General features: G+C 55.2%; 3 protein-coding genes across 3 annotated transcripts; 1 reads left to right on the top strand and 2 right to left on the bottom strand.

Annotated features, from left to right (window-relative positions):
* Window positions 1–1560: 1560 nt before the first annotated feature.
* On the top strand, window positions 1561–15526 carry CSUI_001793 (p-type atpase4). The gene is made up of 13 exons (XM_068061997.1): window positions 1561–3071; window positions 3808–4084; window positions 4496–5136; window positions 5779–6219; window positions 6832–7039; window positions 7622–7881; window positions 8360–8602; window positions 8993–9264; window positions 9788–10229; window positions 11435–11534; window positions 12044–12345; window positions 12619–12861; window positions 13022–15526. Exons 1-13 carry the CDS (start codon window positions 2502–2504, stop codon window positions 13058–13060), a joined length of 4038 nt encoding a protein of 1345 aa, XP_067926037.1. The 5' UTR covers window positions 1561–2501; the 3' UTR covers window positions 13061–15526.
* A 1602-nt stretch (window positions 15527–17128) lies between these two features.
* CSUI_001792 (miz sp-ring zinc finger domain-containing protein) lies at window positions 17129–33292 on the bottom strand (the record flags this gene model as incomplete). The annotated part of the gene is made up of 16 exons (XM_068061996.1): window positions 30491–33292; window positions 29890–30000; window positions 29099–29241; window positions 27985–28433; window positions 27487–27576; window positions 26558–26737; window positions 25902–25961; window positions 25410–25532; window positions 24921–25114; window positions 23973–24192; window positions 23375–23509; window positions 22678–22729; window positions 21807–22304; window positions 21034–21576; window positions 19929–20024; window positions 17129–19797 (listed from the first exon to the last, which is right to left on the bottom strand). The coding sequence occupies exons 1-16, from the start codon at window positions 30505–30507 to the stop codon at window positions 17129–17131; spliced, it is 5580 nt and encodes a 1859-aa protein (XP_067926036.1). The 5' UTR covers window positions 30508–33292.
* A 2996-nt stretch (window positions 33293–36288) lies between these two features.
* Window positions 36289–47799, bottom strand: CSUI_001791 (tetratricopeptide repeat-containing protein). The gene is made up of 11 exons (XM_068061995.1): window positions 46405–47799; window positions 44161–45730; window positions 43056–43119; window positions 42146–42204; window positions 41215–41321; window positions 40708–40829; window positions 39888–39984; window positions 39048–39181; window positions 38269–38449; window positions 37570–37631; window positions 36289–36913 (listed from the first exon to the last, which is right to left on the bottom strand). Exons 1-11 carry the CDS (start codon window positions 46940–46942, stop codon window positions 36785–36787), a joined length of 3063 nt encoding a protein of 1020 aa, XP_067926035.1. The 5' UTR covers window positions 46943–47799; the 3' UTR covers window positions 36289–36784.
* Between the last annotated feature and the right edge of the window lie 4200 nt (window positions 47800–51999).

Below are 51999 nucleotides of genomic sequence, written 5' to 3'. Positions count from 1 at the left end.
GCGTCACACGTTCCACACAGAAAACTAAGCGCGGTCAACTATTGGCCAGCACATCAGGTGGAAGCTGTGACGTGAGCAGAAGTTAAGCGCTGGCAGCCGTATTAACGGGTGAATCCTGCGCGTATGTCGTCTCCAGAGACTGAGGCCAACGTTGGCTGTCCGCACATTGGCCTCCCCATAACACCGGAGACGTACTTCGGCAGTGGACTCCACCTTTTTGTCGTTCTCGGTCGCTAAGGACTCTTCTGCCTTGTAGGCGATGTCTCCAAGGACGAAAGCAAGAAATAACAGTAAGTCACTGCTGGGCAAGGAAAAGGGTTGTGAGGTCGATGGCATGGTAGAGAGAACCAAAATTGTCGGAGACGCTGTGGTGGCCGATGAGAACTATTTGGTTGATCGTCAATAAAAGAAAGAAGGCGACAAAACGAAGTAGACAAACCTTCTTCACTGCTGGCGAGTCTTCCCCGGCGAGTCACGGCGCTGCTCCGCAGAAGCCTGAGCTAAGGTGACTACGCGTGAGTGTCGTAAACTCGGACACTACAGTACTAGGAGGTTGATTGTGAAGAAAGCCGGGCTGCAAGTAAGCAAAAAAAGGAGTTCTTCGACTACGGTTTGGACAGCGTTTTCTTGTGACGGCTGGTTCACGAGGTAACGGAAGTGCCTGAACGGGACCCGCAGCCAGCACTGTCGGCGGCCACCGTGTTTCCCGCTTTGCCCGTGCAGTGCTGCAATAGACATTTATGTCTGTTTCTCTTTTCGGGCACGATCAGCTGGAGTGACTAGGTTTTCTCCCGTGGAAACAGCTGTGCCTTATAATACAGAAACGCTCTCAAAAAGCGCTGCACACTGTTCAGTAGGCGTCCCAACTCCATTCGGCTCACAGAGAGTCCGGTTTCTGTACTGTCTCGCTAGGCGGGGGACGCGGCCCAGTACAACAGCTCGTTCACCAACGAAACTTTCGCTCTGCCGCTGGCCTACCTCGTACAAGGTGCCTCACGCGGGCACGGCACCTAATTTCTTGCGGTGGTTAAGAAAAGTCCCCTGTTCAGAGCCTTCCGAAATGATACTACAGGCTCCGACTGAACGGGAGATGGCAGTCCGTGGGACAGGAATCTCCAAGACGGTTTTGCTGGCTTCGTCTTCGTCATTGGCTTGAGCCCCCCCGACAAAACGTCCTCTGGTTATTGCACTTCTGCACCCAGACACTTCAGCGGGCTCTTCAAATATCAGTCGGCGATACCTGGTGCTCTGTCGGGGATAGTTCCTCGCAGGGCGGCTGCTGCGCCCACCGGGGATCGTCTCTACTTTCGGTTACTTGTGTAGCAGGTAGCCGACTGCCTCGATTCCTCAGTAACACTCAGGAAAGCACGAGCTGCGTGTCTGATAAGGCCCAGGGGAAAGCACATACAGTGTCCACATTTCACCTAATTCAGTGCCGGACGAGGGCAGCCGGCGCGTGCTTCGCGGAGTGTACGAGTAGCACATGCAACGACATGTGTCTTGAAAACCTGATAGTGACACCCCGTTCACGAGCTGCGCAGTGCTGTACTCTTTTTCTCTCGCTCTTCACGGTCTCGGCCGTCTTTCACATAACCTCTCGAAGCACACTTGTTTGGAAACGAAGTTGTTTGTCAAGGCACTTCTGCTGAAGGGAGGCCCGGCACATGCCGTGAAGGGGGCTCCGCAGAGCCGCCCCCGTCCAGGGGCGGCTGGCGGTGGTATGCGATGTCGCGCCACGAGAATCTGCTGCGTCAGTAACACTGCTGTGGGCGCATCTGCGCGTTTCGCGCAAAAGCGATGCATATCTCTTCTTTCTTGGGAACAGGGTCTCGCTCTGGCGTTTTCTCCGTTGTTTCTCCGTTTACCTCCTTGGCTCTGGCCCTTCGCTTCATTCAAGGCAAGGGGCCCTCCACTCCGTGTCTGCCTACTGCAACTCCGCGTCTATTTTCCCGCTTACACTTTCCCTTTGTCGTGTTGAGCGCCGCGACTCCGCTCATAGCAGTTGCGTCCTACGGATGTCCTCTCCTTCTGCTGTGCAGTATCTTGTCCTTTCTTGCATATTGAGTCTGCGGCTTCCTTGCAGTAGTCGTGGTTGCCCGTTTTCTTCCCAGGTGTCGCTCGAAAGCTGCCCTCGGCGCTGGTTCCCCAGTCACTCTGCTATTGTTCTATCGGTAGACACTTTTCGAGCTACCCTTTTGTCCTAAAGGGAGCGTTGCGGTAGTAACCCAACTGCATGATGTTCTTGGCATCGTCGTGACCTGGTCGAATCATCCCACTGGGTTTGCGGACAGGCCCACCTGCATTCCCGCTTCTCTCGGGCTTGTCGTCTCTGCAGGGTCGGAATAATATCGCGCTAACTGTCTATGTGCCTCGCGCATGTCGCTGCACACGAGCGGTATCGCACACGAGTCACAAGGCCCCGCCCGGGATAGTAAACCGGAGGGAACTGGATCAAACGTCTCCAGGGTCTAGTTTGCATCGGCTTCATTTGTAGATACATAATGGCTGAGACCGCGTCGGCCAAGGCGCTAGGTGCGCCGGGGGACCCCAGCAGCTCAGAGTCTGGGCCGTGGGCGGCATCTCAAAATACAGTAAACGCCGACGGCTCGCCCTCGGAACCCAGTAAGGACGCGCCCCTCGACTCTTCATCTAATGGTCATCAGGCCGGACCCCCGGACGTATCCCGGAGTGAGGTCCACCGTCACTCGCGCAGCTCCAGCCGCCGCCATTCGCATCGGCGCGAATCAGCCTCGCTTGCCAGTGGGGCAGGCGGGTTGAAAGTGGGTAAGTCTCACTCTTCCGTTTCTCAGGCAATCAGGGAGCAGGAACAGGCTAAGCTTCTTCCGGCCAACAGCAGCGTTAGTATGCCCCCTGCTGGCATGTCGGCAACCGGATACGAGAACCTCGAGACGGAGCTGATTGATCGATTAAGCAAGAGTCATGTAAGCCTGAAGGAGCTAGTCGAGAAAGCCAGGCAAACAGACCCTGAGGCGTTCAGACGAGCCGTTACCATTACCGAGCAGTCTCATCCCACCAGTGGGAAGAACCGCTACGCTTCGCTCCCGGTTGAGGTGAGAGACTTGACTTCGATTCGCTCTTCCGCCGCTCAAGGTTAGTTCATGTAAGCAATCTGATGGGACGTCTTTTTCGCGCGGCATCTCTATCTTTTCGTTTACCGTTGCCTTGGTACTTCCGGTTGAGCGCGCTTGACTTCTCATTACCGAACACCTCCCCGTGAAGGACTGGTATTCTCTCTGGCCACACTGGGATGCCACCTGGGTTTAAGCGTCTTCTTGCTTGTTCCGCACTGGAGAAGCACAACGAGATGTGGGGTCTCTTTCGCATATGAGGGGATTTAAGGAGTCAGGCTCCTTCAAATCCGAGGGTTATATTTTCGCGAGCAGAGAAGTGAGGTGTATGGTCCAAGGTTGTAAAGTGAGTTAGTCTCGATGCCAAAGACAGAGCACCGGATATCATCGCGTGATTCTTCTCTCTGTCGAGTCAGTATCGGCACGAGCGTTCGCGTGCCTGGGAAGAACTGTTCTCAGCATTGTGTTGCTGTCGCTTCATCTGCCGACGTGAGCCTCCTTGCGTCTCCGGTCAAAGGGCTCTTGACGCGCACACCCCCTCGGAAAGAGTCTTCTTACGAGTTCACACATTTGCTTCGGTGCCTGCGTCCGACTCCTGTCCCGACAAGTGGAGGTGCTCATCGCCTCTATCGGGCTGGACTTCTTTTCTGACACTGACGTTGCCAGTGGTTTCTGCCGTGTAAAAGGGTTCTTTTCGTTGCGCAATTTTTGCTTCTAGGAGCTGGCCAAGGAGCTGGGCCTCCAGGACATCAATAGAGGTCTGACAGAAGAACAGGTCCTAGAAAACCGTCGGATTTACGGTCCCAATGTCCTGGAGAAAGACAAGTCGGAGCCGGTGTGGAAGATTTTCCTTCATCAGTTTCTGAGCCCGGTTGTTATGCTGCTGCTGGTAGCCGCCATCGCCTCCATGGCCCTTCAGGAGTGGGTAGAGGGGGCGGCTATTCTCATCATCGTAACTTTGAACGCAACGCTGGCGACCTACATGGAAAAGTCAGGTACTCTTTCCTTTCTCGAAAAAACCGCCGCGGGGATCTTAGCGTCGCTTTCCGAGTTGCCGGTGCCTCAGGTGGATATACTGTGGTTCACGGAGGGAGACTGGCCTCCATCCTGCCTGGGCTGCCCTGTGAAGCGTCTTGCTCGTCGCGATAACGTGGCACGATGTAGTGGGAAAGCAAGGCATAGAAAACAGCTGCAGGAGACGTCTCTTTGCGCTTTCGCGGTGGCTTTACTTGTACAACCCGATTGTTTCGCTGACTTAGCACGAGCCAGTTGTTTGTGAACTGACTGTCCCTTGCGGAGAAGCAAGTGCAAGAGACTGCGACCTGTGGCGAACAGGTTTGCCTTGCCACGTTCTCAAGGGAACTGAGGGCGCACCATATTTCGCCAGTGGTGGCTGCGTTTTCCAGGCGAAATCGGGACCTTAGGAACTCTCGGTTGTTTCCTTTGTCTGTCTCCAGCAAGCAACGCTTTAGCGAAGCTGGCGAGCATGGCTGCCCCGGGATGTACGGTGTTGCGGGAGGGCAAGGTCCAGACTGTCGGGGCAGTGGATGTGGTTCCGGGAGATGTGGTATTGCTAGAGACGGGGAACAATGTCGCGGCAGATATGCGCTGCATTGAAACGGTGGAGCTCAAGACAAACGAGGCACTTTTGACGGGCGAGAGCGAGGACATTAGCAAGACGCTGCGCGCCAAAGATTACGACACGCCGTTTGCTACGAACCTATGTTTTGCTTCGACTATCGTAACGAACGGGAGTGGCCGCGGCCTTGTCTTTGCCACGGGTATGGAGACGCAAGTGGGCCGAATCGCTCAGCAGCTTAAGAAAGCGGGAGAGGGGTCGAGGTTGACACCACTGCAGAGAGGTCTGAACCGACTGGGAGGTATGATCGGCCTTATTGCCATATGCGTCCTCATCATTGTCGTTGTCGTCGCTATCCTGACGGGCTATCGAGATCCTGCCCATCCTGATGCTGATCCGGCTTTCACGGTAAGAGGCGCGCCTTCTGCTGCTCTTTTAGTTCTTGCGTCAGACCGTCGTATCATTTTGGTGAGATTTCTAATGCACTGCTTCGGTGTCTCTCATTCTTTTGGAGTCGGATTTCGAGCTAGTGTCGGGCAGGTGGAGGCAGAGCAAGGCTGTCGCCGAACTAAGAACCAGTCAGGGTCGTGCGTGGTCCGAATTCCCCGGTGGTTACGTCAGAAATCGATGGCGTCAGGCGTATTCGCGGTACACTGTTTCTCTTCAGTGGAAGTAGCTGGTTACGTCTATGAGTGAGCCACAGGGCAGGAGTCTCTTCTTCATTAGTTGTGAGGGTTAGGAAGAAAGGTAAAGAGGCCGCGTATTGAGGTGCAGAGCTCTCCAAGCGACTATGTGTTTGCTTGACAGATACAGACACGTCAAGGGAGCGGCCAGCTAGAACTCCAGCTTCTGTTTGGTTTGTATAGCCTCGCTCGTGCCCTTGGTAGCAGGAGCTCTCGGGGCTCTAGTGTATCAGGCCGGCGGTTTGCCCTACCCGCTACCGCCGTGACGGGCAGGACTGGCTAGCTCGACGCTGGCGCCTCGTCTCTCGCGCCTGTCGCGTTCTCTGTGGTCACCGCTAATGTGTGCTTTCTGATGTCTCCTCTCCCAAGTGCTGTCAGCGCATGCAGTGGTGTCACTCAGGGTCCCTGTACTGTTTCCCGGTGGCAGGGAGATCTCCTTTCTGCTGTAGGCTCAGGATCAGGGGGCATTGTGAAAGGACTTCGCTGTTTTTACTTTTTGGGGCTTATCTCTTTTTCCCAGATCGTCTTAGTTGCCGTGGGTTTTGCCGTCTCATCGATTCCCGAAGGCTTGCCGATGGTAGTGACGATCTGCCTCTCTCTGGGGGCGCGGGACATGGTGAAGCGGAAATCGAACGTGCGCAAGTTACCTGCTGTGGAGACCCTGGGCTGCTGTTCAGTCATTTGCAGCGACAAGACAGGGACTTTAACGGAGGGGAAAATGACAGCAGTTCGTCTGGTGACAGTCTGCCGCAACGGCACGCTTCTTGATGAGGATGGCTTAACCAAGAGCTTTGGTTTCTATCCCACCAAAGGGTTCGATCCCAACGGAGGAATTTTTGATTGGAACCAGCTGGACGAAAAGACAAAGGTGAGCATCACGATGTTGTAGATCGCTTCTGATGAGCGCTGGCACGGAACAAGAGCAGCTGACAGAGCCGAAACGGGCACAAGGTAAGGACGTGCACCTGAGTGACACGTGATGGAGAAAATGGGTGTGTGCGTTGAATAGCGTGGTGAGTAGTCACTGAGGGCGTCTTCCTATGGCGTAGTGCCGCAGGCTCTTCAGTACTCCGTTGGGTTTGATGTCTAGGGCACGTAGAAAGAGCAGGGCGATGTGGTTTTTGCGGACGCGCTGTGCTTTGATTGTGATGGTTTGGTGTCGTCAGATATCTGTATAGGCATTGGACACGGACAGCCCCTACGGACTTGATGGCTTTTTCTTTTGCCTTCCAAACGTTTCTTTGTTAGAGAGGTCACTTGTCTGTGACGCAAGCTAGCGAGTATGGCCTTTCCTGTCGCCGCGGGCCGGGCCTCTGCTTGGAGAGCGATCCTGGAAAGCTGTTCTCTTTCTCCGACGCCCTGGTCGCGTTGGTCTGGAGACGTCGCGTTATCGTTCGCAAAACCCGCCCAGCCACGGGCTTTGCGTGAGCGGTGCCTTCATGACGAGTTTTTGTTCTGCTGCGTTGCTCTTGGCTTCCAGAATAACCTGATGGTTCAGTACCACGACGGCGCCTTCCAGGACTTCGATGGCGTGTGCCGCAATTATGGAAATCCAGCTAACGGCAAGGAAGCGGCCACGAAGCTTGTCCGCACAACGATGCTTGCAGGGTACTTGAACTCCCACGCCACCACACTGGCTCGTGACCCTGACACTAAACGGTGGATGACCAAGGGCAATATGAGTGAAGGTGAGAGAACTGCGATCCCAGTCCAGCCCGGGGCGGTGCTGGTAGTCTGCGCCAAAGTTCGGGGGCCATGCTCCGCACACAGTAACGTGCTGAAAGCTTCCGAGCATTTGGAGAAAAGCAGAGGTCGCGCCAAGCGCTGAAAGGGGTTGAGTAGAAGCCGCCTCAACGAGACGAGCAAGATATCCCTCCCACCCGAAGTGTGGGCCGTTCTTTTCTGTGTCTACAGCAGTACTGTGACACTGTGACTAATCAGTGTACTCACAGATCTAGAAATTCGTCGTGTCTAAGCACGTTCTGGACGTGAAAAGCAGGGTTTCTCCGAGCTTCGAAGAACCACACGATTGCTACATCGGAGAATCCTGCAGTAGCAAGCCATACTCTCAGAAGCTGAGCCGTCTAATACAGTCGTGCTTTGGTTTCTCGAGCATCTGACACGAAGAAAAGAGGGACGGAACCCGGAGTTTGTTCTGGTCACTGCACTATTGTCCGCGTCGGAGTACGTAGGTTATCCGAATTCCGGGCGGGCCTGGTGTAGCTCGTATTTCTTGTGCGTCTCCATCTTGTCTCTCGTGTTTGCTACAGGGGCGATCGTCGTGGCAGCCGCGAAGGCTCACTTCGGCGAGGCCATCACAGGCACCAGCGGTGGTGTTCCTGGTTTTACTGATGCAAACATGGAGTATGGTCGACTCAAGGACCTCGAAGTTCCTTTCAATTCTGCGAGGAAGATGATGATGACTATACACAAACTGCCCCAGACAAACACCTTTGGCGACGTCGCTTTGAACAATACTGAGGGATCGCCGTACACCCACTGCGCCATCATCAAAGGCGCTCCTGACAGAGTATGCGCCACTGAGGAGTCGCTTGTGGTCTCAGCATATGCTCGCATGCATACACTCGAGTGAGGGTGCGGATGTGTTATGATTCCCGTAACAAAATATGGATTGACCCGCATGCAACACTCGCATTGTGGTGAGAAGATTTCCTTGTGTTTCCGACACCTCCAAGAAGTAGGGGGCCTGCCGCTGTGTGTGTGTATGTGTGTGCGGGATACACTCGCCCGAGTCCCTTGTTCGTGCAACCAGATGCCCGTTTTCTACGAGATACGTACCGAACAGGTCAGAGCGGAGCTGTGTTGTAGAGGTAGAGAGTAGTCTCACAAATGTTACGTGATTGTACGTTGCTTCGATCTGTGAGCCATAACACCGACATAGAGGTGATGTCCACCGGGAATCGCGCGGTGCCTGCTTGGTAGCGCGGCTTGAAGCACCTCTGTGCTACGTCTACATTCTGGCTTTTTGTCTTCCTTGTCTCCGGCAGGTATTGAAGCACGTGGGTTACTCGCTAGACGAGGGCCCGTCGGGTCCTCGAGTCGACTGGGACCATCCCATTACCACGGAAGAGATTGAGAAGGTGGAGAGTGTTAACCTGTCTCTTTCTCAGCAAGCGCTCCGTGTACTAGCATTTACCATTCGTCCTTTGTCAGACGCCGATATTGAAACTCTTCGAAATAAGGATGGAGCAGACCACAGACTACAGTTCGCCCTTGGCGAGGACACAGAGGTAAGTCCACTGGGCTGCTTCGATACTCGTTAACGGCCCTGCCATGCGGGTTGTTCGCCTTGTGACTATTAGCGTGCGTGGCCTCCATGTGTACATAGACTCACGCTGCACTCCCTTCCGTGACCGTAGATCAAAGTCTCTAACTTCAAGCATGAGTACGTGAGGGTTCCCACTTTACACGGACACCGGTCTTTTTCCGCAAATGTCAGACCGGAAGCTTTTTCCACTCACTAAGGCTCTTTTTTGCCTCGAGAGTGGAGCTAGGAGCAGGCTGGAGTTTTTTACTCAGCTGTGCTTGCACGCAAGAGTGCGTGTTACAGGCTGCATGTGATGCCGTCTACGGGCAGGTCATTTCAGCTGTGTCATTCTCGGTTTGCCTGTGTGCGGCAGGAGTTGTGTCTTCTCGGCGTGATTGGCTCTCTCGATCCGCCGCGGCAGGGCGTGCGTGAAGCCATCGAAAGGTGTCGGGACGCAGGTATTCGTGTCATTATGATTACGGGGGATCAGAGGCCTACTGCCGTGGCCATTGCTAATGAGATCGGCCTGCTGACGTCGTCAGATGTTGCTGAAGAGAAAAGTATTCAGTGTTCGGGGCTACACGTAGGAGACGATCCGATGCAAGAGCATCTCCCAGAGGAGGACCTCGACGAAATCGTCGGCAGGTACACGCCTTTCGATTGCTGCTACTGTGTAGTGGAATCCGTTTGTGGATCTGCATTTTTTGATAGTTCATCGACTGCAGAAGCCACGTCTAGGGAACAGTGTGTTCTTGTGCACCGGCACGCCGCTATGGCGTCGAGTACGCCGAGGTGGTGGCCAACAGACTCTCATACATTGTCTGGGACTGGAGAGTTGCTTTGGTCACTGGTTCTTGCGCAAAGTACTTACTCAACTCGCGGAGACACACATACCGAATTTTCAGAAAAGCTCGACTGGTACAAGCGCTCCTCCGCAGTACCGTGGACTCTGGTTTCCGACGGCCCTCTGTGCATACCAGGGAGTGGACTGAGCTCTATATGCAAGTATTTTTCTCTTCAGTTGTGGGGTCTGGTGTGCTGGTATGAGGTGTAGAGCGCGAAAGCGTGCCGTGCGTGGATAGAGCGATCTGTTTTGCAGCATCTAATGTCGATCATTAAGTGTGAACCGTCCTGCGTACTGTGACGCCTGTTTTTTTTTTTTTTTTAGAGTCAACGTTTTCTCACGGGCACAACCGGAGGATAAGATCGCGATTGTGGAAGCCTTAAAGCGGCAGGGCCATACAGTGGCCATGACGGGAGATGGAGTTAACGACGCGCCTGCTCTGAAAGCAGCAGACATCGGTGTGGCTATGGGAATAGCGGGAACAGATGTGGCAAAGGGCGCAAGTGAGATGGTGCTCTTGGATGACAACTTTGTGACGATTGTAGCGGCCGTCGAGGAAGGGAGAAAAATCTATTCCAACATTCAGAAATTTGTCTGCTTCCTGCTCGGCACTAACATCGGCGAAATCATTTACCTTACCATCGCCATCGCTGCATCTATGCCTCTACCTTTAGAGGCGCTTCAAGTGCTCTTCCTCAACCTGATGAGTGACGGCTGTCCTGCGGTTGCTCTTGCTAAGGAGCCTCCTGATGCCGAAAACATGAAGGTGGGGTGCCCCTTGCACATTTCGCGTCGTCATCTCATTCAGGGAGCTTCTACGCAATGCGGACACAGATTTGAGAAAGATGCAGTTTTGGGAGCTTAGATTACAGAGAGGTTCTCGGAACTGTGAACAGCTAGATCACGTGGATGGGTATGTTTGACCCGTCAGTCGGCACGTTGCGTAGTGCTGAGGATGTCAGTTCAGACTGCGGTCAGTTGTCAACGCACTGGATGTGAAGCTACTCACAAGTCGTTCTGTCAGCGTTCGATGTCACGGGAGAAAGAATCTGTTCTGCAGAAGCGTTCCTGTGTTTCTCGTGCCTCCAGGTGCCTGTCGTCTGATAAGAATTCAGAGGAGAAAAACATAGGCGCGGCCTCGATGTTTGTGTCATGTGTGTTTCGTCGTGCTAGTGCCCAAAAGATGCCGTCTTCAGACTTCAGGCCCCGGCTGTGGTTTTTCTGCGGGTTTTTCTTGGAGAGACAGTTAGCCGGTTATTCCTAGAAATAGCGAGTTTCGTGGTGGCCGAATGTCGCCAGAGCAGATAGGCTATGTCAGGCCAGAGGGCTACCCACCGGAAGAGTGAGCTGACCCTCTTCGCGGATTATCGCCAACATTCACGGGGAGTGATAAGGTTTAACGACTTGTATGTTTGTGCTTGTGGGGAAACCTTGTGTGTTTTCCCAGATGCCTCCGCGTCCCCGCAAGCAACCAATCATGACCCGCGATTGGTGGCTCTACGGCAATTTGCCACACACGGTCTTTGAGGCGGGTTGCGTACTCATGTCTCTCGCCCTTGGACTTTACTTATGTACCGGCGTAGTTCAGCTGAACCCGCTACACGAACAGTGTCTATACTACAAGGCTATGGACATGAAAACCCAGGTATACGCAGCCACTTGCTCCTTGCCACTATTGCATCCCTGTTCGCTTGTTTGCGCTGGATCCGCTCAGCCGCCAGCCTTCAGCGTGCGCCCTCTACGGGAAAGCCGTGCAGATTCCTTGTGACGTACCGCACCCCAGACCTTGAAAACTCTGGGGCGTGCACAATCTTGTACAAGTCGAGCTCTGACTCACGTACATACCTGGCCCCCAGTTGAGCTTCACCAAGGGGGTCTCGGCGCAGCTTGTTACATTTCAGTTGTTTTTTATGGTGTTACATTGCTCTTCTGACAGATCTGGAAGTTGTTGAATTGCTGTCGTCTTTTCAGAAGGAGGTCGACTATCGCTTTCTTTGCCGCTCTTTCGAGTACCGCATGACGAAGGACTACACTGGCTGGGTCACTAACATTGATTTCTGGAACCCCGAAAGTACGTCGGCCGAGTCTTGTATTGGAAGGGTGTAGTGCATTGAACATCCAGTCCAGGTGCAGTCCTTCCTGTCTGTTTTTACGAGTCCATTTTCTCCGTGATTGAACTCGTCTTCTACACGGTACGTATACTCAGCTCGCTGGCAAACGACGTTCGGTTCTGTTTTGTGTGAGAGTAGCCATGACAGCCCTCTTCCTTCGCTGTGTGAGCGCAGTGAGGCAGTGTGTGTTTATTGGCTAGAGTGTCTTTGTCGGACTGAGCCGACAGCGCGTACTTCTCATAGGCAGTGAGGAACCGACGCGTACCTACTGCCGCCAGACAACCTACGTACGCGCTAAGAGATCCCCCTGTCTCCTTTTTTCTCCCCAGACAACCTATGTACGCGCTAAGAGACCCCCCTGTCTCCTGATTCCTCCCCTGGCAAAATATCCCCCGATCTGTGGAGACACTTTACTCTGGGAGGCGGGTGTCCTGTGGGTGTCTCTCCTGCGGTGTACTTGCTTCTGCAGCGGGGGAGATGGAACAGGTTTTAGGGGCGGTCGCTGGAAAGCATTCTGACTTGACTGTCAAAACCCCGGGTCTCGATGAATATGTCGTGAACGCAATGGCCGAGGGGTGCCCCGACGACGTTGCTACGCACTCAAGCGGGTTTTGCATGCCCAAGGAAGGCACGACAGTTAGCTCTAGCTCGGAAACGCCCAAAGGTGCCGCCCCAAGAGACTACTATGACGTTTCGGCGAGAGGGGCTCGCATGGGACGCACGAGCGCTTTCATCACGGCAGTGTGGTGCGAGATGCTTAGGGCGTATACGGTGAGTGCTGCTCACTTCTTCGCCATTCTCCGAACCCTCTAGTCGTCCTTGCCATGCAGCTATGCATTCGGAGTCTGGTTGCCGATTGCGGGGCAGCCTGGTGAGGCTTCAGTCCGCATCAATAGATGGGTCATCTGAAGTACGGTGTGGGGGTGTGGTTACCAAACTGGGTCGCTGCGGGTCCGCGATCATTTCCTGACTGCCTCGAAGCGTCGTGGACTTTGGATTTCATACCAAGTGTACACTGGTTGTTACTCTCTGCTGCCTTCGCAGGTACGGTCGTGGCAGTGGTTCTTCCTCGTTTTCAATCGCAATCCCTGGATGCACATGGCCTGTAGCATTTCTGCCACTTTGACCTCGTTGTTGACCGTTGTGCCCGGCATTCAAAGCGTGTTTTCCACGGCGGCCCTTCCCTGGTGGATGTACCTGTTCGCCATCGGCTGCGGCTTCGTCAACCTCGTCCTCGATGAGTTGATTCCGAAGCCTCTATATCGTCAGATGAAGGCACGACAGCGGGTAAGGTCATGGCAAGCATCAGTGTGGATACAACTTGGGGAAGCACAAAGTGTGCACTACCAGGTGTTGACAACCAGCTCGGGTCTTGAGGTGTCATAGGCTTTTGAACCGCAGCAGTACTCATTGGCATCTCGTGGTTCTTCCTTGTCTTCGTGTGCAGAAACGGCAGGCGATGACGGCCAAACCGTCCAGCGTCTAAGAGCTGTTCTAGGTCGGTGAAAACGCGTGGCTCACTAAGACCACACGTGCGTCGAAAGTCACATTCAAGGTGTGACAGTTGGTGACGCTGCGGCGGGGGATGCCTTGCAGTTGCAGTGCCGGTTGTCTGCGTGTCGGGTAATCTGCAGATAGTCTTTGTCAGATGAAGAGTTCTCGCCGAATGGTCGGGGTCCGGTTCTCTGGAGATCGGCGCACGTCACTGGCCCACCTTTCATTTTCGCAAGGCTCTCATGCGAGCAATGGACTACTGTTTCATACGAAGGGGCAGAGGCAAGTGGCATGGTCGCTACGGGATGTTAGACCACTGGAATGGATCGGCGGTGTTTGTTTTTTTCCAGTGTTGCGGGCTGTTGTTCGGTCTGTACGTGTGCTTTGCCACTTCGGAAACATAAATGCGGCAACATACCGGTGGGGCTGGATCGCTCTTTCTCCTTGTTCGCTCTCCGGGCTGGAGGGCACACGTTTTTGCCTCTGCCATGAGACCCTCGTGGCGTGGTGTGCTTAGCTCGGTTGTTTCTGTGGCATACACACATTGGAATGCTACCCCGGAAGAAGCAGCACCTGAGCGTTCTGATGCAGTCCCTACTCTTCTCCGCCCACTCGGGCCGGAGTAGGCGGGAATGTGACGCCCGTTTTACGAGATGGACGCTAGTGCAGGCTGAGGGGAACGGAGGTGTCGCTAATCTGAGATCGAGACACGTTCTTTGTTTGAAACTCGTCCTCGGTTTTGTAGATCTCTGCGTTCCTGAGACGTCACTATCCGTCGCCTGTCAGGTTCTGCGAATGGGAATAAGGACACGACTCAGACACACCGTTGTGCGTGGTTCTTTGTGTGTGGCGGGACAGTCTTGCGATCAAACGCCAAGTTCGGCTGTCTTCGGATATCTGACACTGCAGTCGTATGTTTTCTCGCATCACGAAAAACATCGATGAACATTCTTGGAGTGGCAATGTGTTCGGATGGGCCTTCTATTGGGGGGGCGCAGTTTGTCAGCTCTAGTCTCGAGGTACCTGTCTGCCGCATATCTTCCGTGCTGCGGGAACCGGAAAGCAGCGAGTGATCTGGCCACTACGAGGAGAGCTGCTAAGGGAGGGGAGTCCGGCGATGAAGAGGTCCGCGTTTTCCCGGGGAGACTCTTCACTCTTCGGTGGCGACTTGATCAATCTGTAGAGTAGCACCGACTTAGGAGCCTGGATGCGTCAGCCGCAGTTGAGCTGACCCTCAGAGCGGCTGCGAGTCACGGGCGTTTCCTGGCGCTAGTGGGCAGAAGACAGTGGCGAACACCAGTGTCGCCCAAAGGTGTACGGGGGAACACAGTTGAATCTGCAAGCTGTATGTATAAAAGAGCATTCGTCCGTCTGCATTGCGAACAGGGTCAACCGGACGAGGGGGTCGTCGTGCGGTGCATCTCGCCGAAGTGGACTGCTCGTGGATTTTGGTATGCGGCGGTGTGCACGACTACAGCGCGTTCTCGTTCAACCTTTCAAGAAATTCGAGCTCAGACGATACTCCTTTTTCTTTTCACCGCTGCTCTCAGGTGGCCGTCTTTTTGTATGAGCTTGTGTATGCTATGCAGCGGCACAGCCTGCGTACCCGTAGAATGACAGTTTCAAGTGAATGAGGGAGTGATTTCGCATCTTCTCTTCTTTTCGGACCCTCTGAGAGTGGGCCACGCCTTACTGTGTACCATGCCACGTACAGTCACATCTCACGGATGGATGCTTCTCCTTCCAGCCGGTGCTGTCTTAGCGCTCGTGGGGGGCTTTCCGTGCTTGGGCGCCTACCCTTCCATTTGTTCTTCAGTGGAAGCAGCGCTCGAGTCAGAGGCTGCGATCAAGCATGATGATGCATGGGCGCCTGGAGCACTCGACAGCGAATGACGCAGCAGCCTGGTTTGGGAGAGCATGCGGTCTTTCTAACAATAATAGCAGTACAGCATCGAATCTGCGCAGCGCGTGCATCCTTCACTGTGGTAAGGGTTCGCTGCAGGTGCGGACGGTTGCGTCGGAATTTCACATGGTTTGGGGATCGGGACACACACTTTACGTCCGAAAGAAGTCTGCACGGCTTAGGCTGCACACTATTCTGGGCTGCTGGGTTCCGTTGCAGCAAAGGCTTGCTGGGTTGCTTGCTTTGTCGCGTGTATCAACGTCGTGCGGTGATTGTGCAGACGTTGTACACTGCTGTGGAGCACTAAACATGTCCGTGTTTACTTACATCACATATAATTGTCCTCATTATATAGAAACATGTCTCACAATGCTGTTCTCCGCAGAGGTGTGTCGAGTATAAGTTGTTGAAAAGCAGGTGTGTGCGGAAAGAGGGGGGGTGACGTTTGGTCCGCTTTTTCCCCGTGTTTTTATTCTCCACACATGAGACTCTTTGTCGTTTTCGTCGGTGCGAAGAACACAGGTGTCTCTTTCCGCAGGAAGGATTTGCAGGCATTTTCCGAGCTGCGTTCTCGACGAGAACAATTTCTGATGAGATGCGGCTTTCGAAACTGCGAGCCCTGCTGCGTGCTTGTTCGTCTTGTTGTCAGATGCTTATGTGCGCACTTCCCAAGGAGACGCTGAACAGCTCTGGCGGACGCGCTACGTGATCCGTCGCAGCTAGAACAGTATAATGCAGGCATTCCTTCGGTAGTGGGAGAGCATCCTGACTGCGGCAGCGCCTACCGTCAGCCATGGCTCGTCACTTCAGTGGCGCCGCTGCTACGCGACTTCATTAGATTGTTGGGATCGCGGTCATCTGACCGCGTCACCACACAGACAGACCGATCGGCGGGTCCCGAATCCGGATTCTACTTCTCATTGAGGACGTACTTCGGTCTCCGGGCGGCAGGCTAGGCACCATCACAAGCAGCAGTTCGTGGTCTCCCCGCCTTCTGAGGACCCAGTCTCCGCAAAGCCGCGGCATACTTTGTTTGTCAGAAGAGGGATCCTGGTTCCCCCCTGCCGGCGAAAACGGTGGCTTCTCAGCCACTTTCGGGCTCCGCGCCATAGCAAACGCCCGACGATTCTTAGCTCCGTAGCGCTCCAGAACGTCTGTGTGCCCTGATGCAAAAAAAGTGGTCTTTTGTCGAGAAACGTCACTACTACGCCATTAGTGTTCTCTACACTACGTAACAGTGCAACGGCACCTGCGCCGCGCACCTACAGTTTTACGGTTAAGCTTCAGAGCACGTGACCTTTCCTTAGCACCGTCCACGCCAGATCGGTTACGCATCGTCAAGCACAAGGAGACAGCTGAATCACCCGTGCATACACGCGCAAGAGATACCCGGGGTGGTTTTCGGGTGCCGGCCGCTGTTAAGAATTCAGCCTTGGAGCAGGTCACAGTGACAGGCTCACTTGGCAAACTGGGAACCTACAGTGCGGTGCGTCTCCACGAATCCAGCGGTGCTAGGGAACAGGCTCGGAGAAGGTAGTTTAAGAAACGGGAAACACACACTTCTTGTTCTTGCGAGAACCTTAGTGTAGCTTCGACGTTTACGAGCAGCTTGTTCAGGCCGGACGGTCCCACTGTTGGTCAAAACAACAGACCCGCCGCTCATCAATGCACACGTGAACGACAAGAGTCGCTGCGAAACCATCGAAAGTAGATGGGCAAAGAGAACTGACTGTCTTCCGCCTGACCCAGGACGAAACCTTCATACCGGCTGAACACCGTGTACCGGTCGCTGTTTGGTAAATCTACTCCGTGCGAAGTGTCACCGGACGTCGCAGAAGTCTGGGTTCGCAACGTCACCTCAAACGCGCGTGCAGACACCGCAAGAGTATTCAAGCACAGACTGCGAGAGACGTCTACGAAGTGTGTGACCAGCGCGCGGTCCACAGAGGGCCAACAGTCGCAGACACGCCAAACCGGTTTCCATTCTCCGTTCTGTACTTCCTCCTGGTACGCGGCCTAATGCAAACCTCGACTTCGCTGTCATCAGCAACGATGGACTTCCGACTGCCGTGAGAACAGGTGTTGTGGTGCAGTTGGTCGCGAACCATTTGGCTTCCATCGTGTTTGCTTCACTCCCCCAGGATCCCTGTGACTCTGTCAACCTCCCCAGCCGTGCCTACCCCTAGGTGCGTCGGCTCTGGATGAAACTTTTCCTCTCCCTTGGTCGAACAGTTGATGTGGATATATACCCCCGGTCCTGGCAGAAAGCGTGGGCGCCACCTGCGTCGCACCCCGAACGGGCGCTTCAGGGTAAGCGGCATCTCCTCTTCCTATCCAACTTCCTCGAGCCGCGCCTCCTGCTTCACCCCCCGTCAGCGGCTCATCCACAACGAATGAAGGTACGCCAGCGTAAGAAGAGATATTCGGTCTCTCCTCTCTACGGTCTCTTTGCTCCGGTCCCCCAAAAAGGTTTGTAAGCGCCCGGGAAGTGCGAAGATCATCTCCTTCGACGTTCAGAAAACTCCGGAACTGGTTCCAGGTCTCGGCATTTGCAGCGCCGCCTCCTGCACGAAACCTGTCCGCTTGTCCTCCTGAAGCGAGACGTGAGGGGCGAGAGAAGAAGCACTCATTAGAAGAGTCATGTTGCGCCTGAACCTGGCTGGCTGTGCCGTCCCGCATAACACCGTGAAGGCCAGACTGACCGAGGTACGGGGCTGCAGCAGCGTGGGCAGCGTAGGAACTCGCGCCACCCGAATGCTGAGCCGAAATGCCACAACCAACCTCAGACGCCCCCCCTGTGAAGGCAAGTCCCGAATCGGTGAACTTCCTAGTCGCGCGCTGTTGGTTCAGCAGCTCTTGTAAATCTTCTTGGTTTTTTCGTTGCAGCCGCTGTCTATGCAACTCCAGGGCTAGTTGCTGCTCCGGTGTGCGCAGACGGTGTCCACTGATGGCCCCTATCAAGCTCCCATGTTGCTCATGCTGCGGAACTCCAGCAGCGACGCGAATCGCACTCGCGGGACCACGGTGCACACTGGGTACTAAAAACGGCACCGGTCCAGAATGGCTTGGAGCAAGCGACCCAGAAACAGGACGCGTAGGGGCCGCTGCGAGCGGAGGAGAAGGAGACAAGCCCGACTGCGCCGGGCCCGACACGTGGGGAGAAGGTGGTGCTTGCGAGAGGTGCGACGAGCCAGAGTTGAGTGCGCGTATTCGTGCTTCCGTACCAACACCCTTGTTGTCCGGAATGGCTCTGGGCTCCGTGGACGGCACCGGGCGACATGACGCCGGCGGAACACTTTGTAGTGACGACGAGTCCTCATGATGGTGTGCCTGCGTGCCAGCAGCTGCCTCCTCGCGTGAAGGTACACGAAGTCGCCCTTCCTCTCCGCCGGCGCGAAGAGCGTGACCAATGTTCTGGCTCTCCTGCGCCGTCCCCACATCTGCGCTGCTGTTTGCTGACAAGCTGCGCTGGTTCGTAGAGCCGCAGCTCTCTGCTTCTCGCCTGCGGGCAACACCACTTATCCCTTCGGACGTAGCGCAACAGGCTCCCTCGGAAGACGAAGTAACAGGCGGCTGCTCCTGCAACGAGGTGCTATCTGATGCAGCGCGCGACTCTGGCTGTTGAGAAAACGGAGGAGAAAACGCCGCAGAGCCGCTCTTTCTTGAACGAGGAGACGTGCTGTCCCACCACGAGCCCTTTGCAGTCCCTGAGCCGGGAGAGGATCCAGCAGACGAGTCTAGGTATCTGGAGCAGCCCTCAGCAGCCGTGGTGCCCTCGCCCCTTTGGTCTTCTTGCCCCGCTCCTCGGCTACCTTCTCCTCCGCTCCTCCTCTCAAACAAGGTCCCGCGCGATTTCTCTTCTCCTCTCTCAGTTGTCCGTCTCTCCGCTACTTCTCCCCTCCCTAAACTTGCACTCTCACCTCGATCTGGGTCCACGCAGTTTCTCCTCCGGCTTCCTACCCCACGCTCGGTAATTTCCTTTGTGCTTCCTTTCTCATCGTCACTCCCAACAACGGACCCGTTTTTTCTTTTACCTTCACCGTGCCGCTCCGACAACTCTCCTATGCACTTGTCCCGCCCTTGAGCAGAGTCGTATGCAGCCCGCTCGGCGCCTTCCTCCGCACCCACAGATCCTCTCCTCTTCTCTTCCCTCTCATTTACAGCACTGCCAGAACTCCCTGCTCGGGGATTTCCTCGATGACCAAACAATGGCGGCGGGACCACGGGGTGCACACGTCGCGACGGAGATCGAACAGCGTTTCCATCCTGAGTTAACCGGGCTCCACTTGTTGCCTCGCTCTCTGGTTGACCTGTATTTTGAGCTCCGAAACCCTGTGGGCAGACGTCCTGCTCTCCGTGTCTTCGGGTGCCCTCAGCTGACAATGTCTCTGACACCGCGATGCGGCGTGTGTCTCTCTTCGTTGCGTAGCTGGGCGGTGCTACCACACCACAAGGCCGAGCGGCCCCTGACACGCCGTTCTCCGAAGCAACACTTGCGGCTGACGGCCCCTCCCCAACTGCTGTGCTCACAGACAACCCGGAGTGACCCGGTGTGTGTTCATCAGTTCGGGGATTCTCATCCTGCATTCTTCCTCCCGTACCTTCTTTTGATAGTCTGTCCCTTCTCTGGTCTATGCCGGAGGGGCGGATGTCGTTCACACTGTTGTTGCCCTGGAAGGCAGGTAGGAACTTGTTGGCCTCGGCGCCATCTTCTGTCGACCTGCACGTGCCTTCTTCGTCTTCACTCGAATCTGAAATGGATATCGGGTTGTCTGCCTCCGCTCCAGCGGCTAGGAGCATAAAGTCAAAGCCAGCCATGGACGCACCTAGGGCAGCGAAACAGAGAACGCAGACGTAAGGGCACAACTCGGGCGGAGCGCGGGAGGGGCAGTGTCTTAGAGGGAAACGAAGTGCGCTGCGAGGGTGGGCGAGCGATTTTCTGGCCACCCTTTCTCACCTGGAGGCAGACTCTGTTGGGTGACCGTGGAAGTCCCAAATAATGAAGAGCCATTGCAGGATGAAGCGTGACCGTCGGAAGGAAGCTCATGCTTGACTGAAGAGAAGCCGCCAAAACACAGGGAAGTTTACACCGTCGGGAAGGCCTCAGACGCAAGATCTACCGACAGCACAGAGGGACAAAGCTACTGGTGCATGGCAATGTGTGCTGAAGCAAGTGAGGAAGAAAGGCATGAGCGACACCTGGGCTGTCCTGACCAGACTGCTTTGTGTTTCCTCACGGAGCTAACCGGCTCTAAAGAAGAAACACGGGCTGAGTAGGGGTTCAGAAGTGGGGGCAGGAGCCGCCAAATCTGCCTGCCTTGCCGGAGCACGCCAGGCAAAACAAGAACGACGCCAGAGAACATTTTCTCAGAAAGCAGGACGGAGATGGCTTGGGAGGCAGTCTCTTCTGCTTACTGAAGACTACAGAACCCCCAACATCTAGAAGACCCGCCACAAGGCGAGGAACACACTGACAGCCTGGCAGCACGGCAAGAAGAGGTTCTCCTTGCCGCGCGCTCAGCCGAGGTCGGACTGGGCGTGCGCCGGATCAGCACTCGCCCGCTACGTCCGAAAGGCGAACAAGCAAAAGGCAGCAGTTACAGCCGTGCCCCTAGTGCCCTAGTAGTTCGTCTGCTCGTGTCTTAGCCACACTGCGCTCGGTGGAAAAAAAATGACTGGTGGCTGTTTTAGAGCATCTGTGACAGAACGTTCGTAGCGCGGAAGAGGATTGATGCGCAAACGTGAAGCCGACCTCGGCGACGCGCAGCTGTATGGACTCAGGCTACGTGCGTCGTAAACTACTGGCATTACCGTAGTAATCCGCGTCCTTCGGCCTCGACGGTGAGCTACTCTACACTTCACAGCAACTGAGTGTTCTGCGTCCAGTCGCGACATTCCTGTGTTAATTTGCGCTTCTGAAGAGTCTGGTGGACAGTCCGCAAATCCGCAAGTATGTAGGTGAGCCGTGAAGCGCCTGACGCTCCCTGTGCACCCCGGTGAACAGCAAGGCAGACCAAGGAAAGTGGAAATCCCGACCGCGCCCCTTCCGAACTCACACACACACGCAGCCGCAGGGTTCCCCGCCTTCACTCCTGCGCTCCATCTCTCAAAATTCCGGTCTTCCCCGCTTGCGTTGTGATGCGCCTCCTCTCCGCCCGCGTCAGACCCGCACATGTCGTTCTTGTCTCCAGTGTCGCGACTCATAGCAGGCTCGGCAGGTCTACCCGTAGGAGACTGTGACTGGAAAGCTGCACCAAACTCAGTGTTCTCCTCTGCGTCCTCATCTGAGGAGAGCACCACTAGAATATCCACGTCGTCCTGTTCAACTGATTTTCCTTTAGATCCAGGCCCATCAACGCCTACGGCGATGCCAAAGGCTGTGACGGAACTATTGTCTCCTTCTTTCGCCTGACCAGGACCCGACGAAGATCTACCAGTGCCACCGGGCAACGGATTTACGCCCTCGGGGGGCAGACGACAAAGCAACCCTGAGTTCTCGGTTGCTGAAGGAGTCCTTGTGGGCGACGTGGCGTGTGAGCTCCGAGGGGAGTCTCCCGGCGAGGGCACGACAAGGCGGCGAGCCCTCTTCTGCGGTGGCAGACAACCTGATCACAGAGACGAACTTCCACACAAAGACGGCTCTTAGGCGTTGAGTATATGCCACATATCCGCCCCAGGAAAAAAGAAGCACCTGTTCAGATCGACGAACACAAACTTCGGAGGCAACTTCCGAAATACTTCCACCGGACCAAACACTGGCCGCGCAGACGTCCGAGAGTTCCCATCCGTGCATCCACTAGACAGAAAGAAATACACTGTACGCACAGAACCCCACCGGCCTCCCCAGGAGCCCGTGCCTGGAGTCGGGTCTCACAGCAGAGCAACACGAACTCTGCTCGAGCTCGCTCCCCACCTTCGTCGTCGCTGTTCGCCTCCTGTGCAGCCTCCGTACTGAGGGCCCCTGATTCGCATCCTCTTGTCGGCTCTCCGGTTGGCTCCGGCGGTTGCTCCTTGTCTTGTTGAATCTGTGGCACCATACGAGAAAGCGCAGTATCATCTGCCTCCCTAGCATCTGGCTGCGGCATATCTGGCTGCGGAGGAGAGAGTGAAGACCCGCAAGAGACGGAGGCCACAGCACATGTGGCTGCCGCCTCAGCGGGGCGTTCAACGACAGCAGACTCTGTTGTTTCAGCCGGATCTCCAAGCGGCCCAGAAAACTCCGCCGCTTCAACGGGCCCTTCATGCGACACAGAAGAAATACCAGCACGAGCGCCCGTAGGAGACGAAAGTGAAGATGAGTCCTGTGCCTCCGCATCTTCGTCTGAGTCGCTTACTGCAAGACAAAAAGACAGACAGCGGCCAAACATTTGAGAGACCGACCAGCAGCAGCGCGCGTCAGGCCGCCACGGGTAGGTTACTTGTTGGCTCCCACACTGAACGGACGGAGACCCAGTGGCTACCCGTGCCGGCGCGCGACACTGGTTTTGCTACTATAAAACAACTGAAACGGGCGACCCCCCTTAGGCCCGATCAACATCTTGTTTACAGGCCCTGACGCAAGTCAGGCCTGCTTGCCTCCACGAATAGAGGCTCTCTCTCCGGTACCCCGCGGCCGACTTCACTCCCGGGAATGCTAAGTCGACAGAGTAGCCGTGAAGAGAGAAGACATGCTCGTCTAGTCAATCGAAAACTGGACGCTCCCTTACGCATCTCAACGATTTCGAATGCCTTCCTAGGCGGGCCTTCGGCCGGCTGCGACTGAACGCCACGAACACACCACAAAACGCCGCTGCTTCTCAACTGCCCTGAGACTGGTGATAGAGCTGCACCGATCTTGGGTTTTGGATGGGCAGTGCTGCTCCAAAATGTCCCTGAATGCTGTAATCACCATGCGAGTATCCCTGACACTGACCTGAGAAGTTACTGTCGAGTAATGTCCCCGCCTTTGAAGAATCATGTTCGGGATGAAAAGTCAACACCGCGGAACAAAGCAACAGCAACGTTTGAGAATCCACAGAAATGAAGCGGCTCGCGCTCTAGCGTGCTCTTGCCCAGAGCACTGCAGGTTGCCTGAGGCGTTATGGCACGCGTGTCCAGAGCATCGTCACGAGACCGGAGCCACGTTACCATTTTTGCGTTGCTCCGGGGTACGAGAAGACACTCGGGGCAGGTTCGCAAGGAGCCCCTCACGAAATATGCCGACTGAAGCAATCGCTATTCGCGTGACCTGTCTCCTCAGTAACCCGGCAAGCCAAAGCCGCTACCAGCCACATAAAAAAAAATGGATAAACAAAGATTTGTTTTTGTGTAGAAACTCTGGCTCTCGTCTTCACTAAACGGTGCTACTCATTCTTCAAGGAAGGAGACAGAACAGCCCAGTACAGACGGGTGTCTATGTCGTACTCCTCCTTCGTTGAGACGTCGATCATCGGCCGCCAAAGCTCTCAGGTCCTCCCCTGATGCCAGCTGTCTCTGCTCCTCTGCGCGCTTCGACTCCTCAGTCAACTCCTTCTCCGAGACAACGCGGTATGAGGCATCCTACGCGACACAGGCAAACCTTCATTCCCGCCTATACACGACACAAGGCCGGACTCTTTCGGCCGGATGCTCGCGAGTTGCCCCGGTGTCAGCCAAGTACCGCGCTCTTACCTCCATACACCGCTCTGACGGATAGCACTACCCACTTGGCATGAGCGTTCCGTCTCTACCACCCCTGAAGTAATGAGCCCGTAGTGCAAACTCAAAGACTCTGGGCGTCTGGATCGTAAGTGTGTCTACCTCGGCCGGTATTTACCAAGGTGCGTACTCATAACCACAGTAAGCGCAGTCTCCCGCGACCATGGTAGAACACGACTTCTGTTTTGCTCGCAACAACGAGCCCTGAAGGCAATCCAAAGTAGGGCTCTACTAAACTCATGTGACCACATTATGGTCGCAGACGCCGCTTTGCTACTATGTGCATGTAGGGTATGTGCTGTGTAGGCGGTAGGGCACGGCTAACCTGCTCCAGTTCGACGACTGTGGCATCCTCATCAGTATCCGCCAGAACCTTCTGGACAAAGGCGTCGATAACTAGCTCATCGGGCCGCACATACAAGTGGCATTCCGGACACTTCCACCGCGTGTTGAAAGCCTTAGTGTTCTTCGTGACCAACAAATATCCCGCCAAATCGTAGCACTGTAGGTGCAGACATGAACGGCCCCTACAAGGGATTTCGATCCTGCAGAAGCAAAAGCGGAACCAACACCGCGATGAGGCGGCACGGACCCACAAAAGAGAGAAGGTAGTCAGCCTTGGACTGGCAAAGAATGAGAACACCACCAGGCAAGACAACAGTTCACTGCGCAGCTATCCGTTTTCCCTGAAGACCTACCCCCGACTCTCACTCACGAGATTCACGGTTTGTGACGTAATCGACTGCCGCACAACGTGGCAGCACACGCAGCACTATTTGCTACGTCGTCGCAAACATGACCAAGGGACGTAATCGAGATTGCACATCTATCACTTTAGAAAACTCCAGCACCTCTCGCTGTTTTCGGTTAGAGTCTGCAAGCCGGCGAGCCTGAGCTGCTAATGACCTGTCCGAGCCAAGAAGATTCCCCCAGACTACCGCCAGCGCTTCACTCTGGCAAGAACGGGAGTCCTGGTCCGTGCAGACTTCGAGGCTGCCGAAAAAGAACAAGACGCTCCTCGAACGATTGCCTCCCGGTGCGCCGTTGCGGCCAGGTGACTTTCTCCCCTCGCTCTGTAGACTGAAGTGTTCCGCTACCCACGCAAACGTAGCGGGTACACTACCAGCACAACCACAGGCCCAGCGGAGAGAAGCAGGCCCACAGTCTGACCAAAGAACAGCCCCTTGTGTGTGTTGCCACGTCCACATGCCGGCCACAACAATGGGTCGCAAGAGGCGCTACAACGAACTCCGCGCAGCCCCACTAGACGCACCGAGTAAAAGTGACTGGGCAGACAAGCTTGATTCGGCGAGTGACCTCGAGACACATGACCTCCTCTTCTTCTGAATCGCTTCCTGATCCGCTGCTTTTACTTGAAGCACTCTGGCCACGGCGATTGTTGATGATGTCCAGCACTCTTTGACGAGCCTCCGGCTCCTGAAGTCGGCCTTGCTTCCAGACTTCCTCCTGCAACATGCCATCGGAGACGCCGCAGTCGCAAGCACGCGTATCAGAATATAAGCTGCCAGAAAAACCAGAAAAAATTGTCCGGCCATCGAAGCGCATCGGCAGGACTGTGCGCGTGTAATGCCAGCGCCGCTCCTGTCCCCTGTCCGGCCCCGCGCCGCCGCAACTCCCCACTTGAGTACCGCGTGAAAACATGCCGGTTCTACAGCTATATGGAACTATACACAGGCAGAGGAACCCCGCCTCCGTCACTTGTAGACACCGCGAGCGGCCAGACACACTGAAGAACACTCACCGAGAGGAAGTCAGGTGTCCTTGTGTCGCAAAGGAGGACTGCCAAGTGGAAGATTTTCGGGTCCTCGAAATTGGTCCACGTAAACTCGATCCGGTTCCGGCTATTCTTCAAGTACTGTGTGATCTGCAAGACAACGCAATTTAGACACCAAGTGCAGTTTCAGGTAAGGCTACTAGCACGGGATACCGACCCTGCAATACTCAGCTTCTATGAATCCCTCTTTTGAGCTTATAAGGGGTTTCCGAGGCGCGGTTATAGCTCATTGAACTGCCCAGTTCTTGTCAAATCCTGGAATGCCGAAGGCCCAAAGCACTCTGCGCCGAACGATGGTCCGTCGAGATCGGCATAGGGCCCCCCAGCGTCTGCAGCCGACCCTCGCGATGTAAACGACAGAGAATTCCCTGGAATGGAACCGTGCATGCGCCCGACACGCAATCGCAAGACACGGAACGCTCATCAGAGCTGCGTGTTGCGCGTTGTTTCAAAACTCACCGGGATGGGCATGTCCCTGCGCTTATGCTCCCATGACGGGGCCGCTACCGATTCCTCAGTCTAAACGCCAAACCCATACGGTGAGCACAGGAAATTACAAGAAGACGGCAAGTAAAAAGTACCGACAGGCACGAGAGGGTTCTTTTGCAAGCCATGAACTGAGATGGTTGCATGCGCCTGCAGTAACTTGCGTGCGACACTTCACGAGCCGCCCCCACACATGACGGCGCAACGTAGCAGCGCGCATACGAGAAGCGCATTCAGAGAAACCACCAGCCTCTGCAACTCTCTATCTGCCCACGTCCTCAGCCACGAATCCCATGTGCAAACGACATTAGGTGCCTTAGTGAGTTGTCTACGACAGAAGGGAATCCGTGGAAACACGGGTTCCCTTCTGTCGTAGAGTCCAGATAGGCCCCGGATGACAGAATGAAGCCACTGGCACCCCCGAAAGAGAGCAGCTGCAGGCTGCAAGAGCCAGGTATGTCTACAAAAAGAAAAGTCGCGCATCCAGAAAGCCAGAGCCCCTCTGGTCTCCCGCTGTTCCTTTGTAGCTGGGCGTGAGTAAGGCGCAAACACATGCTTCCACATGGTACCGCTACAAGTCTACACGAGAGAAAAGAAGAAGTGCCTTGTAAGAGGAACAACTTCTTTACCCGCCCGTTGACAATGATGTTGATAGACTTGGGCCAGCTCTGATAGAGAGGCTGCAGGTCGACCTGCATGCATCGGACAACAACCTCCTTTCCTTCCGCGCGCCACTTGCGTAAATTCTGGGCATTCAGCTCGAAGACATAGTGACTGACTTCCAGCCTGGCGTCCCACAGTACTTCTTTCTGAGGCGGCAAAAGCAAGAGGCCAACACAGACAAGTTTTTTGTCCAAGTAGAGACGAGACCAACATCGAGGAAGTCAGCCAACACACCAGCCCGAAACGTGTCGGAAAGCGAAAGAACACAAAATTCCTCGCGAGGCAAAAGGATATCATCCCCGGAGGCCTGCAGAACTTTGAGAAAATTGACCACGATGACAAGTTGGGCAGGCCCCGAAGGGGGGTTGGGACAGGTTCTCGCGCGCACCATGCAGACACAGATAGCCCGATAATTACAGACTTGGTTACGGATTCGGCGCAGACACAAGCTCGGAGCCTGGCCGCTGTCTCAAGTTACTCCGGCGTGGACACGCAACCGGACAGAGCCGTTCACAGCTAGCACTGCAGACCGCGCTCTACACTGCTACCTTCTCTTCGGTCACCCAGGAAAATGCCAGAACACACGAGGACTGAGCTTCAACAGCGGTGGAAGAGGCCGCAACTCCTTAGTGAAGTTTGAGGGCGCTCTCACGCACGACAGCTTCAAACAGTTCTTCCCCGTCAAAGCGTGCGCTGCTGCGCTGCGTGTGTTACAATGGTAATGAGCCGCTTACAGGCTCACTAGAGTATGAGACCCGGCAGCCTTCGATTTCTCAGTGCGCGCGCAGCCGCAGAGGTTAAGAGCATTGCCAGGACCTCACAGGCAGGCGCTGAGAAAACAGAGTCCCCGGCGAGTGCACTGTCGACGCTTGAACCCCCTCTCCACCAGACTTACCACTGGGTAAAACGGATCCAACCGCTTCATTCTGCACATCGAACAGACGAAGTTCTGCGGGTTGTATCCCGCAGGGTAACACGCCATATGCTGCACAAACACGCAAGAAGAGCCGGCTTCCCGAACATGATGAGCTGTTCTCTCTGACACGTCCTTTTGTAAATCCATGTCCGGGTGCCGTCTGCAGCGGACGCCCCAACCACGCAACACGGTACCCACGGACCGCCAAGCTCCTCAAGTCCACGCACACACGCAAGGAAAGCAAAACACGGAAGATACTCAGGCCCTACGCTACTACAGAGCGACATGCGACCGTTCGATGGCCACAGGATCGCCTTAGTCTTCGAAGAATCTACGCTGCAACGGACTCTCGAGAGACGGTACCATCTTCACTCTTTCGTCAGTCGATGTTCGCCGGGCAGAAGGCCTCTCGGGGGCCATTCCGCAAAAGCTCCACATTGAGCGGTCCTCCCGAGACGTGACACGAGTGTAGCTTACATTCAGTCCCCCGCATCGGATGCAGTTTAGGGCGGAAACATGGCCTTTTCTGGATGAAGGTTGCCCCACAGCTCCGTGGCAAAGACACTGCCCAAACATTCCTGCCGGTCCGGACCCCTTCTCGGGTGGCCCCCCCAATCCTGTCCCTGGGGCGCTAGAAGGCGTTCCTCCTGTGGCACCGGGTGCCGACGACCCAGGAAGGCTCGAAATGCCGATGCCTCCACTTCTAATGGGGCCGGCGGCCAAGGTGCCTGCCCTGCGGCTAGTGTTCTGAGCCGCTGCCGAGGCCGCTAACAACGCCTCGTGGTGCTCGGCTGGACCAAAAGTGGTGACAGGCTGACGGTATGCGTTCCCAAGATTCTGAGGAGTATATGCAAGAGACTGAGGGAGACTGTAACCGGGCGCAGATGGGTTATAGGGGTTTATAGAGGCAGCTCCTCGGGCCGGATCTGTAAGAGACAAGAAAAAAACGAAGGTAGTTAGGTCGAAAAACAGCCGGTGCCCGTGCCACAGCTGTGGAGCAAGCGGCTCGATAACGGTGGTGACCAGACAGTGCCCGTGCTGGGTATAGACATGCCCGAGCCCGACGCCACACGAGCGAAGCTGAGACACTGTCGACATGAGAGGGCAATTGAAGCCAGACAGGCGAACTGAGCCAACTAGGATACTGCGGCAGGACACGCTAGTTCATCACAAGCAGAAGACCTTCCTACCACGGAACTGCAATGAAACAGAAAGTCAGAGCAACCAGGACCGAATACATGACACAGGGACAACCAAAACTGCGAGCTTGTCAATCCTTTGCTTACGCCCGGCTGCCTTACCAGACAGCATACTACACCGTGGACGGGACACAGTAGCGACGACTTGACGCTGTGCGCAGTTCTCAACAAATGCATGAGTGGCGCTTTATGCACCCAACCCGGACGAAACCGCGCGCTTGTAATGCATTGCACACCCCGCAATCCATGCAGAATCGACTCAAACGCTCGGCGTTCCAGGCTTGTTACCCAACACTTGAGCCTGGAGATAACCAATGATTCCACCCCCGACATACAGACTGAGCCGCTACGAAGAGACGCAGGCACAGTGGAGAGAAAGACGGTGGACCTACGTGTGGTCGCTACATGCTGCAAAGCTTGAGGCGAGTGTTGTGCCTGAAGGAGGCCAGCAGGCTGGAACCGTGATCCGCCGTTCGCAGGGGCTCCACGTGCAGTGGCACGACTGACGACTTGGGGTGGGATAGGGCCGTGCTGCCTGACAACGTAGCACAGCGTAAAGAAACAAAGACAAAATCCATTTCGTGACTTGAGAACCAACACGGAAAATCCCGACACCAAATCAGCACGGACGCCCTTTACAAGTGTTTCAGAAGTAAAACAGCCTAGGCAGGTAATAGAGGTCTCTCAGACCCGTTGGTCCTACTTTGAGTACGTGCTAGCAGCAGAAAAGGCATCTTTCGTTACGAATGCTCGGAGCACCCTGAACACCCTCTTGGCTCGCCCAGACAACGACACTATTGGAGCTGACGGGAGGTACGGCATAACGGCTTCACCGGAAGAACATTCCAATGAGGAGCCTCGGTTTAGTCCAACCAGTAACCATGACGATGTACACCTCGAAGTAGGGACCTCACGACCACGACACCAGCAATGACGAACTGGGGCGTCACCTGGATTCTTGAGTATTCTTCCTTAAAGCCCAGTACCGTTAGGCAAGCGCTCAATTCCTCCTGCAATACTCCGCAACGTTTCCTTTCTAGAGTCATGGATTATTCCGCTTCTTCTCTTCGAAGAACGGCGAGCTGAAATGCTCTCTTCAGACCGGCGAATCAACCGGCCGCCAACAGAGCAACTACAAAGTGTGAAGGCGATGCAGGGCATTCCCAAAAAAAAGAAAGCTCACCGCTGATAGTCGAAGAGCGCCTGCACCAGCAGCTGCTTCCGTCTCCCCGAGTGTGCAACTCCAAGTTCCCTGCACATGCTTACCAATTCTGCACACGTGCGTGCGTGCAGCCTGTGGGACGGGAGAGCACGCAGCATCTAACAGTTGCCAGGTGGAGAGCGTAGTAATGGCCGACTCCGAAAATACGACTACAGACGAGAGAAAGCAATATTCTCACAGTAGGACAGTAGACATGGACCCGCGAACACGCACTATACCGCCAGAAGCGTCTGAGTTTCGGGTTCAGGCAGCGGACGGTGGTAGAGCCAGTTTAATGTACTGGCCTTCACCCCCGTGCAAGGATCCTCCGCACTGCAATGGCATGTCGGAATGCGGCGGCGACAGGCACTCGGAGACGAACTCGTACCGCCTACAGTTACACAGACGAAACGATCCTACCGCCGGCCGCATCTCCTGTCCTGAGCTGGCGTTACCCGGAACTGGATGCTAATCTTTGAAAAGGCACACTAAGAGCCGGCAGTCAAATTGTCCCGAGAAACACAGCTACTGGCTCGGCTGCGACCCCGCCCCCCAGAAACGATCTTGCGTAGGATCTACTTACTGTTCAATACTTAACATCTTGAAATTCGGGAGTGTCGAACTTCTTCCACTGGGAGAATGTCGCGCCAGGCGCACAGCCAACAACAGAGCAGTCCGTCTAGTTCACCCACCCGCCCTATTCCCCCGGAGAAATCAAAGCACACTCCTCGTCCTCGTCCTTCGCTGGGCCGTTCTCGGCGGGGACGAAGGGGACGAGGATTCTGGCAGTCCGCTGTTCCACGCTTGAACAGTGCTGGCACCTTGTCGGAGAAGAAAGTTCCCAGACAACAACGGGGAGACTTAATGAAACCAGGGCCTTGACTCTCGTTCTTCAGTCGAGCCCGCTTGCAACCTGCCCGGCACAGAGTCTTTACGGTCGCAGCGAGCGAGATCCAATAAAGCTGGCTGGGCGCCTAATCCGTTATCCCAGGTGAGCACTTTAGCTCCCAAGCCCCACGGAGATGAGCTTTTACTGCGAAGCCCCGTGTGGAACCGGAGAAGAAAAGAGGTAGTCAGTGGCGGGACCTGTCAAATGCGTAGCGAACTGAGAATGGTGATGGCAAGTCAGCGATTCTCCGAGATCTAGGGCTCTGGCTGAGGGAGAAGTGCCCCTGAAGTGACAAGGGTCTACTGTCTCGACTGTACAAAGCTGAAAGCAACGTCAGCGCCGTATGGACTCGGCAAAGGTCGAACTCCAGCCCTTGATTGCCTTCTCCTACCTTTCGGACACCCTTCTGATGAAGCCAGAGTTGGGCTGCAAGAGGCACCACGGAGAGTAAATGCGCAGCCGGGAAAGACTGCGGACACTAGAGATAGAGAAGAAAGGAGAGAAAGATGAGATACCGGATGCCGCACTCTGATTGTACGCAGGACGGCCAAGAGAGACTTCGAGTAAAAAGGTTGACAGGAAAGCAGATAGCCTAGTCAAACGAATGCAGATTCGGTACACGCAGACGTCTGGAACACGAGAAGACTGAGTGACTGGAAAAAAGGAGACTGTAACTAGGCTTAGAATGACGCGGCGTGCAGCATTGCAAAGGGGAAAGGAACCGGAGCAAAGCTCCGTGAAGACCAAGAAATGCTCAATTGAGCCTTGAGAACCGAGAGTTCCGTCCGACGGTAGCCAGACAGGAGGGAAAGCCAGCTGAAGCAGGTTTTCCCCTGGCACTGCTAGAAGCTGGAAGACTGTACGAAGCTTGTTGTATCCAGGCGTCCTAGTCTTGAAACACCGCAAGCACATCGACGCAGAGCTAGAGGGCCGGTCGCCGCCAGAGGAAGACTCCACCGAAGGATATGACAGATGCAGTTTCGCCCCAGGCAGTGCTGAGCTTGCTGGTGGCCCAGAACTGACACAGTACGACAATGTTGTCTCCTGGGAAGAGCAAGAGGAATTTTTGCAGTCCAGTCCGGACAAAATCAAGGCGACTCGCTTTCCTAGGCAAAGGCAGAGTCGCAAACATCTTGGTCATTCCATCTGCAGCCTGAAAAGGGGAACGGTTCTTGAGTCGACCGCAGCCCGAGAACCCCGGCTGATAGAAAAAACTGTTGCCTCAACACCTGGACGCCTCCGCCAACGTCCCGCTGTGGGTAACGTCGACCCGGAAGCGTTAGCAACCCTGGGGAGCGCGCTTACTCCGTAACTACGGAGCGTTCTGACTGTTGTCGCGAATAAACACAAAGGATTCCAACCCGCCCTCCCGGTTTGAAGAGCATTCTTTTAAGTCTGCCAGGCCGTAGCGCCCTGAGTCGGTATGTCGGCAAATTTGACATGCATAGTGTAGGGCAAACCGGCATCCCACCGGGGCCGTACCCGTGCACCAGCCGCACGGCTGACGCCGCTTTGCCAAGCACAGTGTCGCTAATTCTTCATGTGCGGCGGTGAAGAACGGTTCCGCTCTAAGTCTGACGTCAATATAGAACCGAGACGCGAGCTGCCAAAAGACCGGGGCGACAACCGAATCAGGGAAGAGCTCGATTAAGGAAAGCCGGCTCAGCCAACAAACAAGCTACGGAGAGGTAGACCGGAGGGTGGAGAAGAGCAGCCACTCCAGTCCACAGAATACGTCACCTTGGCTGTGTGAGAAGGAGTACCACAAGCTGGTTCGCGTCTACAACTGCTGAGGTCGCCATTGCCTTTTCTCACAGGCCAGCCGGCATTCGCATAAACTGCGTCTGACGTTGTGTTCCATAAAGTCCAGACAACTGCAGGCGCACTGCGGAACCACGACACTGGATGCGCCACCTGCTGTCCTCGCTGATGAGACAGTAGCTGCGCACTTCTCTCCCACGTTCATTGCGCTCAAAATTCTGCAAGGAAGAACGTGCGCCCCCCTAAGAACTTGCCCAGCACGGCACCGCCAGACAAAGAAGAATTGACAAGAGCTGGACACGGGCTGTGCAGCTGGAGGGCTCTCGGATGCCGGCACAGTTCTCCTCTGAACACGTACACCTTGGGAAAAAGTCTAACGTCGAAGACAAGTCAGCCCAGCAATCTTACCGAATACTAGCCTAAGTACCGCAGCACACCACGTTCCCAAGTCACAAGGCGGTGGGCCCTCGTGCTGCAAAAGTGGAGCGAAGAGCCGACCGTTTGACGTCTGTCGCAGATGGGAAGTAAAGGTAACTAAACGGAGGACAGCGAGCCCGTGAGCTCCCGTGTTCGGAGAGGTGGGGAGAAAAGGCGCTTGGTTTTGGCGGTGACCGGTCCACGAGAAGAACAGTCCCAGCATATTCCATGACAGTGCCCAGGAGCCTGCGCGCTGGCTTCAGTATAGAAGCCAAGGACAACGCAAATGAGTGTAAGCAATCGTGTGGTTCAGATGCGGTAACAGCGGAACGTCTCCCAACTGATAACGCGAGGTGTTGACAAGCCGTCTCGATGCGCATGCATGACTACGGGCGGAGAAGTCAAGCGCGAGAAAGCTGAAGCGGAAACCGCGGATGTGCGACTTCACTCCGCGTAGCCACCCTTGTATTACATGAACATCCTTCATATAGTCACCGCTGAAGTGGCTCCAAGGCGACAGCTGGCGCTCAGTCTGCTCAAAACAGACGGCTGCTGCGTTCGCTTGCCCCTCCCAGGATCCCTTTGCTGCAGATTTCTGCCTTCACACGGATCTCCCGTCCTTGGCGCATGTACCAAGTGATATGTGATGCAGCACGACGAACTGGAAATGCACCAATAAGATGATGGATCCGGAAATATTTGCTCGACTGCGTTGCGCTGCTGCAGGCTTCCCTCAGTCGGGTTGCCTTGCTCCAAGCTGCTAAGTACCGATCGTGGTCCTGCGCGCGGCGATATCTCACCGTGAAATTCATGGTCTGCGGTCCTCATCTTTTACACGGGACGACCGACGCAATCCGAGGCGTGTTTGAAAACTCTCCCAGGTCAAGACGTCCTCACGGTGTGACTTCCGCAGTTAGATGTGACGCGTTGGGAGGATGCCCGCCGGATCGTCAACATTTTGAGCCAGAAGCTCTGGCGACAGCGTGACTACACGTGGGGACAAACAACGAGATGCAGGTATACGAAAGTGAGCCGACCAGGATGGCTACTGCATTCCGGAGACTCGCCTCAGACTTCTGCGGTGGGTCGGCCTGGTGTCGGGGTGCACGACTGTCGTACTTAGTAGCTGACCGTCAGTCGGTTTCAGTTCATGGCGCGTTTCCCACCCCTTTCTCCCCTTCTGTTTGCGTATACATCCTGCCGCCCGTCGGTTCGACGGACAACACCACATCTTCTTTTAAGACTGAAGCACATTCGCACCTCTTCACCTCGAGGGATCTTCTCAGCAGTGTTGTGCTGCCCGAGTCAGGAGAGCAGTCCCGGCAGCTTGTTTCTTTTTTAGGAACTGGCACGAGGGCAGCATTTGATGAAGAACCTTCACCTTCTCCCGTCCCAGCTTTCGCCAAGCACAACATGTACTCGCGGATGGGCCCGTCTCTTCTTTCGCTTCCCCACACTTCGCTTCCTTCTGTCATTGCCGCAGTTCTTCCATATTCGACTGAACGAGTCTTCGGTGCTTCCATCCACAGTTTGTCTTCAGAATGTACTCCTTTTCTGCGAGGCCTGCGGAGGCGTGGAAGAGCGGAGCAGGCCGACAGGTGCGCACCCGCTACCGCAGTTCGCCTGAAGTACCTCCCGGAGGCATTGTCGTGTTCAGATAGGAAGAGGAAAATTTTGAATGGCACGGAGTACATACGTCGCAAAAGCGCACACAGGGGACGCATAAAGAGAGGCAGCCAGGCACCAGCATACAAGCGTTGAACGTTGTCTCGCGGTTCCGACGTCCTAGGACATCGTCGTGCCTTTGTGGCCTTCGGACTCAGTGCTTACTGGACGCCTTCTGACGCGGGCCTGAAGGATTTGCGTCCGTTCGTTGTTGCCCTTCACGGAAGTTCACCGTAACGTGCTAACTGATATTCCCCGACTATGGGTCCGACTTCACGCTTGCTGAAGGTGCTTGTGTCGAGATTCCTTCTCGACAACACCCAGCAAGGATTTTCAGACGCTCGTGTCGCTTACATGGAAGTGCTAACGCTCCAGACCAACTTTGTTTGAAGGGCTAGATGCGACAGTGAAGTGTAGACCTGTACCACGCTCAACACGCTCCTGCCGCGGTGAAAGAGTTCTGCAGATGATGCGACCGTACGGGCCGGTCTGCTTTTTCGAAACAGGCGACGGCCTGCTCCAACTGCCTCCAAAGGCGCCGCAATTGGTATGTCCTTTCTGCAATCGGACTAGTGCGAGAATGCTTTTCTGGGTCTCCGGGTCCCATCACACGCCTCATCCCGCTGCGTCTGACGTCTTTGCTTCCACAGTCTGATGATTCGCTGCGGCGATGCTAAACCCTAAACTCTAAGTTACGTCAGAGGACAAGGTTTGAACTTTCCACGGACAGTTAGGGGACTCTCGTTTTTCCTGAATACCTCTTACTTCTTGCTGTCCTGTAGCGTTTCGAAACCCGTCCGCAAAGGACGTGCGCCTACTTCACTCCGTATGCGCATAAGAGTTGCCTGAGCACCTCTCCCGAGATGCGTCTAGTTCCAGCGCGCTGGCCACAAAAACCTGATTTCACCTCCCGCCAGAGCAAAAAACCTGTATAGAGTTCCCGGAAGGCCTGACACCCGGCCCTGACACGTGCGCACGGTCCGATTCAGGTAAATACAAATGAACACACCGCGGACAAGGAGCAAAACAACTGGCTCAACAGTACATCTGAACTTTCAATCACGCTCCACGTTAAAAACGCCGGCAGGATGGCCCAGGAAACTGCAGAGAGTTCTCGCACTTGGCAAATCTACCAGTGCAGACAGACGGCTAGGATGATTGCATAAGACCACAATTAACGACATGGCACGACCCGCACTGCATTGGATCTTCCGGAGGAAACGCGTCAGCACGCCACCACAGAGGCGCGAGCAATTCGAGCGCCCTGATGAAGTCGGCACACCCGAAATCCCTGATATCCGCGGAGGTGGCTGGAGTCTACCAGCGAAAGATAGGGACACGCCTGCCACAGGCTCGGAAACGCGGGCAACGTCGAAGTCGTCCGACGTGCATCCGCGGAAACACGATGCGGCGTAAGGGCACTGACAGTTTTAGCTAAGGCAGTTCTTCAAACAAGACACGGCCGCTCATGCTCAAGCGTGAATGCGCCGGAAAACGCGCAGTTCTGCTCGCTTCCCACACATGCATGAGACGGGGGGTTAGGTAACTCGAGCGGCGCATGAAGTGATGCCCGGATTACACAAAAGCTAGATACAGCCTCCCTTGGGGAACCTTGCTTGATTTTGCGGATGTCTCCTCGACGCAGCGGGTAATCGCTTTCTGTCCTGGCGTGGTCTAAGTCTCGTACGGGAAAGACCCAACTACACGTACACAAGGGACGCATGTGACAGAGACCGGTTCCACTTCGTGAATCCACCAAGAGGGTAGGACGCGCCGAAAAAACTGCCTGTCACTTCGGAAGCAGTTCGGAGAGGCGGTGAGCTGGAAACATCTGAGCCAGGGACACATCACGAGGTTAATCAGATACCTTCTCTGCCGCACCACTGTCAACAGATTGATGAAACCAAACAAAACGGGGGACCACCAGTCTTCACGAAGAAAGCACCACTTCCCTGCCGCGCCAGTCAATGTGTTCATAAGCACGACCTGTGTACACGCCGGCGCGTACGCAGGTCGTACGTATAAACAATCCCGAGCGGCGCGGGCCGCGAGCGAGGGAGACCTCGCTAAAACAGAGCCTCGTTCCAGCTCTAGAGATTGAGTAGCAGTGTATACACCACTTGTCAATCCCTGGAGTTTAAACGTCTACAACTCGGAGTGGTCGGAGTATGAGACAGCCCGTGAGGGGGAGCTCTGCTGAGAGGCATCCGAGGCAGGCCAGACGGAAAAGAAGTGCGCGCACGCTAGAAGAAGAACAATCAGGAGGACGATTGGCTGTAAAGACACAAGTGCCGAGGCAGAGCAACGTTACTCTTGCAGAAAGGCAGCTCACAACGCGTTCAGGGGAAGGCAAGGTCGGCCGCAGATCAGAACACACGACTGGCCACAAAAGGACACAAGCACCGCCCACTCTCCAGCCCTTGGACACTTGTGTCCAAGGGCTGGAGAGTGGGCGGTACCGCCGCTGGCATACGAAAGCTCACATGTGCTCTAAGCTCCTGCACGAGGGCCGGACGTCAAGGAACCATGGAAACATCAGCAACAGCTTTGAGAGCGCACTCAGGGGTACCACTTGACCAGGCAAGAAGCCCAGACACTTTCAGAGGTGTGAGCGATCAACAATGCTGAGAGCCAGTCGGCCAGCTTGTGACACGCCGACCGCGTACACCCCTTCAGCCTCGAAAATGCCACCCTGCAGCAAAGAGCGAAGCGTGGTAGCGAGCCTGTCTCCGCCACCGAATGTCATGACAGTGCCACCCTGAGCTTTATGACGTTTTTTCGTAAGCGCTTTTGCACGATGTGCGATAAAAAGACGACATCAGGCACTCGCCCTCCCCCGAGACGCCTGTATCTGATCGCCACCGAAGGCACCGCTTTCGGGAGTGAAAGAGACCGGTAAATACAGGTCTCTCCAGCACTCGCGACCTTACCAGAACAATGAAGATAACGATTGTAGTAGACTCGAAAAAGCCGACGTCTTCTCCGATGCTTCCTACAAAAACAAAAACAGCGAGTGAGTTCTTCCCTGCTTATCGGAGAGTGCCCGGATGTTAACGAGCATTGGTGCACACGTGCACCTCCCGCTCCGGCAAGTTCCCGGGGGTCGGCGATGTGCCCCAATACCTCAAGAAGAGTGTGGAGCACTAACTGGCTCGGCAGTGACTCAAGAGCCACGGGCGATTCAGTGTTCTGCTCACGCGCACCCCTGCTGAACCCGCGCTACACCCGTAACGCTGATTAGTTTAGACCCTGACGTTGCAGCTCTGTGCTCACACACCCGTTCTCTGCTCTCTCAAAGAACGTTCCTCGCGATCTCGGTTGGCTGGGCTCACTGCTCACTAACAAGTTGCGGAGTTTCACCGAAGTACACAGCTGCTGCTATACGTCTCAAGATGCTAGCTAGCATCTGACCCTCCTCTACCCCTTTTAGCGTTTCACGAAGAGCATGATGTCGAAGACAGGTGAAAAGCAATTCCCGTCCGTATGATAGGCATCGGATCAAGCTCTTCCCGGCGGCTTCACTCACAATCACGTAAAGCCGGGTAGATGCTAATCGGGGAGAAAAACACAACCAAACCCATGAGCAGTGTTTACTACTGCTGCAGCAGTCGAAACCCTCACTTTCGTACCCAAAGATCTCTTGAAGGCCCGGGCTGCGGCGCTGCCGGGGTGCTTTTTTATGAAGTCTGTATACGCCGCGATAACTTCCTTCTCCTTCCCCACCTCACACAGTGGAAGCCCGCATGTCGCATGCAAGGAAACGCTGTCAGGCGAGGACTCGCAGCAGAGTTTGAAGTGCTCCAGGGCAAGCTGCACAGACACAACGGACCAGGCGACCGATCAACGAGCTGTCAACGACTCGTTGTCGCATCAAAGCATGAATTACAAGCAAAAAGCACGACAGAAAGCAGAGGTGGATGACTGAGTAACAACAGGACATTCAGGCTCGCTAGTCAGTGGCATGTGGTAGAACTCGGAAGAGGAAACCTGAACCCGCGGTTCCTTTGGGGGAAGGGGGTCGGAAGTTCTACAAAACAACCGTCGTGCTCCAAGCGTCGATGTGCAGCTTTCGGAGGGCGCCCAGACACCGCCAGCCAACACAGGAACACGAGGACGAGCTTGGACAAACTGGGTTGGCCCGCTTTTCTTCGGGTGAGCTGTATGTATTCCAGTGGCGAACTAGCAACGCCTTGAGCGCGGCCTGCGGCAAGACAACTCGGGGTGGCTGCTTTCCTCATCTACACGCGCCAGCATGGTCACATATCATGCAGACTGATTCCCATGTCCTAGTAAGACGTTACACACGACCCAGGAACACGACAGCCGAATCTAAGCACACACACAGAGGTGTCTCATTGCAATTACTCCCATCTTCATGGCACGCCAGGTGGGCACGCGAAAACCCTACCGTCGGTTCATTGTCTTTGCATAGGAGCTCGCACATGTGCATGTGGGCCAGCTCGTCTTTCGGATTAATTTCAAGAACCCTTCCGAGAAGCCTACGCGCTCCCTGCGTGTCACCTTTGTGCAGCGCAACTTGGCCTGCATAGAAAAAAGAGAGTGCAGCTGCACCTATGCTGTAGCCGGAATCTGGAAGAAGACCAGAGATCAAAGACTTCTTTGGGGAACGCGGTTTCCGCGCCCCCCTGATGCGCGGAGGCCAAGCAGAACTTCAACGGTCGGAGGAACGACTGGACAGCACGCACTAACCTAACCTGGTGCAAAACCGTCGCCGGTCCGCGCGCTCACCCTGGATAACTGTCCGTCGGTAGCGAGTGGTATGCCATGACAGCGGAACAAGAATGAATGAGAAGTTCACGACAGCTCGGCCACCTGCGCGTTCCCAGGTGGCAGTCCCATGTAACGGACCGGCAGCGAGCTAATGTTGGTATTGTCTTCCACAACGAAACCCACTTTCACATCAGCCGGGACTGGCGAAGCAGGCCCCGGATGCTCTACCCCTCTCAGAGCGCGCTCCGCGCAATCGTAAGTTGGCCAGTACCGTGCACTCTAAAAACAAAAACAAGAATGCTTTTGATTACTTTCTACTGCTTTCAGGAAGAGAAAGACCCTTCCTCCAAACGCGGACGCACCGGCGACGTACAGACACATACACCTGTGATTTCTGTGTGAACGTGCCTTCCGCCTGACATCACCTCCAGACACGTGCGCACGGCTAGAGACGAAGCCCCGCCTTGGACACAACTCTATGCGACAAACTACAGTGCCTCCTCTCACGAAAGCCTACCGAGATTGTTGAGAATATGGGTGTCGTCGGCATTCTCCTTCAGCAAGGCCTCGAAAATTTCCTCACACCGTTCCCACTCCTCGCGATACATATACACCTGAGCAGACCCGAGAGACACTGGCACACGTGCATGTGGGGCCGTATTCCAACAGAAAGTTCCCCTTGACGCAGGCGGTAAGATAAGGTAGTTTTTTGTGTCAGACACACTCTGTGTCGCACTACCACCATAGAGAGCTTACTCCTGTTGCCAGGTTCCTGCAATCTGTATCCGTCTGTATGATCGGCATGGAATGCACCAAACCACCACCTTACGGCACTAATAGCCGGTTGTGCGCTTTGCGAACGGCTCACACGCACGGAGCCAAGAACGGGCACATCTGACGGAGAGAATTTACAATGTATCATTTCGAGCTAAACAGAAGTATTCCGTCGCGCTACACTCTGATCGCGCTATAGAGTGAGAGTCTCTTGTCACGCTACCTCCCCCGAGGTCAGTGCCTAAAGAGCAATAAGGTACCGCAAACTGCTGAGGCGAGATGGTCCTGGGGTCACCCGCCAAGCAACAGACTCTCACTTCCCCACCGCGCTTAGTCTCTGGGAGCACAAGCGGAAAACAGCCGCCTGCGGTGAGAGCCCCACAGAAAGCACAAGTAGGCGCGCTACTTCGTGCAGACAGAATAAAGATGCTGGAGATCTCTGCGCCCTCCAGTCCGGTTTCTCGAAGCAAAGCATCTCCAGCGGTAAAGAACCGCCACGGTTACGTCCTTACAAAAAATGAACGAGAAACAATGGAATACTACTATAAACAAGGCAAGCCGACCTGTGCTAGATGGAGCTGTGCGAGAATGTTGTTTCCGTCAATCTCCAAGCACTTCCTCAGCATCATGACGCATCTTTCCGTCCCTTCGCGCAGATGTTTCAGACGATCCTCGTCTGTCGGCACTGTGTACGGTAAGCACAGCAAAACGGCGGAAGAGGGTGCGCATACAGGTCTGCCTACACGTCCCGCTAGCTATGCAGAAACTTGACAAATGCAGCGCCTGACTGACACACATGCTCGGGGAGAGAAGGCGCTCTCTCTCGGTACTTCCATTTCGACAGTGCTAGCACACGGACTGTGTACATTAATTCCAACACGTCTCTAAGCCAGGGCATTCAAGTGCCAAAGGAGATCCTAATGTGAAACTTGTGGGAGAGAAAAGGCCACTAAGACAACAAGACAGCTCTCCACGACCTGCCTTGCGCCCCTAGTGAGCGCAGGGAGTCGGCTACAATAGCAAACGGAAACCCGCTGACACGCCACGGCTGCACGTAACTACCAACTCACAGACGACCTCTTCTTCCTGCTCTTCAAGCACTCTGAGCTTTTCCTCCTCCTCTTCAGCGAACTCGTCCATGAGAAGCATCGCCAAAACGCTCAGGGCAGTAACATCTCTGCACGATAGAAAGGAACAGGGAAGGAGAGGCACCTGACGCACGGGCACGCTTTCAAGTTCAGGCGAACAACACTTCATCGTCAAAAACAACAGGGGGCTGCCAGCCGATACTCGAGAAGCACATGCTGTCCAGTTGCATAAACTAAAAACGCCAACCGTGGAGAGACAACAACGAAACTGCGTACGTCAGAGGGTCGGTGCTCAGCAACGCGTCTCACTGCATCGAGTAATGAAGTGCAAAGAGTCTAGACAATTCCAAGGTGTACGGCCTCTTCACAACGCGGAACAGCGAACACCAGGAGCCCAGCGAGGCAGTCAGCCTTGGCCCACCACAACTCTGAGGAGAAACCTGGTGGTCTGTCGATACAGCAGCGGTACGGACCTCGGAACAGCGTTCCGTTGGGCCTCAGAAACCCAGAAGCAAAGCTCGTCCGCGACGGGACAAAAGCTGTCTCCTGAGTGAGCGGTTCCGCAGCAGCAGTGACGGAGAGTGTAAACAAAACGCCACCGTACCACTACCCACACTGGACTCTGAGCACAGTACCGCAGCACCTGCCGACAAGAGAGAGAACAAGACGTAACAAGGAACTGATACAAGGGAACAGAACGGAGGATAGAATGCCGCCGAAGTGGCACCGGGAACCGACGCAACCGCGGGTAGAAACGCGCTATCCTATCCTATCGGACGGCAACCAAAACGAATAGCAGCATCTGAATTTCTGTATCCTTTCAGTCACCATATTAGGTCAGCGCCGGCATTTCTCATTTCCTAGGGAAGACAAGGTCTTACGAAAGTACCTTCAGAAGCCTAGAACTCCATACCTTTCGTTGAGCCTGATAGCGTGCTCGAATGCTGCGGTCGCCTCCTTCATCGCCGACATCTGTAGCAGGAAACAGTAGTACGCAACAAATTCTCCTCGGCCATCGCCCACGTCTGAATTTCGGGTACGCCCCTCTTGCGAACAACGTAGACATATCTGTGCAACTGTCTGCCCGAAGTGTGCGATTGATGGGGTCCTGTCGGACTGTCAGCTGGCAACAGTCGGGCGCCCTTTTCTTGCTGACGCTGCTTGGTTTTTTTCACCCTCGTCTGAGCGACTATCGGCTGCCCCGCGGGTACAGTAGCCGCACAAGCACCGAGGGCATCGGAGTGGCAAGACAACTATGGATTCGCATAAAACCGCCGGCAGTCGCCGTGTACATCGGGCGACAATCAAAATGAACGGCAGCGCCTGAACTTCCGTGTCCTTTCAGTCACCATATCAACCAACACCTGTACACCCTAAAACACGTGATCGAAAAGCGTGCTGGACTGACCAACACTGGTTGGAAACACGAAAGCACCTGGTCCAGTGCCTTCGCGACGGAATGACTAGTTCAGCTTCTGCCGCCCCCTCCTAGCGAAGGGCCCCTCCTTCACGATTACTCTAGTCTGTGGAGTATTGCCGAAGTAAAGCTGTCAAGGTAAGAGCGGTCCCCGCCAGGAACTGTTAATTCTGTGTTCCGCTTCCGCTTCAGCCTAATGAGATGCCACGAAAGTCAGGAGGGCTGAAGACCACACCACACTGTCTCGCACACGACTGCAGCACACCCGCTCCTGGTCTCCGCCACCATCCACAAACGGGCAGAGCATCAGAGTGCGCATATGCAGATAACCGGCCAACAGCTGTGGTGGCAGAAGTCAGAAGACTCAAATACTGAGCCTGCCCTGGTCATCTGAATTGCATCTCACCTCGTAGTACGCGAGGCCAAGGTTGGTGAACAGCTGCGCATCGTCAGGGCAAATGTCGACGCATCTGTGCGAGCAAGACACCAGCACTGTCAGGGACAGCACGTGGCAAAGAAGCCCCGCAGTTGAGGCACACCAATCAGAGGAGTGAAGACAGTGGAGAGCCAGTATGCGCTGTCCTACAGAATGGCGGAGGAATGAGTGGGCTCGCATGGATTGGCGGAGACCAAGCGCTGCAACTCGGTTTCCGCGCCCCAGGCTTCACAATCCAGTACGCACCACTACAACTGACTACCTTCATGTCGCACCACCGGCTGACTAACAAGATCATTCAAACCGCACTTGCGAAACGGATGCAGTGCTAGAGGTGAGCCAGATCTGTTGTTGTGAGGTGTTTGAGTACGAAAAGCGAGACTATCCGAAGTGCAGATACAGAACGGACCCGGGAATAGATTGGCATGTCCCCTCCCCACGTGTCTGCGAACTGATTTACAGGTCGGACGCCGGTCAAATCATGTTCCTTGTTCGAATCACAAGAATACTAGACCGCCTGACTGAACATTTCCGGAAATGACTGCGACGAGATGTCCGTAAATCGCGTCAATCAAAACCTAGTATGCTGCAATTTGTTGGCAAGCCCCCCGCAACTGCAAGGTGCAAGGTCCTGCACACTGCACAACTGCAACGCATGCCTGCTTACTGTGTGCGACACTTTTCTTACGCAGGCCAGATGCACACAGGTGCAGGGTGTCCCGCAGCCAGAGGGAGCCGCGTAACGCCGCCCCTGCTACAGAAACCTTGCCCACTCTCCCTGGACATGTCCACCGCCCACCGACAAAAGCCCCTAAAGCTTGCGTACCAGGAAGTGCATAAAACAAAACTGCTGGAGTATGAAAATCTTGTGAGCGTGTCAAAAGCTCACGTTTTAGAGAATGGATGGATAACCCCTGATGCTCTCGAGGAACCGCCGCGACTGATACCACCATCTGTCTCGTGAACAAGCATCATCACCTCGCGAACAGAGCCAGGCATCTAAATGGACGACGCTAACCTGTGAAGTCCACGGACGCAGTGCTGAACAAGTACCATAGTCCGAACGGCTGCTCACCGCCAATAGTGTCGAATGGCTTCAGCGTAGTTCTCTTGTTCAAACCAAAGGTGGCCGAGCAGCTTTTCCAGCTGCAAGTACACAGGAGGTCCCCAGCCGGCGAGTATGTCCTTGGCCCGTCTGTCAAGTTGCGAACGCCGGTCAAGAATGACGTTGAAGAGCTTCTGAATGGGGACGGCCCTCCCAAACCGGGAATGCAAGGCCTCCCTTCCGTTGTTCCCGTCCTTCTGCTGTCCCTGCAAAGCACCGTCGAGCGACGCTTCCTTGTCAACCGCGAGTTTATCTCTCTGGCGCCCCTTCTGCCCCGCAAGGAAGAGGCCTCCTTCAGCGTCCGATCCTCTACGGGGAAGTTCTTCTTTTTCCTTAGAACGCCCACCCGCTGTCTTGGTTTCACAGGCCTCACCTTGATCTGCGTATTCGTCCCTCTTGTCCTCTTGCTTGGACGGCGTGCCCTCTGCTATGTGTGCGGCCTGTCCCTCGTGTTCCGCATCAGGGGCAACCGGGAGCGCTCTCGTCAAGGGATGCCTCGACGATTCCTTCGTTACCGCTTCGTTGTCTTCACGATCCGATGCCCTGGCCCACCTCCGTGATTCCCGCTCGCCCGACACCCCTTCATGTTCACAGTCGACGATTCCTTCGCTAGCGGGAAGAGCCAACGGCTCTGACAAGTCACCTCCACTTCGTACAGAAACCGCGGGAGAGCGGAGGAACTCGCTGATACGCTGGATCGCCAATTCTGCTTTTCCATCTCGGAACTGCAGAACCCCTAACTGATACAAAGCGTCTTCGCTTCTCGGATTTTTTTTGAGTTCGGCCTCGTACTTCGCTGTCTCCTTTCTCACCTCCTCCTCCAGCAGCAACGCTCCATGTCCCGGAAAGAACTCGTGTTCTACACTGCTCTGAGTCTTCTCACTCCCTTCTCGAAAAAGCTCGGGAGTCTCAGTCCATTCTCTAGTGACTTCCGCAAGAGCAAGCAGGCCCGAGTTTCTGGAGTCCAGTCCGCTCACAGGTGTAGGGACGCCGACATCTAATGAGAAACCAGCTTCCTGTGCAGGAGGCGGGTCCGAACTGAGCCGAGCCGGCTGCGCAAGATCGCCTTCCGCGGGCGGAAGGCGTAGTACTACGCACGCAGTCGGAGGTCGCCCAGCACAAGCAAAACTGCTATCGTCGGCGCTTCCTGCCGGAGATGTAGAGGTGTTTACCTGTTTGTTCGGCGCGATTGCCACATGAGGGACCTGCAAGAGCCCTGATGATGTAAGAGGCGTCTCTGACGGAAGTTCGCTTGCAGGAGTGCCACCCACGCGAGAAGATGACGGAGAAGAGACAGAGTCGCTCGACGTGCGAATGGGAAAAAGAGCAGCGTCTTGACTAAGAGCGCGATTCAGAGAAGGGGAGAACGCAGTTAACTTCGGTAAAAGGTCATTTTCGGAATCCGCCGGGCGGCGCGGCCGTCGCGTGCGCTGCGTTGCGGCAGATGACCGGAAAGTCTGGTGCCACGTGGAGTTCAGCGACCGCCGGTGGAGCGATAAATTCAGACGGGAGGTGAACGGGCCGGCAGGCGAAAACGTCTCTGAGGAATCAGGAAGAAGGAAACGGGTTTGCACGCGTTACATCCGCACAGCACGAATGCGAACTGAACTACGCACACACTTGTGTTGCCGTGTCGGGTCCGTGGAAACTGCAGCTGCGACGGGAGTGCGGGGAGAGTGTGTCCGGCTAACGCGGCCCACAAAATGGGCCAGAAAGAAGACAACAGCGGTGCTCCCATGAGCGCCATGAAAGAATATGTGCCTAGATAATCAATCACTCCCGCACTGCCGCTGAGCAACTGTTTGGTCCTCCTGCCTAAGCATTTTATTGATGAAGAAGTTGAGAAACGCAGACCAGAGGCGCCTCGGCAGAAGACAGCATATTAGACATAGAAATCTCGCATGTTGTGTGAGAGAATGGGAAACTAGCACAGGCATCCACACCAAAAGGGCACGCCACCCGCTCGGGGTGGGGATACTGGCAATGCATTTCAGAAGGGATGTCCCTTCTGATATGCACTGCCAACCAACGGGTCGCAACACACGGAACTGCAGATTCCTTCTGTTGGACGAGAAGACGCAAGTCACAAGATTCGTCTCGACAAGCAGAAGAGAGATCGAAGATGATGGATACTTAGCTTTCCCTAAAACGACAGCCTCCGCTGCGCTCCCAATACTTCGGCTCTCCCTCAACAATCGCTTGCACTGCGCTCACCGGAAGTGAGACAACTTGTCCGTCTCTTAAGGATATGTGTACCGATGGGGTCGCCAGACGAAATACCCAACGTCGCCGGGGCGCGCACTGTTACTCCATCCGGCATCAACAATGAGCTGACAAGCGACCTGGTGGAGGCTGCAGTGTTGTCTGATCTCCGTTCCCTGGATCGGCTGCTGATTGAGGAGGAATAATCAGCTGTTTCTACGCACCCAGAGTTTTCGGGTCTGCCTAGGTGGAGGTTAGGCGCTGACCGCGTCGAATACGGGGTGCCCCTCGGTGCGGAGGAAGAGGTGGACACCGCATACCGATGACGGCCGGTATCCTCTAGTACCGATGAACACACACTAGTGCGGTCCAGAACATCGCTGCTTGGAGTGTCTGCCCGCCGTCCGCCTTGCAAGTCGATAGTGAGCAGACGCGCCTGCTGCTCCAGCTTCTTCCGCCCCGCGCTGCCCGGACATGGTTTTGCCAAGTCTCTACGGCTAGAACCCACGGAGCAGGCCGCTGCCGGAGAACGGTCGATGTGGCTTGTCATTGAACCGGCAAAAAGAAGATTGGAAATGGGCTATCGGAGACAATCCGTGTGCATGACCCACGAACCACGATAGCGCCGTGCTTCTACGGGGTTCCCGTGACGTCCAGGTAAGAGTGAGCCTGCGTACGAACGACCCTCTCACAAGTCACCCGTCCCACAGAAAGAAAGCCAAAGAAAAACGCAGCGGGAGAGACAGCCATTACACCGACCAGCCTCTGCTACAGTCCTTGTGTCGCTTTCCGGCTGTCAGCAAATTCCTGCTGGTGACGGCAAGCCATAAACTGCATGCGGCCCACTACGGATACAGTACATTATTGAAGGAATGACAAGCGAAGAGAGCTAACGGAAGAAACATGTCACCGAGAGTCCTGAACGCACCTTCCAGGGCGGACTTGTCCCTTCTGCGAGACGCCCGCACAGCTGCCAGCTTATCGTTTCATATACATGCGGACCCTTCACAGCTCGGTGTACTAACTGCCCTTGTCTAGTCACTGACGCGAAGATCGCTTCGTTCGGCTGCGGCAGGTCCTCTTTGCGAAGCAGTCGGTCGGGTCCCGCTCACAGCAGCTTCGCCATGGCGGTGCAACCGTCCCCTGAAGGCAGCAGGCGCAGACACCCGCCGCGCGAGGATCGGCTAGTATGTGCTGCTGCGTCGAGGGTTTGCCAATTCTTTAGGTCCTTGTGGATGTGTCTTGTAGGAGGCGCTAGTGACATCCGTCAGCGTCCCAGAGTATCAGCTCCTTCACACTCTGATGTCAGAACCAGATGAAAGCAATATTACGGCGAAGGAAGCGACTTCAATGGAGGCTCAACCAGTCACTCGCAATTGGTGGTTGAAATTCCGGGCCGGAGCTAGCCGACCGCGCCAGCCGTGACACTGTCCCGGGAGGGGAGACACGCTTGCGTGCAGCTGCGGCGACATGCACACTCCTGCGTAGAAGCCGCCCCACTATCTTTCTTGCGTAATCGTTCAGCACACTCTGAGCGGCGAAGTCAAAGAGAAAACGGGGCGTGTGGTGAAGCCCATGCGGCTGCTAAGGTCAGTGGTGACGACAAACACTGCACCCCGGAAGCGCAAGCATCCATCTCAGACGGGTTCGACACTGACGCTGGCGAGACGAAGACAGGTGACAGCGGAAACAAGACCTCGCAAGCTCTGTTTTTGCAAGATTTATCGAAGTACCAACAAGGAAGCCGAGGAGCAGCTTCCTTAAGGTCGCGGCTCACAGGGGGCCACTACGTGCCACACACTAGATTGAATAGCCGAACGTGGGCTGTCCCCTCTCCCTACTCGGCAATCTCTCTCATCTGTCCCAAGATGTCCTCGGGTTTCTCTCTTAGGTCATCCACCTAGGCTTCACGCTGTCGGGTGAAGCGGACGGTGAGGGCAGTACGTGGCTGCCGCTACGGGTGTGCGGTCTGAGGCGATCTGTATAGTCCCTGATACCTGTTCTCCACAGTGCGGAAAGAGCCCTCCGTGCTGCCAGGAGTGGCACCTGCGCAGGAGAGGAGGCCCACTCTCCTCATTGTAAAGCCCAAGTCCGCCCGAAGCAAAGGATGCTTGTTCTGAATCGCCTGCTGTCGTGTCTCCAAAATGAATCCGCCGTATAGCTTATTAAGCCGGTTATTCGGTGTTTTGAGGAGGGAGCTACTAGGCGACACAGCACTGGGGTTTCGAGGTGTCCCTGCGCCTCGCATTCCAGTTCGAGCTCGCGTTCAAATAAAAGAAAGCTGTTATCAAGAAACCCTCTTCGTTATCTTAGTCCCGATTGACCAGGCAGGTGGCCCGTGGTTGAGACGCTTAGAGAGCCCTGTTTGACAGCTTGTTCCGCTACACCTCAGAGAGTCCAGGCCTCGACTGCCGGCTTGAGACCAGCCGTAGGACGGATTGTTTCGGGTCTGCGCGGGCAAGATTAGCTCCAAGTGAAGTCAAGCGTAACCACGGCGTGCTGCCCTGTAGAAACAGAATGTGTTGCCCACACTAATAGTTCCTCACTTCGAGAAGAGGTGCTGACCAGCTGGATAATGCATCGCTCAACAAGGTCCCAGACTGTACGGTGCATAGTGGCCAAGCGATACATGCCAGTATGGGGTATGTATGATAGCTGTTTCGTCTTAGACTTCCATCCGGAAGTGTATCAGTGGAGTGAGAGCAGCTATTCAGACGTCGAAGTAAGCCGGCGGTCTTCCACGAAGATCCCGCAAGAATTTCCAGCTGGTTACCAAAGGGAGTCAGTCCGAGTGGCGCAGGCTGTACCGATGAGTGACGACACCCAGTGCTCCAAAACAGCTACAGAAGTTGCCGCTTGCCGTATGCCGAACTCTTCCACGCTTGTGCGTTCAGATGTAGGACACAGTGCGTTCTTTTGTCGTAGTCATTGCTGGGCTGGTACTGATTCACTCAGAAGTTGTAGTCGTCGTCGCAGCTACGGTGTCCGTACAGCCGTCAGGACAAAACGAGGCCGGGTCCAGCCAGGTGGGTGCAGCGGGTCCAATACATCTCCGGTTGATGGGTGGTCCTCGCACAAAGCCAAAGTATAGCATTCCGAATGGCACGATCAATCCAGGCCGCGCTGGCGGCCCTTCCCTTGCTGGCCTCCTTTGCTGGTGCACATTTCGATTTCAACAACGTCCAACCCCGCATCGGACAAGGCCTGGTTGGTGTGCTTCCGCGCAAGTATTTCGGGAGTCATCATTTGTGTAGCCACGTTTCTGAACTGCAGGTGACGAGTTTCGAATCCGTCGGAACAGGGGTTGTACGTCTGCCAGGTATAAAGTGGTGTATGCATAGCATTCGACTGCAGTTGTCAGCAAAACTCTGCCGTTACGATGCGCACAGGAGGGAGAAGGGTCTGGGAGGCTGAAGCTGACGCAGAACAGAATCTACTGGAGAAGGTGTGAAAGACGGCCATCTCGGATGGTGCAAAGCTCATGCCCGTGTTTTTTTGCAGGAGCTGTCTGAGCTAACCTTCCTTGCGAAGGAAGTGCAGAAGCTGCTAAACAACGTGAGCTTGTCGGACCGACAGAAGGAAACAGCCACTGCTCGTAAGTGAAGACTTTGGCATGCCCGCGACAAAGGTTGGGGTAGAGTCATTCCACTTCAGTGTTTCAGTCCAATGCGCGAAAAGACCTTGAGGTAAGGACATACCCAGTAGAAGATGTCAACATATCCCCGGCGACACGCAATGTCAGAAGTCAATCAAGGAAATCGAAGAAGAGGCTGCCCGCGAAAGAACCGAAATCGTCAGGGAAATGTTAAAAGCAAAGAGGCTTTCAGGTGCGTATGGTGCATTGCAGCACTCATCCGCCCGTACGACCCCGACGCTCTAGAGTGCCCGGAGTGTCTCCGACGTCCTCGACCGGAGGTGGTCACCCGACCTCTCGGGGAAGTCGAGGGTGAACAGGCGCCCCCAGCGCCCTCTGCGCCGGAGGAGGAGGCCCCCGAAGAGGGTGCGGAGGAGCCAGTTCCAGAGGCGGTTCCGGAGGAGAAGGTCCCCGAGGAGGTTCCAGAAGAAAGAGTGACCCCGGAGGAGGTCCCAGAAGAAAAAGTAACGCCCGAGGAGGTTCCGGAGAGAACCGCACCCGAGGAAGCTAGGGCTGAGAGACCGGCTCGCGGGCCGACAGAGAAGAAAGAGGCTGCTCCGCCAGCAGAACGTCCCTCACCGGAAAAGCCCGTGACGGCAGAACTGTCGCCAGAAGAAAAGGTGAGGCCCCCTCAACGTCCCGTAACGAAGTATGCATTCACAAACTTGTTCCCAACAGGAAGAACTCACGCGAAAGTCCGAGGCAGAGGAGAACAAGAATCCCTGGTAGGCATGCTCGCATCTCCATGTGAACCAGTAAGGTGCAAGGTGGCGCCGTCAGGCTGTGGCTCTACCTGCTGGTTGTCTTCCCAGCCACGTGCGCTCTCATGGTGTTGTCACTTGCCGTGTTCATTTGAACGCACCACGTTGTCTGACGGTAGGCCGGGGTGCCGCCAGCATCGGCCTCGCCGCAGCCCAGCAGTTAACACGCCCTGTCATCTCTTCGCAGACTGGTGCACAGTCAGTGCTGTTGTAGAGCGGAACTCACAGACTACAGTTACGGCAGTGTGGTGTGCAGTATCCGTCTCCTGGTACAATGCGGTGATCTGTGGAGTCAACGGCAATGTGGTGACTTGTGTGCGTCGGTTAGTGGTCATCGGTTCGCCGATAGCAAAAGATATCAGTACCTCCCCCCAAAATGCCCGAAGCAGACCTACAGAGATGCTCCGCTGTCGGGAAGCTGATTATGGTGCTTCACTGTCTATTGTCTGAGGTGTAATACTTCTACGGGAAACTACGGGGCTCGTCACGGTCACGCGTTGAGAGCTTTCTCCGGTCCCTCTTTTTCAGAGGGCCTGACCGCTCTTGGAGCGCTAGTATGTGGTGTTGTCCACATTCACACCCGACCGAATACTAGGAAATGCGGGGGTTGGGCAGCATTTTTCGCAGATCTGCCTTCCTAGACTGCTGCTTTGCAGACGGCGACAGATGCAAGTATAAATCAGCCAAGGTGCACCAGGTCAGCACACCCTACATCCTGTCGCTTGATTGCTTCTTCCATGCAATCGAAGAACTTCTTTTTTTCCCCAGTCCATTCCAGCTCCAGCTTCCCAGGACCGTCTGCGGCAAAAACCCGGGCGGTCGGCTGCTGGCTGGCCGGTCGCCCACTGAAGGCCGAGATCCTAGGCGTAATGGACGCACGTGCACAGTCGCTTGCGAGGGGTCTCCGGGCATCTGATGCTGTGAACAGACGGCGAGCCTTTGCAAGCTCCGCAGACAGAAGCGGATGAACGGCCCTAGGCCCCATCCGGCGAAGCTGTCGGAGGGAGTATTCTGCCGACGGCGCTCTTGAATGTTCTCTGTCCAAGTGCAGGACGGGGTAACCCAGAGATTCTTCTGACAGCTTCCGTGCCTCTGCTCCGTGTGAATGCCTCTCAGTTCTGCAACCTTCCTGCGTACGCCCCGGCGGGCTTCCAACTTCACGGGATCCAAAGACGTCTTCACAGTCGGCATCATTACTGCTGCCCCCCCCCC

Source organism: Cystoisospora suis (assembly GCF_002600585.1).
Source record: "Cystoisospora suis strain Wien I chromosome Unknown contig_709, whole genome shotgun sequence".
In the NCBI taxonomy this organism is placed as follows: Eukaryota; Apicomplexa; class Conoidasida; order Eucoccidiorida; family Sarcocystidae; genus Cystoisospora; species Cystoisospora suis.
This window is presented reverse-complemented; position numbering and strand designations above follow the sequence as displayed.

Bases quoted from the DNA above. Each gene is read 5' to 3' on its own strand.
- CSUI_001793 (XM_068061997.1), top strand. From the start codon at position 2,502: ATGGCTGAGACCGCGTCGGCCAAGGCGCTAGGTGCGCCGGGGGACCCC. The intron at 6,220-6,831 runs GTGAGCATCACG...CTTGGCTTCCAG, and splicing joins AGCTGGACGAAAAGACAAAG to AATAACCTGATGGTTCAGTA. The intron at 8,603-8,992 runs GTAAGTCCACTG...TGTGTGCGGCAG, and splicing joins CCCTTGGCGAGGACACAGAG to GAGTTGTGTCTTCTCGGCGT.
- CSUI_001791 (XM_068061995.1), bottom strand. From the start codon at position 46,942: ATGACAAGCCACATCGACCGTTCTCCGGCAGCGGCCTGCTCCGTGGGT. The intron at 41,322-42,145 runs GTATGGAGTTCT...TCTATCGTGCAG, and splicing joins GCTATCAGGCTCAACGAAAG to AGATGTTACTGCCCTGAGCG. The intron at 38,450-39,047 runs GTAGGGTTTTCG...GTGTCTGTGCAG, and splicing joins GCAAAGACAATGAACCGACG to CTTGCCCTGGAGCACTTCAA.